At 49.0% G+C, this 71,024-nt stretch overlaps 2 protein-coding genes across 3 annotated transcripts; one reads left to right on the top strand and one right to left on the bottom strand.

Moving 5' to 3' along the window:
* Window positions 1-14,447: 14,447 nt before the first annotated feature.
* LOC103181665 (peroxisome assembly factor 2) lies at window positions 14,448-26,444 on the bottom strand. The gene is made up of 17 exons (XM_042333136.1): window positions 25,221-26,444; window positions 23,884-24,050; window positions 23,176-23,259; window positions 22,818-22,929; window positions 22,331-22,467; window positions 21,525-21,636; window positions 20,601-20,809; window positions 19,878-20,073; window positions 19,221-19,297; window positions 18,554-18,689; window positions 18,088-18,293; window positions 17,823-17,884; window positions 16,528-16,636; window positions 16,257-16,373; window positions 15,616-15,693; window positions 15,210-15,349; window positions 14,448-15,060 (listed from the first exon to the last, which is right to left on the bottom strand). Exons 1-17 carry the CDS (start codon window positions 26,442-26,444, stop codon window positions 14,924-14,926), a joined length of 3,303 nt encoding a protein of 1,100 aa, XP_042189070.1. The 3' UTR covers window positions 14,448-14,923.
* A 4,387-nt stretch (window positions 26,445-30,831) lies between these two features.
* Window positions 30,832-57,090, top strand: LOC103181666 (actin related protein 2). 2 transcript variants are annotated; one of them, XM_007898310.2, is made up of 10 exons: window positions 30,832-30,998; window positions 34,662-34,772; window positions 36,686-36,700; window positions 43,097-43,312; window positions 48,131-48,203; window positions 48,953-49,089; window positions 52,151-52,300; window positions 53,333-53,478; window positions 54,366-54,498; window positions 55,415-57,090. In XM_007898310.2, the coding sequence occupies exons 1-10, from the start codon at window positions 30,951-30,953 to the stop codon at window positions 55,583-55,585; spliced, it is 1,200 nt and encodes a 399-aa protein (XP_007896501.1). In that variant the 5' UTR covers window positions 30,832-30,950; the 3' UTR covers window positions 55,586-57,090. The 2 variants fall into 2 exon arrangements, with proteins under 2 accessions (XP_007896501.1, XP_007896502.1); XM_007898311.2 differs by lacking the exon at window positions 36,686-36,700 and having other exon boundaries at window positions 30,833-30,998.
* The last annotated feature ends 13,934 nt before the right edge of the window (window positions 57,091-71,024 follow it).

Genomic DNA, 71,024 nt, shown 5'->3' with positions numbered 1-71,024 from the left:
CCGCCCAGACACACACACAGCCCCCAGACACACACACACAGCCCCCAGACACACACACACAGCCCCCAGACACACACACACAGCCCCCAGACACACACACACAGCCCCCAGACACACACACACAGCCCCCAGACACACACACACACAGCCCCCAGACACACACACACAGCCCCAGACACACACAGCCCCAGACACACACACACAGCCCCCAGACACACACACACAGCCCCCAGACACACACACACAGGCCCAAGACACACACACAGGCCCCAGACACACACACAGCCCCAACACACACACACAGCCCCAGACACACACACACAGCCCCAAACACACACACACAGCCCCAACACACACACCCAAACACACACACAGCCCCAACACACACACACAGCCCCAAGACACACACACAGCCCCAAACACACACACACAGCCCCAAGACACACACACAGCCCCAACACACACACAGCCCCCAGACACACACACACAGCCCCCAGACACACACACAGCCCCCAGACACACACACACAGGCCCCAGACACACACACAGCCCCCAGACACACACACACACAGCCCCCACACACACACACAGCCCCCACACACACACACACAGCCCCCAGACACACACACACAGCCCCAGACACACACACACAGCCCCCACACACACACAGCCCCAGACACACACACACAGGCCCCAGACACACACACACAGCCCCAAGACACACACACAGCCCCAACACACACACACAGAGCCCAGACACACACACACAGAGCTCAGACACACATACACAGCCCCAGACACAACACACAGGCCCCAGACACACACACAGCCCCAGACACACACACAGCCCCCAGACACACACACACAGCCCCCAGACACACACACACAGCCCCCAGACACACACACACAGCCCCACACACACACACAGCCCCAGACACACACACAGGCCCCAGACACACACACACAGCCCCAGACACACACACAGCCTAGACACACACACACAGCCCAGACACACACACAGCCCCAGACACACACACACAGCCCCCAGACACACACACAGCCCCCAGACACACACACAGCCCCCAGACAGACAGACAGACAGACAGACAGACCGTGCTCAGGCTGAGTTACCTGCTGCCGGTGGTTAATAACTGGAGCCGGGGCCGAGTTTTGAGGGTTACAACCGAGGCTGTAGCCGGGGCCTGGCGCTGTGTGTGTGTGTGTGTGTCAGGGGGCGCTGTGGGTCGGGGCTGCACTGTGTGTGTCGGGGCGCTGTGGGTCGGGGCTGCACTGTGTGTGTCGGGGCGCTGTGGGCCGGGGCTGCACTGTGTGTGTGTGTGTGTGTGTGTGTCAGGGGGCGCTGTGGGCCGGGGCTGCACTGTGTGTGTGTGTGTGTGTCGGGGCGCTGTGGGTCGGGGCTGCACTGTGTGTGTGTGTGTGTGTCGGGGCGCTGTGGGCCGGGGCTGCACTGTGTGTGTGTGTCAGGGGGCGCTGTGGGTCGGGGCTGCACTGTGTGTGTGTGTGTGTGTCGGGGCGCTGTGGGTCGGGGCTGCACTGTGTGTGTGTGTGTGTCGGGGGGCGCTGTGGGTCGGGGCTGCACTGTGTGTGTGTGTGTGTGTCAGGGGGCGCTGTGGGCCGGGGCTGCACTGTGTGTGTGTGTCAGGGGGCGCTGTGGGCCGGGGCTGCACTGTGTGTGTGTGTGTGTCAGGGGGCGCTGTGGGTCGGGGCTGCACTGTGTGTGTGTGTGTGTCGGGGCGCTGTGGGCCGGGGCTGCACTGTGTGTGTGTGTGTGTCAGGGGGCGCTGTGGGCGGGGGCTGCACTGTGTGGTGTGTGTGTGTGTGTGTCGGGGCGCTGTGGGTCGGGGCTGCACTGTGTGTGTGTGTCAGGGGACACTGTGGGTCGGGGCTGCACTGTGTGTGTCGGGGCGCTGTGGGCCGCGGCTGCACTGTGTGTGTGTGTGTGTGTGTCGGGGCGCTGTGGGCCGGGGCTGCACTGTGTGTGTGTGTCAGGGGGCGCTGTGGGCCGGGGCTGCACTGTGTGTGTGTGTCAGGGGGCGCTGTGGGTCGGGGCTGCACTGTGTGTGTGTGTCAGGGGGCGCTGTGGGCGGGGCTGCACTGTGTGTGTGTGTCAGGGGGCGCTGTGGGCCGGGGCTGCACTGTGTGTGTGTGTCAGGGGGCGCTGTGGGTCGGGGCTGCACTGTGTGTGTGTGTCGGGGGGCGCTGTGGGCCGGGGCTGCACTGTGTGTGTGTGTCAGGGGGCGCTGTGGGCCGGGGCTGCACTGTGTGTGTGTGTCAGGGGGCGCTGTGGGTCGGGGCTGCACTGTGTGTGTGTGTCGGGGGGCGCTGTGGGTCGGGGCTGCACTGCACTGTGATCTGTGTCGCCGCTTCACTTGTTGTTGTTGCACGTGACTCATACGGGACGGAGTTTGAGGTTGAAAAACAGGCGGGGGAGGAGTCTGTATGAGTGACAGGCGGGAGAGGAGTCTATGAGTGACAGGCGGGGGAGGAGTCTGTATGAGTGACAGGCGGGGAGGAGTCTGTATGAGTGACAGGCGGGAGAGGAGTCTGTGTGAGTGACAGGCGGGGAGGAGTCTGTATGAGTGACAGGCAGGAGAGGAGTCTATGAGTGACAGGCAGGGGAGGAGTCTGTATGAGTGACAGGCGGGAGAGGAGTCTGTATGAGTGACAGGTGGGGGTGGAGCCTGTATGAGTGACAGGGGGGAGAGAGTCTATGACAGGCGGGAGAGGAGTCTGTATGAGTGACAGGCGGGGGAGGAGTCTGTATGAGTGACAGGCTGGGGGAGGAGTCTACGAGTGACAGGCGGTAGAGGAGTCTGTATGAGTGACAGGCGGGGAGGAGTCTGTATGAGTGGCAGGCGGGGGAGGAGTCTGTATGACTGACAGGAAGGGGAGGAGTCTGCATGAGTAACAGGCGGGAGAGGAGTCTGTATGAGTGACAGGCGGGAGAGGAGTCTGTATGAGTGACAGGCGGGGGAGGAGTCTGTATGAGTGACAGGCGGGGGGGTGGAGCCTGCATGAGTGACAGGCGGGGGGGTGGAGCATGTATGAGTGACAGGCGGGAGAGGAGTCTGTATGAGTGACAGGGGGGGGGTGGAGCATGTATGAGTGACAGGCGGGAGAGGCGTCTGTATGAGTGACAGGGGGGGGGGGGTGGAGACTGTATGAGTGACAGGTGGGAGAGGAGTCTGTATGAGTGACAGGGGGGGGGGTGGAGCATGTATGAGTGACGGCGGGGAGAAATCTATATGAATGACAGGCAGGGGCGGAGTCTGTATGAATGACAGGCGGGAGAGGAGTCTGTATGAGTGACAGTCGTGGGGAGTCTGTATGAGTGACAGGCGGGGAGGAGTCTGTATGATTGACAGGCGGGGGAGGAGTCTGTATGAGTGACAGGCAGGAGAGGAGTCTGTATGAGTGACAGGCGGGGGGTGGAGCATGTATGAGTGACAGGCGGGAGAGGAGTCTGTATGAGTGACAGGCGGGGGAGGAGTCTGTATGATTGTCAGGCGGGGGAGGAGTCTGTATGAGTGACAGGCAGGAGAGGAGTCTGTATGAGTGACAGTCGGGGGGGTGGAGCATGCATGAGTGACAGGCGGGAGAGGAGTCTGTATGAGTGACAGGCGGGAGAGGAGTCTGTATGAGTGACAGGCGGGGGAGGAGTCTGTATGAGTGACAGGCAGGAGAGGAGTCTGTATGATTGTCAGGCGGGAGAGGAGTCTGTATGAGTGACAGGCAGGAGAGGAGTCTGTATGAGTGACAGGCGGGGGAGGAGTCTATGACAGGCAGGAGAGGAGTCTGCATGAGTGACAGGCGGGGGGGGGAGCATGTATGAGTGACAGGCGGGAGAGGAGTCTGTATGAGTGACAGGCAGGAGAGGAGTCTGTATGAGTGACAGGCTGGGGAGGAGTCTGTACGAGTGACAGGCGGTAGAGGAGTCTGTATGAGTGACAGGCGGGAGAGGAGTCTGTATGAGTGACAGGCTGGGGGAGGAGTCTGTACGAGTGACAGGCGGTAGAGGAGTCTGTATGAGTGACAGGCGGGAGAGGAGTCTGTATGAGTGACAGGCGGGGAGGAGTCTGCATGAGTGACAGGCGGGAGAGGAGTCTGTATGAGTGACAGGCGGGGAGGAGTCTGTATGAGTGGCAGGCGGGGAGGTGTCTGTATGACTGACAGGAAGGGGAGGAGTCTGCATGAGTGACAGGTGGGAGAGGAGTCTGTATGAGTGACAGGCAGGGGAGGAGTCTATGACAGGCAGGGGAGGAGTCTGCATGAGTGACAGGCGGGAGGGTGGAGCATGTATGACTGACAGGCGGGAGAGGAGTCTGTATGAGTGACAGGCGGGAGAGGAGTCTGTATGAGTGACAGGCGGGGGAGGAGTCTGTATGAGTGACAGGCAGGAGATGAGCCTGTATGAGTGACAGGCGGGGGGGTGGAGCCTGTATTAGTGACAGGCAGGAGAGGAGTCTGTATGAGTGACAGGCGGGGGGTGGAGCATGTATGACTGACAGGCGGGAGAGGAGTCTGTATGAGTGACAGGCGGGAGAGGAGTCTGTATGAGTGACAGGCGGGGGAGGAGTCTGTATGAATGACAGGTGGGAGAGCAGTCTGTATGAGTGACAGGTGGGGTGGAGCCTGTATGAGTGACAGGGGGGAGAGGATTCTATGACAGGCAGGAGAGGAGTCTGTATGAGTGACAGGCGGGGTGGTGGAGCCTGTATGAGTGACAGGCGGGGAGGAGTCTGTATGAGTGACAGGCAGGAGAGGAGTCTGTGAGTGACAGGTGGGGGAGGAGTCTGTATGAGTGACAGGCGGGAGAGGAGTCTGTATGAGTGACAGGCGGGAGAGGAGTCTGTGTGAGTGACAGGCGGGGAGGAGTCTGTATGAGTGGCAGGCGGGGGTGGAGTCTGTATGAGTGACAGGCGGAGGAGGAGTCTGTATGAGTGACAGGCAGGAGAGGAGTCTATGAGTGACAGGCGGGGGAGGAGTCTATGACAGGCAGGAGAGGAGTCTGCATGAGTGACAGGCGGGGGGTGGAGTCTGTATGAGTGACAGGCAGGAGAGGAGTCTGTATGAGTGACAGGCGGGGGAGGAGTCTATGACAGGCAGGAGAGGAGTCTGTATGAGTGACAGGCGGGGGAGGAGTCTGTATGAGTGACAGGCTGGGGGAGGAGTCTGTACGAGTGACAGGCGGTAGAGGAGTCTGTATGAGTGACAGGCGGGAGAGGAGTCTGTATGAGTGACAGGCGGGGAGGAGTCTGTATGAGTGGCAGGCGGGGAGGAGTCTGTATGAGTGACAGGAAGGGGAGAAGTCTGCATGAGTGACAGGCGGGAGAGGAGTCTGTATGAGTGACAGGCGGGAGAGGAGTCTGTATGAGTGACAGGCGGGGGGGTGGAGCCTGTATTAGTGACAGGCAGGAGAGGAGTCTGTATGAGTGACAGGCTGGGGGGTGGAGACTGTATGAGTGACAGGCGGGAGAGGAGTCTATGACAGGCAGGAGAGGAGTCAGCATGAGTGACAGGCGGGGGAGGAGTCTGTATGAGTGACAGGCGGTTGAGGAGTCTGTATGAGTGACAGGCGGGAGAGGAGTCTGTATGAGTGACAGGCAGGAGAGGAGTCTGTATGAGTGACAGGCAGGGGAGGAGTCTATGACAGGCAGGAGAGGAGTCTGCATGAGTGACAGGCGGGGGGTGGAGCATGTATGACTGACAGGCGGGAGAGGAGTCTGTATGAGTGACAGGCAGGAGAGGAGTCTGTACGAGTGACAGGCGGAGGGGTCTGTATGAGTACAGGCGGAGAGGAGTCTGTATGAGTGACAGGCGGGGAGGAGTCTGTATGAGTGGCAGGCGGGGGAGGAGTCTGTATGAGTGGCACGGAGAGGAGTCTGTATGAGTGACAGGCGGGGAGGAGTCTGTATGAGTGACAGGCGGGGAGGAGTCTGTATGAGTGGCAGGCGGGGGAGGAGTCTGTATGACTGACAGGAAGGGGAGGAGTCTGCATGAGTGACAGGCGGGCGAGGAGTCTGTATGAGTGACAGGCGGGAGATGAGTCTGTATGAATGACAGGCGGGGGGGTGGAGCCTGTATTAGTGACAGGCAGGAGAGGAGTCTGTATGAGTGACAGGCGGGGGGGTGGAGCCTGTATTAGTGACAGGCAGGAGAGGAGTCTGTATGAGTGACAGGCTGGGGGGTGGAGACTGTATGAGTGACAGGCGGGAGAGGAGTCTGTATGAGTGACAGGGGGGAGAGGAGTCTATGACAGGCAGGAGAGGAGTCAGCATGAGTGACAGGCGGGGGAGGAGTCTGTATGAGTGACAGGCGGTTGAGGAGTCTGTATGAGTGACAGGCGGGAGAGGAGTCTGTATGAGTGACAGGCAGGAGAGGAGTCTGTATGAGTGACAGGCAGGGGAGGAGTCTATGACAGGCAGGAGAGGAGTCTGCATGAGTGACAGGCGGGGGGGTGGAGCATGTATGACTGACAGGCGGGAGAGGAGTCTGTATGAGTGACAGGCAGGAGAGGAGTCTGTACGAGTGACAGGCGGTAGAGGAGTCTGTATGAGTGACAGGCGGGAGAGGAGTCTGTATGAGTGACAGGCGGGGAGGAGTCTGTATGAGTGGCAGGCGGGGGAGGAGTCTGTATGAGTGGCAGGCGGGGGAGGAGTCTGTATGAGTGACAGGAAGGGGAGAAGTCTGCATGAGTGACAGGTGGGAGAGGAGTCTGTATGAGTGACAGGCGGGGGAGGAGTCTGTATGAGTGACAGGCGGGGAGGAGTCTGTATGAGTGGCAGGCGGGGGAGGAGTCTGTATGACTGACAGGAAGGGGAGGAGTCTGCATGAGTGACAGGCGGGCGAGGAGTCTGTATGAGTGACAGGCGGGGGAGGAGTCTGTATGAGTGACAGGCAGGAGATGAGTCTGTATGAATGACAGGCGGGGGGGTGGAGCCTGTATTAGTGACAGGCAGGAGAGGAGTCTGTATGAGTGACAGGCGGGGGGTGGAGCCTGTACGAGTGACAGGCGGGGGAGGTGTCTGTGGGTGAGAGGCGGGGGAGGAGTCTGTATGAGTGACAGTCGTGGGGAGTCTGTATGATTGACAGGCGGGAGAGGAGTCTGTATGAGTGACAGGCGGGAGAGGAGTCTGTATGAGTGACAGGCGGGGGAGGAGTCTTTATGAGTGACAGGCAGGGGAGGAGTCTGTATGAATGACAGTGGGAGAGCAGTCTGTATGAGTGACAGGTGGGGTGGAGCCTGTATGAGTGACAGGGGGGAGTGGATTCTATGACAGGCAGGAGAGGAGTCTGTATGAGTGACAGGCGGGGGAGGAGTCTGTATGAGTGACAGGCAGGAGAGGAGTCTGTATGAGTGACAGGCGGGGGAGGAGTCTTTATGAGTGACAGGCAGGGGAGGAGTCTGTATGAATGACAGGTGGGAGAGCAGTCTGTATGAGTGACAGGCAGGGGAGGAGTCTGTATGAGTGACAGGCAGGAGAGGAGTCTGTATGAGTGACAGGCAGGAGAGGAGTCTATGACAACAACAACAACAGCAACAAGATTCCATTTATAAAGCGCCTTTCACGTCGGGAGGACGTCCCAAGGCGCTGCACAGTTGGGTCATGACCCGAGCAGGGGGGAAATGGTCAGGGTGAGAGGAGGGAAGGGAGGGAGCGAGGAGGGGGGAAATGGTCAGGGTGAGGGGAGGGAAGGTAGGGAGTGAGGAGGGGGTAGAGAGTCGAGAGGGGAGCTGAAGGCACGGTCAAAGAGAAAGGTTTTGAGACCGGCCTTGAAGGAGGAGAGAGAGGAGGTGGCGAAGGCACTGGGGGATGGAGTTCCAGAGCCTGGGGGCTGAGAGGCTGAAGGCCCGACCACCGATGGTAGGGCGGTTGGGGCGGGGAATGTGGAGCAGACCGGAGCCAGAGGAACGGAGGGTACGGGCAGGTAGGTAGGGGGATAGTAGGTTGGAGAGGTAGGAGGGAGCAAGGCCGTGAATGGCCTTGTAGGTGAGGATAAGGATCTTGAATTCGATCCTCTGGGGGATGGGGAGCCAGTGGAGGCGAGCGAGGGTGGGAGTGATGTAGTCGCGGTGTCTGGTGCGGGACAGTACCCGAGCTGCAGAGTTCTGAATGACCTGCAGCTTGTGCAGGGAGGTGCCGGGAAGGCCGGCGAGGAGAGAGTTCCCATAGTCCAGCCTTGAGGTGACAAAGGCGTGGACCAGGGTTTCAGCAGCGTGAGGGGTGAGGTAGTGCCGTAATCTGGCGATGTTCCGGAGGTGATGGAAGGCGGTGCCAGTTGTGGTGCGGATGTGAGGGAGAAAGGACAGCTCAGGGTCGAACAAAACGCCGAGGTTCCTGACTGGCTTTGAGAGGTGGAGAGTGCAGCCTTGGATGCTGATGGTGTCAGCGCCTGAGGTGCGGAGGCGCTGACGTGAGCCAATCAGGAGGGCCTCGGTTTTTCGCACGTTGAGCTGAAGAAAGTTGTCTCTCGTCCAGGACTCGATGTCGGACAGGCAGGCTGTCAGGACATCGGTGGTCGTGGAGTTGAGAGTAGAGGAGGAAAGGTAGAGTTGGGTGTCATCCGCATACATGTGGAAGTTAACTCCGTGTCTGCGGATGATGTCACCGAGGGGGAGCAGATAGAGGGTGAGGAGGAGGGGACCGAGGACAGAGCCCTGAGGGATACCACATGAGACAGTACGGGGGGTGGAGGAGAAGCCATTCGTCGAGACAAAATGAAGACGGTGAGAAAGGTACGACCTAAACCATTCAAGGACAGTGCCTTGAAGGTTGAGGTGGGAGGACAAGCGGTGGAGTAGGATAGCGTGGTCGACCGGCAGGAGAGGAGTCTGTATGAGTGACAGGCGGGGGGGTGGAGCCTGTATGAGTGACAGGCGGGGGAGGAGTCTGTATGAGTGACAGGGGGGAGGAGTCTGTATGAGTGACAGGCAGGAGAGGAGTCTGTATGAGTGACAGGTGGGGGATCATTCTGTATGAGTGACAGGCGGGGGGGTGGAGCCTGTATGAGTGACAGGCGGGAGAGGAGTCTATATGAGTGACAGGCAGGAGAGGAGTCTGTATGAGTGACAGGCAGGGGTGGAGCATGTATGAGTGACAGGCGGGGGAGGAGTCTGTATGAGTGACAGGCGGGGGGGTGGAGCCTGTATGAGTGACAGGCGGGGAGGAGTCTGTATGAGTGACAGGCGGGAGAGGAGTCTGTATGAGTGACAGGCGGGGGAGGAGTCTGTATGAGTGACAGGCAGGAGATTAGTCTGTATGAGTGACAGGCGGGGGAGGAGTCTGTATGAGTGACAGGCGGGGGGGTGGAGCCTGTATTACCTACCTGTCCGTACCCTCCGTTCCTCTGGCTCCGGTCTGCTCCACATCCCCCGCCCCAACCGCCCTACCATCGGTGGTCGGGCCTTCAGCCTCTCAGCCCCCAGGCTCTGGAACTCCATCCCCCAGTGCCTTCGCCGCTTCCTCCCTTTCCTCCTTCAAGGCCGGTCTCAAACCTTTCTCTTTGACCGAGCCTTCAGCTCCCCTCTCGACTCTCTACCCCCTCCTCGCTCCCTACCTTCCCTCCCCTCACCCTGACCATTTCCCCCCTCCTCGCTCCCTCCCTTCCCTCCCCTCACCCTGACCATTTTCCCCCTGCTCGGGTCATGACCCAACTGTGCAGCGCCTTGGGACGTCCTCCCGACGTGAAAGGCGCTTTATAAATGGAATCTTGTTGTTGTTGTTGTTGTATTAGTGACAGGCAGGAGAGGAGTCTGTATGAGTGACAGGCGGGAGAGGAGTCTGTGGGTGACAGGCGGGGGAGGAGTGTGTATGAGTGACAGTCGTGGGGAGTCTGTATGAATGACAGGCAGGGGAGGAGTCTGTATGAGTGACAGGCAGGAGAGGAGTCTGTATGAGTGACAGGCGGGAGAGGAGTCTGTATGAGTGACAGGCAGGGGAGGAGTCTTTATGAGTGACAGGCAGGGGAGGAGTCTGTATGAATGACAGGCGGGAGAGGAGTCTGTATGAGTGACAGGTCTGGGGTGGAGCCTGTATGAGTGACAGGTCGGGGGTGGAGCCTGTATGAGTGACAGGGGGGAGAGGAGTCTATGACAGGCAGGAGAGGAGTCTGTATGAGTGACAGGCGGGAGAGGAGTCTGTATGAGTGACAGGTGGGAGAGGAGTCTGTATGAGTGACAGGTGGGGAGGAGTCTGTATGAGTGACAGGCAGGAGAGGAGTCTGTATGAGTGACAGGTGGGGGATCAGTCTGTATGAGTGACAGGCGGGGGGTGGAGCCTGTATGAGTGACAGGCGGGAGAGGAGTCTGTATGAGTGACAGGCAGGACAGGAGTCTGTATGAGTGACAGGTGGGGAGGAGTCTGTATGAGTGATAGGCGGGTGGTGGAGCCTGTATGAGTGACAGGGGGGAGAGGAGTCTATGACAGGCAGGAGAGGAGTCTGTATGAGTGACAGGCGGGGGAGGAGTCTGTATGAGTGACAGGTGGGGGAGGAGTCTGTATGAGTGACAGGCGGGGGGTGGAGCCTGTATGAGTGACAGGGGGGAGAGGAGTCTATGAGAGGCAGGAGAGGAGTCTGTATGAGTGACAGGCGGGGGGTGGAGCCTGTATGAGTGACAGGCGGGAGAGGAGTCTGTATGAGTGACAGGGGGGAGGAATCTGTATGAGTGACAGGCAGTAGAGGAGTCTGTATGAGTGACATGTGGGGGAGGAGTCTGTATGAGTGACAGGCAGGGAGGAGTCTGTATGAGTGACAGGCGGGGGGTGGAGCCTGTATGAGTGACAGGCGGGAGAGGAGTCTGTATGAGTGACAGGTGGGGGGAGGCTCAGTGTGAGTGACAGGTGGGGGAGGAGTATAAGTTTGAGTGATAGACAGTGGGGCTGTCCTCATCATCTTCAACACAGGTCACCCAATTGGACTTGATGGTGAATGCCCCCCCACCCAGTACAGTGTTACAGTTCTGCACAGTTCAGGAAAGGAGAGTGTTAATTGGAAATAAAGGAGAAACAGTCTGAATTGTTGACCATGATCAGTATCTGGGGGTTCTGGTTTTACTTTGACACTGCCCTGATAGGGGGCAAAGAGCACTCTGGTCGTTCTCTTCAAGGTCTATCTTCCTTGGTGGTGTGGGTAGGAGAGGTAAGTGGGGTCTCCTTAGAGTTGAACGGGCTCCAAAGTGACATGCCTGGCAACGGGATGTCAAAATCAAGCCAGTGATGTTCGCTAGTCCGGTTCCTGAGCCAGGCAGGGCCGCAGGACTCCAGGGCACTGTTGATGACAGCTCAGCCAGCCTGGCTCATCGGCAGGGCCTGAAAGGGTAGACCAATCACTGGGGGTCAGGGAGTCATCCCACTCAGCTCCTGTTAACCCTATAAGCCAAAGCACTAACGGGTACAAGCAACAACAACAGTACTTTTTTATAGCACCTTTCATGTCGGGAGGACGTCCCAAGCTACTGGACAGTTAAGTGTTTCGGACCCAAGCTGGGGAGGGTGGAGGGCACGGTTGAAGAGGAAGGTCTTGAGATGAGTCTTGAAGGAGGTAAGGGAGGGACCAAGGCAGAGGGATTGTGGGATGGAGCTCCACAGGGTGGGGTCAGAGTGGCTGAAGGCCCACCCGCAAATAGTGGGGCGGGCGAGGAGGGGAATGTGAAGCAAGCCGGAGCCCACTGAGTAAAAGGAGCAGGTAGGTTGGTAGGGGGTCACAGAGGTAGGAGGGAGCAAGGCCATGAAGGCATTTGAAGGTGAGGACCAGGATCTTGAACTGTATTCTCTGTGTGATGGAAAGTCAGTGGAATCGGGTGAGAATGGGGGTGATAGGGTCACGGAGCTTGGTGCGGTAGAGTGCACATTTTTTTCTAGATACAGGAAAACAACATTACATTTGTATAGCACCTGTCACGTCGGGAGGACGTCCCAAGGCGCTGGACAGTATACCGCATTTCAGAACCGAGCTGGGGTCAGTGGAGAAGAAGGGAGCGGAGGGGAAGGAGGGAGGGGTGTCGATGGCATGGTCGAAGAGGGCCTTGAGGAGAGACTTGAATCCAGGATCTTGAACTGGATCCTATGAAGGATAGGGAGGCAACGGAGTTGGGCGAGAATGGGGGAGATGGGGTCACAGAGTTTGGTGCGGGAGAGAACATGGACTGCAGAGTTCTGGATTATCTGCAGACTGTGGAGGGAGGAGTTGGGAAGGTGTTTGCATAGACGAGGCTGGAGGTGATGAAGGCATAAACAAGAGTTTCAGCGGCCTGAGGGGTGAGGTAGTGGTGGAGTCGGGCGATGTTACGGAAGTGAGGGAAGGCAGAGCGGGTCATGGCTTGGATGTGGGGAAGAAAAGACAGTTGAGGGTCGAACAAGACATCTAGGTTCCTGACTGGCTCGGTGAGTTGAAGTGTGCAACCATGGAGGTTGATGCTGCCAGAGCCTGAGGTGCTGAGGCGCTCAGGAGGGCCTCAGTCTTGTTCACATTCAACTCTAGAAAATTTGCCCTCATCCAGGACTTGATGTCCGACAGGCAGTCTGTCAGGACAGCAGTTGTCCTGAAGTTGAGGGTGGAGGCAGAAAGATAAGAGTTGGGTGTCATCCGCAAACATATGGAAGTTGACCCCATGTCTACGGATGATGTCACCAAGGGGGAGCATGTCGATATTAAAGAGAGGGCCAAGGACAGAGCCCTGGAGGACGCCAGACGTGACAGTGCGGGGCTGGAGGAGAAAATGTTAGAGGCAACAAAGTGGAGATGGTGAGAGAGAATCGAACCAGGCAAGGGCAGGTCCGCGAAGATTAAGGGCAGTATGAGGATGGAGTGGTCGACCGTGTCGAAGGAGGCAGAGGGAGACCTGATCACAGATGTTCAGAATGTCATTAGTGACTTTGACCAGGGCTGTTTCCATGCTATGGGCAGTGCGGAAGCCGGATTGGAGGGGTTCAAAGAGGGAATGGCGAGAAAAAAAAGTGGAGCTGGGACTCGACGACTCATTCCAGGACCTGGGAGAGGAATGGGAGGTTTGAGATGGGGCGGTAGCTGGATAGAAGGGATGGGTCCAGGGAAGGTTTTTTCAAGATGGGGGTGATGACGGCTGTTTTTAGGGGGATGGGAGCTGAACCGGTGGACAACGAGGGGTTGATGATGTTGGACAGAAGAGGGGCCAGAAGGTGGAGCTGGGAGATGAGGAGAGAGGTGGGGATGGGATCGAGGGAGCAGTTGGTGGGTTTGAGTTTGCGGACAGTCTTGGTGAGGGAGGAGGGAGAGATAGGGTCGAAGGAGTATAGGGGGGGGATGGGGTCATGAGGGAGATGTGATGTGGGGGTGGCTGAACGTATCCCCTCGATTTTGGATTTGAGGAAGTCCAGCTTCTCCTCACAGTTGGAGTTTGAGAGGATGGACGAGGTATGGGAAGGAGGATGGAGAAGACGGTTTGTGGTGGAAAAGAGAAGCCTGGAGTTGTCCTTTGCCTCCGAGATAACCTTGGAGTAGGATTTAGCGGAGGCAAGAGTGCAGCAGTAAGTCTTGGTGTGGTGAAGCCAAATCTGCCGATGGACCGTTAGTTTGGATATGGTCCCCCTTGAGGGGGGCAAGGGAGTCCAGAAAGGAGAGGGAGTTGTGGAGAAAAGAGAGTGACAAGGGGAGATTGGTCAGTGAGGGCCAGAGATGTAGGAGTTCAGATGACTCCAGGGCAGTGGAGAGAGAGATTTTTTTTTCCATGGACAGTATGTGATGGTGGAGGGTTGAGAAAGGGGAAGGGGTACGGATGGAGGTGTTGAGGGAGATGAAGTAGTGGTCCGAGATGACTTTATCAATGATGGTGATGTCTGAGACTGTGAGGCCCTGGGTGATCACCAGGTCAAGGGGATGGCCATAGTCATGGGTGGGGAGTGGATGAGGAGGGAGAGGTTATGGGAAGAACATGATTCTAAAAATCCTGTGAAACGCTGTGAGAAGTCTGGATGATGTGATAAGGCACTATCAAATATAAAGATTGTTATTATACCCTCATCAGAAAGGACTGAAGGAGCAAACGAGGCTAGGACACTGCGAACGAGGTGGCCATCATCTGACTCGTAGCATGGTGTTGACGTGTTTGTCATATTACCTGTGTACAAACCCCCACCCCATAGAACGCCTACATTAGCCTGGCTCAGTGGTAGCGCTCTCACCTCCAAGTCAGAAGGTTGTGGGTGCAAGCCCCACGTCGGGACCTGGAATCATATAGTCTAAGTTGACACTCCAAAGCAGTGCAAGGGGAGTGTTACATTGTCAGAGGTGCCGACCTACGGATGAGACGTTAAACTGAGGTCTCGCCTCCGTGTCCAAGTGGATGTTAAAGATCCCGCGGCGCTATTCGAAAAGAGAAGGGAGTTTCTCTCTCCCAGTTTCCTGGCCACCAAATCCCCCAAATAAAATGTCTGTTTACGGGACACTGCTTTGTGCAATTAGCTGCCGTGTTTCGCCCACAAAATATACAGTCAATCCATTTTACAGGACATTCTGTGAAGCGCATTGAGGTATCTCAACGATACGATAAGGCGCTATATATCAAATGCAAGAATTATTATTACACCTCTGTCCCGGCACACTTGATGCGTACACTCCTATTGATGTGTAGACCTCTCCCAGACAGAGCTGCTCCTGCTCTCTGCTCTGAGCATGCGGCTCTGCCAGGCTCATAGCACTTGATCGTCCTAGGTAAGAGTCTAGGTCGGTACATCAGGCAACCTGTGAGGTTCAAGGCAAACGTGACTGACGATTGCGATCAGCGAACACGCAGCTCGGTGCAGGTCCTGTTGCAGACAAGTTCAGTGCTGTTCGTGTGGCTGTATGGATGCTGTTCTTGCTGTGTGGTCTGGCAGCAGCTCGGGGTCCCGTTACTGCAGTGGTGCAGAGCACAGTGGTGGGCCCCTCACTTGCCGCTGAGCCTATACTGTAGCTGTCGGTATCTGCTCAGCTCCAACTCGGAGACAGACGGTTCCAGAGTGCTGAGGGCACTTTCAAAATCCTCCTGTGTCAGCAACAATTCTGACTCCTCTGTGTCCAGGCCTACAGCGCAGTAGAGAGGAGCAAATGAGAGAGAGAAAAAGAGAGAGAGCAGTATATGAGAGAGAACGAGTGAAAGGTTAGAGGCGGTTACAGCCTCTAATACTTGTAATTGTAATACACATAACGTAGCACAGGATGGGGTCACACACCTTGCTGAATGCGGCTGATCTGCCTCTTCGTGGCTGACATCATGGCATCGGAGCAGAGTGCATACAGGTCGGCCCCCGTCAGGTGAGGGGGACAGTGCTCCACCACAGAGCGTAGGCTGACTGAGGCATCCAGCTGGAATCTGCCCACAAATACAGGTCAGGGGACACAGGGAGGGCAGGGCGATGCAAGGAGGAGGGAGGGGCAAAGGAGGCCGGGGTGCGGGGGGGATGGGGGCCGGGGCATGGGGAGGGCGGGCAGTGGCGCGGGAGCACAAGGTGTTGTTGGGGCGCGCGGGGGGGGGTGCGGCTAGGGAGTGCGGGGGGGGGGGCTGGGGTGCGGGGAGGGCACAGAGGCAGGACATGGGGTGAGGGGTGGATGAGTGAGTGGTGAAGGTTGAGTACTCACTTCCGTGTTATAGCCTCCAGTACTCGTAATTGTGCCTCAGGATCCTCAGTGATTCCGACATACAGTAGTTTATCAAACCTGGGCCACAGGGAGCACAGCACGTTAGCCTGACACCAGATATCCCAGTGCAGTGATATGGGCAGCGTCTCACCCTCTTACTGTATTCCCTGTACCTGGGGGATATTGATGTGTCAAGCCTGGCTCTGATGGTATCAACTCTTGCCCAAGTCATAAGGTCGTAGGTTCAAACCTCATGTCGGGAATGCAAACTCGCTAAATCTAAGTTGACGCTCCAGTACACTGCGGTTGGGAGGCGTGGGGCTGCATTGTTAAGAGATGCCGTGATTCAGATGAGACGTAAAACCGAGGTTCCAGGAGTTAAAGAACCTACGGCACTATTCCAAAAGAGAAGTGAGTTTTTCTTTTGCAGTGTCCTGGCCAACAATCCCCCTAATAAAATTGGTCATTCATTTTGTGCACAAACTGGCTACTATGATCCCTCTCAAATGCAGTCACTACACTTTACAGTACATCCTGTGAAGCTCTTTTAGAGATCTTCCCTAAGTGAAAGACGCTGTAATGAGATGTAAGGATTATTGCTGTAATAGCGAGTCTGGCCGGGTCCCGAGTCTCTCACCCACCTGCCGGGCCGCAACAGTGCCTGGTCCAAGAGGTCTGGCCGGTTTGTGGCTCCAATGACAAACACATCCCCACTGGAGTGCAGCCCGTCCAGCTCTGCCAGAAGTTGTGACACCACCCTGAACGCAGAGAGACACAGTGAGAGATGTGTGAAGAGAGTGATATGTAAAGTGAGAAAGGGAGATAGACGTGTAAAAAAAGTGTACAGACAGAGGGCGAGGCGGACAGGCAAAGGGCGAGGCGGACAAGTTGTTTGGTCACAGAGAGCTGTACCTGTCCATGACACCGCCTGAATCTCCACTCCGCCCGCGGTTTGGGGCCAGTGAATCCAGCTCATCAAAGAACACGATGCAGGGAGCAGCAGCCCGGGCCCGAGCAAACACTGCAACACACAGCATCAGGGCCAGTCAGGGTCCTGGCCCCACCTAACCCCCACATACACATCCCTTCCATACACACAACAGCAACAATATTACATGTGTATAGCGGTCTTCAAGTCAGAAAGGCGTCCCAGGGCGTTGGACAATCAGGCCTTTTGGACCCGAACTGGAGTTGGGGTCAGAAGGGGAGGAAGGCACGGGAGGTGCGGGTGGGAGGGTGACTGAAGGCATGGTCGAAGAGGAAGGTCTTCAGACGGGACTTGAAGGAGGCAAGAGAGGGGGTGAGGCAGAAGGATTGTGGGATAGAGTTCCAGAGTGTGGGAGCAGAGATGCTGAATGCCCCAATCGCCAATGATGGGGCGGGAAATGAAGGGAAACTGAAGCAGGCTGGTGTCTGCCGAGCGGAGGGAATGCACAGGTTAATATGGGGTTATGAGGTCGGAGAGGTGGGGGAGCAAGACCGTGGAGGTCCATGAAGGCAAGAACGAGGGTTTTGTACTCGATTCTCTGAGGAATGGGGAGCCAGTGAAGCTGGGCAAGAATGGGGGTTCCTGGAGGCTGGTGCGGGAGCGGACACGAGCTGCAGAGTTCTGAATAATCTGCATCTTGTGGAGGGAGGAGTTGGGAAATCCAACGAGCAGGCGGTTGGCATAGTCAAGCCAGGACGTAACGAAAGCATGGATCAGGGTCTTGGTGGCCTGCGGTGAGAGGCAGTGGCGGAGGCGGACAATGTTGCAGAGGTGTGGAAAAGCAGAAGAGGTCACGGTATGAATGTGGGGTTTGAAGAATAACTGAGGGTCGAAAAGGACACCAAGGTTTCGGATTGGTGAGGTGAGGTGAAGAGTGCAGTCATGAATGGCGATAGTGTCAGCGGCTGAGGTGAGGAGGCGCTGCCAGGAGCCAAGCAGGAGGGCCTCTGCCTTGCCAACACTGAGCTAGAGAAAGTAAGCTCTCGTCCGGGACTTGATGTCAGACAATTAACCAGGACATCAATGGTCCTGGAGTCGAAGCTGGATGTGGTAATTCCCCCCCCACATAAATAACACCCTCATTCCACACGCACTCGCACACTTGCACAGTCCTCCTTTCCCTCCCATCCCCCTCTAACCTCTCTCCCCCAATACACATAATATCCCATTTCATATACATACGGCCCCACCACACACCCCCAGGTCACTTGTGTCTTACCCTCTCGCACGTTCTCCTCACTCTGTCCGACATACATGTTGATTAGTTCAGGACCCTTAACACTGGGGAACAAATATATTTATCAGCATATTGCAGTGGGGGTGAGGAAGGAAAGAGGTAGAGAGGGAGGGAGGGAGAGTGCAGGAGGAGAGAAACATACAAACACAGAGGACACGTGTGCACACAGAGGCGCCCGCACAGACATATACACAGTGACACACACAGAGACACATGCACACACAGCCCCCTGCGAGGGGTCACTGACCTGAGAAAGCTCATGCTGCACTCGGTGGCCACGGCCTTGGCGAGAAGGGTTTTGCCAGTGCCGGGGGGGCCGTACAGCAGCAGCCCCGACCTGCGCAGCCCCTGAGTCAGCAGCTCTCGGTGAGCTAGCGGCAGTTGTATGGTGTCGAGGATCTCTTGCTTCACATCCCGCAGTCCCCCCACATCTTGCCAGTGTACACATGGGATCTGCGGAGGGAGAGAGTAGTGAGAGATAGAAGAGGTATAGAAAGAGAGGGCGAGGGGGAGGAGAGGGGGGGGGCGAGAGGGGAAGGGGGGTGGGAGAGGGGAGAGAGAGAAGGAAGAGAGGGAAGGGAGAGAGCCAGACACAGGAGAGAGAGGGGGGAACGGGGAAGAGAGACGGGTTGGGGGTAAAGAGAGAGTGGGGGAGAGAGGAGAAAAAGATTACGGAAGTGAGACAGACATGGACACCTGAGTCCCGCACTAACCTTGGGTGCTCCAAGAGCCCGTGCGTTGGATGACTGCAGCCGGTCCAGAGCGTTCTGGAAATCCTGGGCCTGGACACAAACTCCAGCTGCGCTGAGGTCCAGGTCCTCCCGCTCCGAGGGGCGGCTGCCTGGGAAACTGGGAACAGCAAAGTCAGCGTGTATCCAGGCCAGCCTGTACACAGGGCGACAATGACACATACCTCACCTCCCACCTTCACTACTTCCATTCCCACGTCGCTGGTCTCCCCAGCTACACTACACACAAAATCCAGTTAATCCAGAACTCTGCCGCCCACATACGCACCCATACTAACGTCGTACCCCCATCACAGCTGTTCTAACCAGGCTGCACTGGCTCCCTGTAACCAAACGGATCAATTCACCTCGGCTCGACTGGTTCTGACCTCCTGCTTGACCCTCGTGCCCTCCGTTCCATCATCGGTGGCCGTGCTTTCAGCCACTACGTCCCCAAACTCTGGACCGCTATCACTCTGTTCCCCTGCCTTTCCCCCTCTTTAGGTCACACCTGAAGACTTCGATCGTGCTTATGGTCACTAACCTCCTCCCTCCGGCTTGACATCAGGCTCCGCAAATGTCAAGCTCTTTGGGACACTGCGCTGTATGAGGGGTGCTATATAAACACAAGTTGTTGTTGGTAATTACTCACCAGCCACTCCGTGCTCTCTCACAGGCTGCTCTGCTGGCGTGACTCAGTAATGCACACATATCTCCCAACACAGTGCCCTGCACAAAGAGAGCAACCTGTGTCACTGACCACAACAGAACGAACTTCACTCATCGTCAGGACATGCAGGCCAGGGACTGGGAGACACACACACACACACACACACACACTTAATAATAATAAAACTTGCATTTGCTATAGCTCCTTATCATGTCATTGAGGCGTTTCAAAGCACTTCACAGAATATACTGTAAAGTGGATCGATTATGTATTTAGTGGGCGAAACGCAACAGCCAATTTGCGCACAGCAGTGTCCTACAAACAGTTGTGAAGCAAGTGACCAATTTTATTTATTTTGGGGGATTGTCAGCCTGGACACCGGGAGAGAGAAACTCCCTTCTCTTTTTGAATAGTGCCATAACATCTTTAACATCCAACAAGCAGATGGAACTTTGGTCTAAGGTCTTATCCGAAGGACAGCACCTCCGATATTGCAACACACCCCAGCACTGCATTGGAGTGCAATCTTAACTACATGATTCAAAGTCCGGTCGTGGGGCTTGAACCGTCAACCTTCTGACTCAGAGGCGAGAACGCTACCACTGAGCCAGGCTGATACACATGTCCGCTTGCACTTACAGCTGTTTGCTGGGAAATCTTGCTAAGGTTGACATCGCTCCCTAGAGGCAGTCCTGCACTGAGCGCGCTTAGTAGCTCTCTCCTGTGCTGCTCGGACAGCGTTTCCAATTCCACGTGATGGAGGAATGCGGCCTGGGCCCCGTCACCCAAATCCCTCATCTTCCCTGCCGTGCCCACCACCAGCACTGGGTACTCCCTGCCACACAGAGAAAGATTACACAGCTGCCTGCCAGAGCGTGAGAGGTTACACAGCTGCCTGCCACAGAGAGTGAAAGAGGTTACACAGCTGCCTGTCACATACAGAGAGAGACAGAGATAGCAGAGAGAGAGAGAGATGCTCCCTGCCACAGAGAGAGAGAGGAGTTACACAGCTCCCTGCCACACTGAGAGAGGTCAGCCTCCCCAACGTGCCCATCGGGTAAATAATAATAATATTGCATTGATTATGTCGGAAGGACATCGCAAAGCGCTTCACAGGATTTACTGTGAAATGGAATCACCGTGCATTGTGGGCAAATGTGGCAGCACAATTGTGCACAACAATGTCCTACAAACAGACTTTGGGTACCTCCTGCCAGAGAGAGAGAGTGGTCAGCACCCACCTTTTGTTGTAGAGACACTGAGAGGAGTCAGGCTCCCCAATGGGTAATTTTTACCAGAGAGAGAGAAAAAGGTGGGGGGAGGGGAGGGTTACACAGCCCCGCTGGACCCAGCACAGAGTACCTGGGTCCCTGAACGAGCTCTGTCAGAAGCCGGTGCAGAGTGGCCACGAGCCGGGGGTCCTCTCCCACTCCGTCCCTCTCGGCCGCCAGTCGCTGCACATTGCGCAGAAGCAGCACGCACGGTCGGTGTGTGTCAGCCACAGAGAACACCGCTGTCAGCCGGGCCTCCGTGGCTCCCACCGAGTCTCCACACAGCCCACTGCATTCCACCTGCCACCGAAAGAGAGAGGTCAGGCTCCCCACAGTGGGGAGGTCAAGGAGAGTCACAGTCCCCACACTACCTGGGTCACAAACCCCACTTCCCCACCCAGGACACCCTCCCCCACCAGACACTCACTTCTCCTGGAACATAGACTGCCGCATTCCACTGCAAGAGGACAGGAAAAGTGGACAGACCCCACATTCCCTGCATCACAACCCTCACCCCTCCACCCCCAAACCAGACATCCACTTAATAATAGTACTTGCATTTGATATAGCGCCTTATCACATCATTGAAATGTTTCAAAGTGTTTCACAGAATATATTGTAAAGTGGATTGACATTTGTATGAGCGAAATGTGTAGCCAATTGCGCGAAGGAGTGTCCCACAAATAGTCGCAGATTGAGTGACCACAATGTGCCAATCGACTAACAATTAGGTTCCTATTTACTGCTAGGTAAACGGTGCCATGTGGAGTAAGGAAACTTGCTAAGAGTTCAGGAATCGAACCCAGGTGCTCTCACTTGTGTGGCACACACGCTAACCACTACGCTACAGGATTCCACTTACCTGGAACACAGACCGCTAGACTGCAGCTGTGAGAGACCGAGAGTCACAGACTGCCCAATCTCCTGGGACCTGCAACTCCCTCCCCACAGGACACGCAGATACTTNCCCCCCTCTTCCCTCGGGGACACACTGCCCACTCCCCTCAGCACTGACCTTCACTAGATGCAGGTGTAATCTGTAACATGTTGCTCCCACCACGGTTGCCTTCCCACTGCCGCTCGGTCCCCAAAGCAGCACACTACACGGCCCTGCCAGCACCGACGGCCTGTGTGACAGAGAGTTACATACAGAGTAAAGCTTCCTCTCCATTGTCCGTCCACACTACCAGTTCAGATATGTCACAGATAAAATGCAGATTGAAGTTCCCTCTCCACTGTCCGTCCATATTCCCAGGTCAATCATACCACAGGTTAAAGACAGATTACAGCAGATTATGGGTTATAAACAGCAAAAATGTAGCGAACTGGTTGCCGAAGAGAGTAGACATTCTGGAGTGCGATGGCAAAGGGGACAGGTAGCTGTGGAGTTTGCAGGAGGAGAAGGGAGGGTGATTGTAAGGGAGGAGAAGGAAAGGGAGGAGGATTGGGAGGAAGGGTGAAGATGAGCGAAGCAAAATTTACTCCCAGGGATCAGAAGCAGCGAGTCTCACAGAGGAACCGATGGATGGGGCGGTCAAGGCAGCTGGGGACTGGGGAGAGAGGGGGCAAAGCAGAGTGATTGAGGAAGAGAGGGGGGCGCAGTGGCTGAAAGCGCGACCTCCAATGGTAGAACGGTGGTGTAAGGGACAAGCAGGAGGCCGGTGCCAATCGAGTGAAGGAGCGGGACTGGGAAGTGGATCCCTGGACCATCCAGCTCTTTGGCACATCCTCCTGATGTGAAAGTTGCCTTATAAATAAATATATTATGCATGTGGGTTATAAGCAGCAATGGCATATCTTACGGGTTGGATACAGACGTACCCGGTTTGCAGGTAGGGCAGCATGATGTCAGAGAGCTGGTCTACAGTGTGAGCCAGGCCAGGGGGAGCCACACTACCCCACACTGGGTTCCCAGCACAGGCAGCATAGGAGGGAACAAAGCTGTTAGTGCAACCAGCCTGCAACAGAGAGAAACACCAGTCAGACACACACACACACACGCTTGTTCACCTGCACACACCGATTTTCACACACAAAGAGCAGGTACACATACATGAATACACACAAGTGAACATGCTTATTCACCTGCACACCTGCATTCACATGCAAACGTCAGGCATGTGCACACACACACTCCCACACATAAGCGTACTCTCCAACACATACGCTTGCCTACCAACCCACAAAAACTTTACATGTGTACATTTGCAAACATTTATACCTTTACACAATCATACTAGCATAAACACACACTCACTCCCTTGAAATCATTAGCAGGCGCGGTTGCTGAGGAGGTCTAAACACTCACCAGGTAGAGAGAGGTGTGCTCGCGGTGGGCCAGGTGTCCCAGGTGTCCCAGTCTCAGGCCGGGGGGCTTCCCTTCAGACACGGACTTTACCCTGAAATACAGCACCGGCCACCTGCAGGCATTGAGAGGAGATCTGATCACGCTGTGGGCCTGACCACACTGCCCAGCCTTAGGATTGACTGCAACCCCCCCCTTCCGGGAGCGATCACACCTACCTCCCAGGGACTGACCAAACCACCCCCCATGCTCCCCCCCCCCTCACAGAACTGACCACGTCTTCTCTCCCCCAGGGGCAGTGACCTTATAGAAATTCCAGTGAAGGGACCTGTGGGTGTTCCAAGTGTTCAGACACTGCTACCTGAGGGCTTTGTCTGAGGAATTTTGAATGAAGTCCACTTTATCCCGCGTGGGAACGCACAGCACATCTCCAACCTGGACCAGCCTGCAACAGATACATATCAGCATGATTCCAACCTACCTCCTCTGCAAACAGCAGCACCCCCCCCAATCCTAAGCCAACAACAACAAGTTACAATTGTATAGCGCATTTCACATTGGGTGATGTCCCAAGGGACTGGATAGTCAGGATTTGTACCCGAGCTGAGGGTTGGGATCAAGAGGGGTAGAGGGCAGGGAGGATAACGATAGGAGGGTGACCAAAGGCGCTGTTGAAGAGGAGGATGTTGAGGCGTGCCTTGAAGGGGGCACTCAGGACTGTGGCTGGGGGTATGAAGGCTGAAGGCCGGACTGCCATTGGTGTGGCAGGCAGGGCGGGGGTCATGGAGCAGGCCAAAGACTGCCGAGCGGAGAGGTCTGTATGGAGTTAACAGATCATAGAGGTAGGGAGGACCAAGGCCTTGTGGAGGGCTTTGAAGGCGAGGACTTTGAACTTTATACTTTGGGGGCTGGGGGATCCAGTGTAGCCAATGAGGATCATAGGTTCAAGGAGACACCCCTGGGTGGCAAGGGACCGAAACGCAGACATTTTGGGGGTGTGGTGGGGGAGAGAATAAGGACGCAGGCGGTATTGGTAGACCAACTGTTGGACCAACAGTGTGGCTCTGACCTGGCAGTGAGGAAGTGCTGGCAGAGGACACTGTCGTACTCTTCCCCCACACTATACTGGGGAGCTGTGATGGTCTCCAGGTGCAGCTCGCTGGTCAGGGGAGGGACGCTGAGCACAGACCGGCTGTCCTTCCCACACCTCCCCACATGGCCAGTCTCGTACACACGCTGCGGGCAGAGAGCACAGTCACCTCCTTACACACCCACCGCAAACTTACATACCCAAACCCACCGCACCTTACACACCCACCTCCAGCCTCACGCACACGGCTGCGAGCAGAAACACAGTCAGCTTCTTACACACCCAACCACCACCCGCACACCTTACACATTGCCTCCCCTCACACCCAAACCCCACCCCACCCGCACACCTTACACATTGCCTCCCCTCACACCCAAACCCCACCCCACCCGCACACCTTACACATTGCCTCCCCTCACACCCAAACCCCACCCGCACACCTTACACATTGCCTCCCCTCACACCCAAACCCCACCCGCACACCTTACACATTGCCACCCCTCACACCCAAACCCCACCCCACCCGCACACCTTACACATTGCCTCCCCTCACACCCAAACCCCACCCCACCCGCACACCTTACACATTGCCACCCCTCACACCCAAACCCCACCCGCACACCTTACACATTGCCTCCCCTCACACCCAAACCCCACCCCACCCGCACACCTTACACATTGCCTCCCCTCACACCCAAACCCCACCCGCACACCTTACACATTGCCTCCCCTCACACCCAAACCCCACCCGCACACCTTACACATTGCCACCCCTCACACCCAAACCCCACCCCACCCGCACACCTTACACATTGCCTCCCCTCACACCCAAACCCCACCCCACCCGCACACCTTACACATTGCCACCCCTCACACCCAAACCCCACCCGCACACCTTACACATTGCCTCCCCTCACACCCAAACCCCACCCCACCCGCACACCTTACACATTGCCTCCCCTCACACCCAAACCCCACCCGCACACCTTACACATTGCCTCCCCTCACACCCAAACCCCACCCCACCCGCACACCTTACACATTGCCACCCCTCACACCCAAACCCCACCCCACCCGCACACCTTACACATTGCCACCCCTCACACCCAAACCCCACCCACCCGCACACCTTACACATTGCCACCCCTCACACCCAAACCCCACCCCACCCGCACACCTTACACATTGCCTCCCCTCACACCCCACCCCACCCGCACACCTTACACATTGCCTCCCCTCACACCCAAACCCCACCCGCACACCTTACACACTCCCACTGACCCACATGAACCCTCTGGCGAGCCCCCGGGCCTCACCTTTGCTCCCAGGAGCCTCCCGGTGACAGGCAGCGGAGCCCCGCCCGAGACATTAAACCAGAAGGCGGGTGATACGGCCGCCCCGCTGGCCCCCAGCTCCAGCCCCGGATCATCCACCACCAGCACCGAGGCCCAGCGGGCCCCGGCCGACACCGGGCCTGGCTCCTGACCCCCTGCCTCCAGCAGCCACAAGGCCAGCCACTCGCGGTTGAAGAGGCCGAGGCGCCGCAGGGCCGGCCTGCTCAGCACCAGGCAGCTGTCCAAATCCAGGCCCAGACCGTGAGCTGAGCAGGCCTCAGGCCCGGGCCTGGCCGCCAGCCGGCCCCGCTCCACCAGCCCGGCCAGGCCCAGCACCCGCGCCTCCAGCCGGCACTCGAGCGCTTCCAGCAGCGCCGCCACGCCCGAGCCCGAGCCCGAGCCCAAGGCTCCGCGCTGCAAATCCAGGCCTCCCGTGTAGTGCGTGAAGTCGGAGGCGCAGAGCAGGCGGGTAGGCGGCGGCGGCGGCGCCGGGGCCTGTGGTTGAGGCTCGGGCAGCAGTGTCAGCACCAGACTGGTGCGGAGAGTCAGCGCGCCCTGACTGACGGGCCTGCACTCCAGCACCAGCACTGCGGCCTCCTCATCCCCGGCCTCGCCTGGCGTCCAGCCCGAGTCCCGGGGCAGGGCCAGCGCGTCCCCCTGGCGGAGCAGCAGGGGCCGGCGCTGGCAGCTCAGCAGCAGGAGGCGGCGGCTGAAGGCCTGGGAGCTGAGGCATCGCCAGGCGGCGCGGGTGCGGGCGGCCAGCACCGCCCGGCTCAGAGGAGGCACCGGCTGCACCAGGCGGGCCCACACCGGCACCGCCGCCTCGCTCCCGGGCAGCCGCTCCTCCCCACAAGCCGCGGCCGCCCCACGCAGGCCGCCGTAGTGCCGCAGGAAGAGCTCGCTGGTGCGGATCTGGAGCGGCTCCTGCTCCCCGGGCCCCGCTTCCTCCGGCTCGTCCTCTGGTGCGAACGAGGCCGAGACGAAGAAACCACGGCCCGAGGGTGAAGCCGAGGCCGGGCGGCGGTGCAGGGACAGGACGCAGCCGCCACCGGGCCCGGAAGCTGCGGCCTGTCCTGAGAAGGCCGAGGCGGGCACGAGAACGTGCAGCGGGTGCAACTCGGCCGGTAGAGACCGGGATACCCTGAGCTCAGCGCGGACCCACATCAGTACTGGAGCCCGTGGCTGAGAGGCGCCGCTGGCCGCCATCTTGGTAATGGATTCGTCGCCATCTTGATAAAGGAGCTGCCCTGCGATTGCACTTTCCCCCAGTGTGATGGCTAAGATGTGACTTGCTATACATTCGGTGGGTGGAGGTGAAGGGGATGTCTCCGCAGCTTCTGACTTCACGGTGGCACCAAACGTCCCAGGATAGAGCAGAACGGAGTCACTTGTTGAGACGGCGGCAGCTCCGTCCTGCTGCAGGGAACCTCAGGACTGACCAGGCTGCCTGGCTCATCATAGGCAGATATAATTAATGCTTACACTCAAATGCATTGTAGATCACAGCGTATTGCGGTCGAAGAGAAGGGTCTTGAGAACGGCCTCGAAGGAGGCAAGGGAGGAAGCGAGGCGAAGGGACTGTGGGATGGAGTTCCAGAGTGTGGGGGTAGAGAGGCTGAAAGCCCGGCCACCGATGGTAGGGCGGGTCAGACGAGAGATATGGAGCAGACCGGAGCCCGATGAACAGAGAGCCGGCAGGTTGGTAGAGAGTCAGCAGGTCAGAGAGGTAGAAGGGGGCAAGGCCATGGATGGCCTTAAAGGTGAGAACAAGGATTTTGAACTCAATCCTCTGGGGGATGGGAAGTCAGTGGAGTCGGGTGAGGGTGGGAGTGAGCCTGGTGAGTGAGAGTACACGAGCTGCAGAGTTTTGGATGACCTGCAGCTTGTGAAGGGAAGAGTCGGGAAGGCCGATGAGGAGTTCTCGTAATCGAGCCTTGATGTGACGAATGCGTGGGTGAGGGTTTCGGCAGTCTGAGGGGTGAGATAGTGGCGGAGTCTGACAATGTTGTGGAGGTGGTGGTAGGCAGTGCCGGTCATGGCGCGGATGTGGGGGAGAAAGGACAGTTCAGGGTCAAACAAGATACCGAGGTTCCTGACTGGCTTAGTGAGGTTGAGTGTGTAGTCGTGGAGGCTGATGCTGCCAGCGCCTCAGATGTGGAGGCACGAGCCGATCAGGATGGGCTTGCTGGAGCAAGTTGTCCCTCATCCAGGACTTGATGTTGGACAGGCAGTCGGCCAGGATGCCAGTAGTCCTGGAGTTCAGGGTGGAGGCAGAGAGGTAGAGTTGGGTGTCATCCGCATATATATGGAAATTTACCCCATGTTTACGGATAATGTCACCAAGGGGGAGCATGTAGAGGGTGAAGAGGAGGGGACCGAGAATAGAGCCCTGAGGAACACCGCACGAGACAGTGCGGGGGCTGGAAGAGAAGCCGTTTGCCGCAACAAAGTGGAGGCGGTGTGAAAGGTAGGACCTGAACCAGTCAAGGACAGAACCTTGAAGGTTGAGGTGGGAGGAGAGGCTGTGGAGGAGGATTGAGTGGTCCGTGGTCACACAGTGTCAAAGGCGATGGAGAGGTCAAGGAGGACGCGAAGGCAGAGGGAGCCTCTGGTCACACATGGTCAGGATGTCGTTTGTGATCTTGACCAGAGCAGTTTCCGTGCAGCTTCCAGAAACCCGATTGGAGGGGTTCATGGAGGGAGTGAGAGGAGAGGAAAGAGCGAAGCTGGGAGGCAATGGCTCTCTCAAGGACCTTGGATAGGAAAGCGAGATTTGAGATGGGCCGGTAGCTAGATAGCTGTGATGGGTCAAGGGAAGGTTTTTTCAAGGTGGGGGTGATAAAGGCTGTTTATGAGGGGGGAAGGAACAGTGCCAGATGACATGGAGAGGTTAATGATGTCGGTGAATAGTGTTGCAAGGAGGTGGAGCTGGGATTTAAGGCGAGGGATGGGGATGGGTCCAGGGAGCAGGTGGTGGGCTTCATGGAGGTTACGGTGGTGAAGTCAGAGGAGGGTGTGACAGGTTCAAAGGTGTGGAAGGAGGAATGGGTAATTGTCGGATGGCTAATTGTGTGGAGTGGGATAGTGAGGGGGTGGAAGTTGGGAGGGCAGTGGCAGCTGAGCGGATTCCCTCGATTTTGGACTCGAGGAAGTCCAGCATTTTCTCGCAGTGAGAGTCAGAGGAAAGAAACTGCAAGGTGTGGCGGGGAGGGCAGAGGAGCCAGTTGGTGGTGGAGAATAGGCGCCTGGGGTTGCCCTTCACCTCCAGGATTAACTTGGAATAGAAGGATGATTTGGATGAGGCGAGAGCAGAGCAGTAGTTCTTGATGAGGTCCAGCCAGATGTGGGGGTGGACCGTCAAGCCGAATTTGAGCCAAGTGTGTTTCGCAGACCGCACCTGGCCCTTAAGCAAGCGGAGGTGGCTGGTGAACCAGGGTGAAGATCGGGAATAGGAGGCAGTTCGGGAGGTGAGGGTGGCAAGGGCGTAGAGTGTGGTGGAGAAGAGTAAGCGCAGCGAGTGGGTTGGTGCGAGAGATGGGCCAGAGGGGGAGGAGTTCGGAGGACTCCAGGGGAGCAGAGAGGGTTTGCGGGGAGATCTTCTTCCATGGGCGGTAGAAGATGGTGGTAGATTTGGAGGCAGTGGGGAGAGGGATATGGGAGTTGAGGGAGATGATATGGTGGTCACAGGTGGCCTTGTCAGTGATGGTGACATCCGACATGCTGAGACTCCGGGTGATCACCAGGTCGAGCAAGTGACCGTGGGTGTGGGTAGCAGAGTGGATGTGGAAGGAGAGGTTGAGAGATTGATTCATCCAATCAATTTAAGGATTGTGGGTGGGGAAAATCATAAGATAAGATCACAACATTGGTCTGTATGATGAAAACCCATCTGATCTCATCCTTCCAGAATACCCATCACTGAATCAACTGTTTTTTAAAATAAGTCCTAGAGTGGCCTCAACCACTCTTCCTAGCAACCCTGTTCCACTGTTGAATACCCTCTGAGTGAGGACAAACTTCCTGGGGATTGGGGGTGAGGAAAAATCATAAGATAAGATCACAAGATTGGTCTATGAAGAAAGCCTTTCTGCCCATCTGATCTCAAGAATTTCCGGGTGTCTGTCCTGAAATTTCCCGTTACATTTTCAAGAATCTTAACTGATGATCCAACCACATCAACATGGGACGAGTTATGCCGAATGGCCTGGTTGTGTTCTGTATTTCTCTATCCTCCACTGCCACGACTCTCACCTCAACCTTCATGGTTCTGCCCTCATAGTATTATACAGCACAGAAAGAAGCCGTTTGCCCCATTGTGTCTGTGCCTGCTCTTTGAAAAGAGCTATGCAAATCGATCCCATTCCCTTGCTCTCTCTCCATAATCCTGCAAACTTGTGCTTCCCAAATAATTATCTATGTCCTCTTGTTCCATTGTCTATTCAATCATTTTCAAGAAGCTTAACTGATGGTCCAGCCACAGCCAAGTGTCCTTGAATGGTTCGGAGCCTACCTCTCACACTGTCTTCAATTCATCTGCACAAACAGCTTCTCCTCTGGCCCTGCACCGTCTCATGCGGCGTTCCTCAGGGATCGCTTAGTCCTTGGTCACCTCTTCAATATCTATATGCTCTCTCTTGGTGACATCATCCGCAGACATGGGGACAACTTCCACATGTGTGTGGATAACACCCAACTCTATCTCTCTGCCTCCACCCTCGACTCCAGGACCACTGCTGTCCTGACAGAATGTCTGTTAGACATCAAGTCCCGGATGAGAGCTAACTTTCTACTGTTAAAGATCAACAAGACCGAGGCTCTCCTGATTGGGTCCTGTCAGTAACTCCACAACACACGCGATGACAGCTTCACCATCCAAGGATGCACATTCCACCTCACTGAGCCAGTCCTTGCTCTCCACCCACCCCGCTCCCGACCCCCAGCTCGGATCCAAAGCACTGATTGTCCGGCAGCTGAGGACGTGCCCCTGATGTGAAAGACGCGATACAAATGCAATTTTGTCGTACGTATCCCTCTTCCGATTTCGACCCGAAAAAGCAGTCACTCCACATTACAGTATTTTCTGTGAAGCGTTTTGAGACTTCGCAACGATATGATAAGGTGCCATATCAAATGCAAGAATTATTATTATTATTGTTACACAAGGAAAGAGCCCACCACCACTCTGCAAACCCTCCCTATCAACTGGCCATGAGGTGGCAGCGGGGGGTGACCCGCCCACCACCAGGACAGTCGCCGACCGTGATTGGTCGATCTTACTGTTAATCACCGCGGTTCCCACCTATTTTTCTACCCCGGAGAGCGATTGGACAATCACCTCAACGCCCTCCGAGGCAATTGATTCGTCAATCGTGCCGCCAAAGATAATCCTCCCGCAATCCACTGGTCCGAATTGCTGTCGATCATCTGGCGCCTTTAGCGCGATTGGTCAACATGGCTGTCAATCACGTCTGTTTCCCCTACCTCGCTCGTTCCCCAGAGCGATTGGCCAATCTTGCCTCGCCCCTCCCCCCCCTCCGCCCGTCCCGTCACTGAACCAACACACACACACACACCTACCTCACGGGTCGCTCGCGTTGTCCGGAAACACGTGACGCGAGCCGCCGGATGGGTCGGTCGGTCGGCGGTTGGTAGCAGCAGCTCGAGCGGAGAGTAAAAAAAAAATCCGGCGGCGGAGGCGACGGCATCGGTGCCATGGACAGTCAGGGCAAGAAGGTGGTGGTGTGTGACAACGGCACCGGGGTAAGCCCTGGCGCTCCTTTTGATGCGAGGCGGCGGAAGCCTCTTAAACTGGAGCCGCTGTGCCCATTTACCCGGTGCCCCGGGTCAACGCGCGTCCGGCCTATGCGGTTTCCGCTGTTAGCCAGGAGCGTGTGAGGGGAGGGCGGGCAGGTAGGCCCCGGAGCAGAGCAGAGCAGAGCAGGAGGAGCCCCACCTGCTTTCCAGCTAACAACCAGGCCCTGGCTCCTGGCAGCTCGGTGTGGGGGCGGGCGGTGGGAGCTTTTATTCAGATAGAGTTTCATGCCCTGCGTGTGTGAAGGGGTGTGGGGGCGGGTGGGATTTTTAATTAATAATGTAATAATCCTTGCATATTATAGTTATATCTATTATAATCCTTGCAGGCTATAACCTATTATAATTACTAATACATGATCAAGTGCTATATCAAATGCAAGGGTTATTATTATTATTATTATTACTACTCCGCCCCTCTTGATTCTGGTCTTATTTGTTGCATGAAGTGTTAACTGATAGGAAGTTGGTTTGATTTTTCATGACATGAATGACTGCTTGGTGGTTATGAGCAAATGCCACAAACCAAAAGTGTGTGAAGTGATTGCATAACCCAGGAAGGTTATATAAGGAGGTGGAGACACTGGGTTCTTAAAGATATCGCGCAAGATGTATTTGCTGATTGGTAATAAAGTGGCCTGGACTTTACTATTTAAAATATACATATATATATATTGTGTGAATTGATGCCAAATGGGGGTATGGGAAATAATGAGAACTGCAAAAAGATGCAAGAAAACTAAACTGGCTGAATATAACTCAAACGGGGGACAGGTAGCGGATGAAGTTCATTACAGTATAGAGAAATGTGAAGTGATTCACTTTGATAGGAGGAATGAAAAAAAGTTGTTTATACCTTAGATGCTGAAAGCCTAAGAGGTACAACAACAACAAGATTACATTTGTATAGCGCTTTTCATGTCGGGAGGACGTCCCAAGGTGCTGGATAGAGTACAGCATTTCAGACCCGAACTGGGGTTGGGGGGGGTAAGGGAGGGGAAGGGGGGTGGCCGATGGCAAGGTCGAAGAGGAGGGTCTTGAGGTGGGGCTTGAAGGAGGCTAAGGAGGGGGCGAGGGGGAGTGACTGGGGGGATGGAATTCAAGAGGTTGGGCGCAGAGTGGCTGAAGGCTCTCCCGCCAATGGTGGGGCGGGTGGGTTGGGGGACATGGAGCAGGCCAGAGCCGGCAGAGTGGAGGGAACGGGTGGGTTGGTAGAGGGTTAGGAGGTCGCAGAAGTAGGGTGGGGCGAGGCCATGGAGGGCTTTGTATGTGAGGACCAGGATCTTGAACTGGATCCTCTGAAGGATAAGGAGCTAATGGAGTCAGGGGAGATGGGGTCACGGAGTTATCTGCAGCCTGTGGAGGGAGGAGTGGGAATGCCAACAAGCAGGGCGTTTGCATAGTCGAGCCTGGAGGTGATGAAGGCATGAACAAGAATTTCAGCAGCCTGAGGGGTGAGGTAGTGGTGGAGTCGGGCGATGTTACGGTAAAGAACCTAGTGGAGCAAAGAGATTTGAGAAGTTAGATTAACAACTTCCTAAAAGTTGTAAAGTAGGACGACGAGGTCATAAATACCTGCATGGAAATCACTACACAATCACTACACTCTACAGGGTGTGAAGCTATGAATCCCTTTTAAAACATCCCCCTGCTGAAAAAAATATGATTATTAATAATGATGATTATAATAATTAATGCAAATAGTTCTGGACTTTGTCCAGAAGAATAGAATACAAACACAAGGTAGAGTTAAATTGCAAAACAAAATTGGAATACTGTATAGTTCTTATCGCCATATTACAAGAAGGGCATTGTAGCAATGGAGAGGGTGCGTCATACTTGGATTTTACTAGGGGTGAAAGGATACGATTACCAGGAAAAAGTGGACCGGTTAGATTCCTTACATTTGATAGAACAGTTTTCACATTGGGAGGTTATCTCAGTGCTTCACAAGATGTACTATGAAGTGTTGTTATTGTGTATTGCCTACTTTGTGTAGGCAAAAATGATTGAGAGTGGACCCAAAAGAGATGTTGATTTGATTAAATGTGAAATTAAATAGACTGTAAGTCCGTAACAAGGAGACATACATATAAGGTTTAAGAGTTTAGGAGGAACTCCTTTACACAGAGGGTGGTAAGAATGTGTAACACACTGGCAGAGCCATTGTTGAAGCAGAAAATATCAATACGTTTAAGAGGAAACTCTGTGAATACATGAAGAAGGGAATACATTTGGGAGAAGGGGTGGGTGGAGGCTCATGTGGAGCTCAACACCAGCAAGGATGAGATAAGTTGAATGGTCTTTTTCAGTGCTTTACATTCTGTGTAATTCTATGTATATTTTCCTGTACTGCCTCTGGAATATATTGTTTCTACCATAAATAATGGTGTTTGACTTGTGTTTCAAACATTTAGCTTTCTACTCAAATGTACCAACTGTTGCCTTTCTAGGAGTTCAAAACAAATCTTTTTGCAAAGATAGAAGGTGTTGGGTGGGCTTGAATTGGTGGGGGCAAGAATCCTGTCCGTCTCCAGATATTTCTGGTTGGAAGTATCTGTGTGATGACGCTACACTGAAGCTTTTAATATGAAAGTATAAAATTAAGTATCCAGCCATGCATAATCTTACATATAGTTTACTTTGCAGTGGTATACAGCAGTTTGAGTAGTCCAAAGGAAGTGATAATGAAGCATAAAATGTTTAGTTTTATTGTCCTGTTATTGTTCATTGTTACTTGTATGAGAAAGGTTGAGGTTAAAGTACAGTAAAGACAGCAACATTGTAAGGGTGTAGGGAGGGGAGAGAATCTGCGATTAGCCTTTGGAAGATAAAAATCAGCTTGGCATCCCACTCCTGCTGCTGTCCAGTAACCCTCTCCTGGAAAGTGCATGTGTGTGGAACTTGGGTGAGGATAAGATTTTGTTCCATGGTTGACTTTGTGATGGGTTGTATTATCTGATAATTGAGATGTGTGACATTTTACATGTTCACTCACCCAATCTAGTTTCTTTGGTCATTTCCACCCACTTCACTCAGCTTTCCATAGAGTCCCTGTCATGAAGTATTTTGAGACCTTTTCCTGTGTGAAAGTTGCGATATAAATGCAAGTGGTTCATTAATTAGTTGCGTACCATTTCACATGTATGTAACAGGAATTTGATCTTTGCAGAGTAATCGTATGTCAATTGTTAAAAATCCGGGATTTTGTAAGAATACATTTTTCTTGACAACAACAATAAATTACATTTGTATAGAGCCTTTTGCGTGATGAGGACATCCCAAAGTGCTGGACAGTCAGGGATCTGCACCCAAGCTGGTGGTTGAGATCAGGAGAGGTGGAGGGAGGGTAGGGGTAGGTGGGTGACTGAAGGCACAGTCGAAGATAACTATCTATCGTCAATTAACTAAAATGCTGCATTTCGCCCACAAAATATCCAGTCAATTTACATTATGGCATATTCTGCAAAGCGCTTTGAGACGTCTCAACGACGTGCTATTAATTATGGAGAATTATTTTTTATAGTTTACTGAACTACTTGTTTCTGAACTACAGGTTACATCAACTGTGTGAAACTAAAATGGCTTTTCATTCCTCCCCACTCTGTGCAGTTTGTGAAGTGTGGCTATGCTGGTTCCAACTTCCCAGAACATATTTTTCCGGCCTTGGTTGGCCGACCCATCATCCGCTCCACTGCCAAAGTTGGGAATATTGAGATCAAGGTAATGGCTACAGAAACCTCTCTGCTACTGTTATTTAATGTGACTTAAGGTGGTAATTTTTTTGACAAGCTTTTGTGTGCTCATCTTTAGATCATGACCGTTTATTTTATGTAAAGAACCAAAGAGAAAAACTCTGTAGCTTTCACTCTTGAAAATAGCATTTAGCTCACAAGAACAGTGCCACCATTTCAGGAAGTACTTCAGAACCTGAACTAAATCTTGAAAGTTTCTTATCTGTGTTTGAATGCACTTTAAGCATCATTTATGTTGTGGACTCTGTGCAGACTTTGTAATTTTTTTCTCTAAAGATCAGGTAAGTTGCTGTTGCTTCAAACCAAATTGATGTAAGGCGACATTACCTTGTGACCTCTCGTGTCGTAGTTGCAACATCAATTGGAAATGTAGATGCTATTTTTAATTCATACGTATAGATGCCTGACTTGAGTTAAGAAAATTAGACTATTTAAACTAAGACCACGTTTTAGACAAGTGTGCAAACTATTTTTTTCAAGTGTGTTCAAAAAATGTGCTTTCCCAGTACTGCACTGAATGTCAGCCTAGACTATGAGTTCAAGTCCTGACATGGGATTGGACCACAGCTTTCTGATACAGAGGTGAGAGTACTGACAATCTGTGTGAACATATGCTAAACTTCTAAATCAAGCTGGGTGCCAATATTTCATTCTGAAGATCCACCTTTGGATAACAATTTTTAAAAAATCACCATTTGCGGAGCTTGGAAAATATGCCTTTCATAAGCCCCACACGCTTGTGTGTTTTTGTTTCTACAATGGACCGTCTGATTAAAACATTTTTTGACTAAATTGGAGCAAGAATTACAGATACGAGGTGTCAACCTTTCATGACGTTGTGAATTGCAGAAACACCAAACAGAAATATTTTGGAAAAACTATCGGAAGCAAGGAACCATCTGAAATGTTGCATCTTCAGAAAAACGGTTAAGATTTCTTTAAAACAAGATAAACAGTATAAGTGTGTATTAGAGGCCGGCTTACAAAAAATAGAATGTAAAGCAAATGCTCAGAATTTGATTGTTTTAGTTTGTATAGGATATAATGATATGTATTTTAGTGGTTTGTTTCTGTAGTAATATTTTTTTGTTTGTGCCCTGGTGTGAGATGGAATTCCTTGCTGTCACCGACTGCCTCAGGGTTAATGTTTTGTTGGGGATTTAATCCAATCTATTGGATCTCTCTCTCTGAGTGGATTTTCAATTCACCAGAAGCCTTCATGATGCTTCTTTCTATATTGACCATTCTAACAGATTAGAGAAGGCAAACGTTAAGCAGTTTAGTTGATTCAGAATAAGTTGCACAAATATTGGTGATATATATTGTCGATGAGAAAAATGTGTTTAAAAAATGCACATTAGAAACCAAATGGGGATAATCATGCAACTGCTTTTGGTCTAAAGTCAATAATTGGGGAGTGAATATAGATTTTTGAATTTGTTTCTGCTTTGGAAAAAATATTCCATTCAACAAATAAGCAAACTCTCTCTTGCTATTGCAAGTGGAATTCTATTTGAAAGAAAATTTAAGAAACCAAGATCTATCTCCAGTAGAAAGTATTGATTTTATGCCACGTGGAAAAGTGCCTTGCTTATTTTGTTTCAACAGTCTATGCTGGTTCTTGTATTTTTAACGGTGATGATTTGTTAGAGTGCGCTTTGTTATAATGCTTTTTTTTTGCACAGTTGTAAATTTGGCTGCAAAGAAAGAGGCCTCATTGAACAAAACTGTACGACTGGTTATCTCACGGTTCTGTCATTTTTTTCCTTTTAATTTTGGAGTGCATTTTAGTAGAATTCCGGGAGTGATTAGTTCACTCAAACCTTTTCTGACTTTTCTATTTTTACCTTCTCTCTCTTCTTTCTTCACCTGTTGAAGTAGAATAACAAAAAGATGGTAAGTGAGTTTTTGTAGTGTGGTGTGTTCATTTTTATTTTTTGGTCTTGCAATCAAATCATCCCAACTTTGTGTTTATCAGCTGTTTTAATTATTATTTTCTAACATTTTGCAGATTTCTATCTTAATTATCATTTCTTCCTAAATTGTGTGCATTGACAGCATTTTGTAGAGTAATTGCATAGCTCTTAGCCCTTTATAGTTCTTTGCTGTTCCTTCGGTATGGTGGAAAGGTTACCTCGTGCTCTGTTGTATTTGAGGTTTGAAGTTTAAACTTTATTTGATGATACGATAATAAAGCACTAATGTGCTATTATGGAGTGGTAATACCAGCATGTAGTTACTTACATTGCAAATTCCTAATCTTGGGCAGGACATTGAGGCAGACACTGAGACGAGACCAGTTGCTTCCTCTGTAGAAATCATTGTTAGTGATGTGCAACATCAAGGCTGCTCATGCACATCTTCATCTTGGTGGAAGTAGGTTAGAGCTAGTATTGAAAATGACCTGGAAGCAGATACCATGAGCAATTGATCTACTGAAAAAATGCATTTTTATTTTTGGGACTCTAGTTTGCTGAAGTACTCTTTGTCACGCACTATTAAATAAATAGGGGCACTGTCCATAGGAACAGGAGTAGGTCATTCAGCCCCTCAGCCCAGTTTATTAAAAGAAGTGCTGTTTAAGAAAGTCAAACATTGAAGTGAAATCAATGGAAGAATTTTAAGTGAGGTGAGATTTTGGAAGGTTTGGCATTGTTTTACCAGCAACATTTTATTCTGATTTCTTCTATTTATTCTCCCGCACTCTTGAAGGTGATGCCCATGTTCAGTTCAATAAAGAACAGTCGCCTTGCCCAGTAACCATTTTTGTGGGTGAGCCGAGACAACGAGTGTAGAGAGACTATTTGACTGAGAAGAATTATAGCTGACCTATGTTCCGTTCACATGCACATTTTCCAACAGAGGTCACTGTCCAAAGATCAAGTGTGGAATTCTTCTACTGCAAAACAAATGAATCTTACAATTTGTTTCCTCCAGCATTCTTGTACCTGATTTCCCCTGAAGTGCTTCAGGTTGGAGTATGGTTCCATGAGCCAGCAGTCCGCTAGTACCTTGCCCAAGTCATCATTCTTCATACTTTACTCTGGATTGTGAGTGTTAGCAGGCTATTCAACTTTGCCTATACATGTTTACTTCCAACAGAGAAATCTAGATATTAGGTAGCAGGAATCTGGGAATTAGAACATAAAAATTAGGAGCAGGAGTAGGCCATTTGGCCCCTCGAGTCTGCCCCGCCATTTGGTAAGATCATGGCTGATCTTCAGACCTAACTCTAATTACCGGCCTTATCCCCATATCCCTTAATCCCTCTTTTTTAAAATCTATCAGTCTCAGCCTTGAAGGTGTTCAAGGATTGAGCATCTACAGCCTTCTGGGGTAATGAATTCCATACATTCACTACCCTCTGAGTGAAGAAATGTTTCCTCAACTCTGTTCTAAAAGGCTGACCCTTAATTTTAAGACTGTGACCCCTGGTTATAGATTCTCCTACCAGGGGAAACAGACCCTCAGTGTCTACTTTATTCAGCCCTTTAAGAATCTTATATGTTTCAATAAGATCTCCACTAATTCTTCTGTACTCTAGAGAATATAGCCCTACTTTTTCAGCCTATCCTCATAGGTCAGTTCCCTTTTCTTTCCTGGAATATCCCTGGAAGATCTGTGGAACATGGGTCAGCCCCACATTGTGTGCTTGTCCACTGGACTGTGAGAGGAAGCTGAGATTCAATGCTTTTCCAACACCTTCAACCTTGGTTGAGAAAAATCTTAGCTTTTTGAATAATCTCATCTCAGATTCTGAATTGGAAGAAGCCATAAAGAGCTGCAGAGTATGATGTTTCCTTGAAAGGGTGAATTCCCACTGCAAGCTGTAGTATTGGTGAATGTGCACTTTTTGAAATCTAATTTAATTTTGATCTTGTGCTTCTCCTTGGGGTATGACATACTTTCTATTTTGGACTGTTAGTGGTTCTCTGTTGATCCACCTATTGCAAGAATCCTGATCCTTGCATGGGTAAATTAGAAAGTTTGGAGCTGAGATGCACACGCTAGGTGGTGGGTATGTAGTTTTCAGAAAAGTTCTGCTTTCAGTGATACAGATGAATAGTTATTTGTAACCACAGTAAAGTGCAGCCACTTATTGAATCAAGACTAAATTGGTTATTGCTGTTCATTCGGAGTCCTGTAGCGTATTGGTTAGAACACTCGCCTCGCAAGCGAGAGAACCCAGGTTCGATTCCTGGACAGGGTGAAACCTTATGCAAGTTTTCTTACTCAACACACCTCTGATACCTAGTAAGTAGGAATCCGGTTGTTAGTTGATTGGTGGATCGCTTTTGTGGGGTAATAATCCCTTCAAAAAAAGAGGGAAGATCAGTCTTCACTTTCAAGGCCGTCCATGGCCTTGCCCCCTCCTACCTCTCTGACCTGCTGAATCCCTACCAACCTGTCCGCTCCCTCCGTTCAGTGGGCTCCGGTCTGCTCCATGTCTCCCGCCCGCCCCGCCCTACCATCGGTGGCCGGGCTTTCAGCCTCTCTGCCCCCACGCTCTGGAACGCCATCCCACGGTCCCTTCGCCTCACTTCCTCCCTTGCCTGGTCTCAAGATTCTTCTCTTTGATCGTGCCTTCGGTCGCCCTCCCACCTCTCTGCCTTCCCTCACCCCTACACCACCCCTCCCCCATGACTGTTCAGCGCTTTGGGACGTCCTCCCGACATGAAAGGCGCTCTATAAATGTAATTTTGTTGTTGTTGCTTCTGACTGGAGGTACTGGTGGCAGATTCACACACCTCTTTTGTTAGTCTTAGTTACTGGATCACGAATGGCACTGACGGGCTCGGGATAAAGTTGCCTTTGTACCTGCTCAGCCACAAAATGGCACAGAGCCTGAAGAGAAACGGGTGGGGGGGAAGATATCATGTTCAGTGCTATTAACATTTCTGCTTTGAAGATTTCCTCAAACGTTTTTGTGAATGGCAGATGAGCAACGTAGCAATGGAGTTCGCTTCTTGGCATTTACTGGGCTCCACATTTCAGTATCAAGGAGGTGGACCAACTTTACATGTCTTCTCACTCCTACATACCCCAGCCTGTGCACAAACCCTGGTGCTTTTGTTGCTCCTGACCTGACTCGACCTCCTTATTCTTGACAACTTTAGTTTGCATCTTAATTCATCCGTTCCCTCTAATTTCTCTGTCACAGTTTCTGCTCTCAAACCCACTCTCTACACAAACTTTACTATTTGAGCTGTTCTTCTCAACTTTCGGGTACCTAAAAACCTTTATTTCTTTAATCATGCTTTCCACCATCTCTTAAGTTTCCCCCTCACTACTTGCTGAAAAAACAACTTGCACTTATATAGCGCTCTCCATCCTGTGTAGCGTCTCAGAGCGCGTAACAGTGACGGAGTCTGACTCCGAGCTGGAAGGAGGGTGTCACCGTAAGCATGGTCGAAAAGGAAGGTTTTCAGGCGGGATTTGAAAAGTAGAGCGGGGGAAGGAAAGAGAGAGGGCAAAGCAGTGCAAAATAAATAGTGTTCCTGGTAAATGCTTCGAGGTGTTCTTATGTAAATGGCTCAATATAATTGCAATTTGTGTTTGTGCAAAAAGGTTCCTTTTGTGAGGAACTGTTTGCTGGAACCTACTTATTGTCTGGAGTCAGTGCCTTCAAGAAAAAAGAGTTAAGAGTGGAGGAATTCTGAAGGAAGATTTGAAGAATAAAAGAGTAAACGAAACTTCCTTTCTGTTTTAAAATATTTTACAATCCATCTATTCCTGAGTCTGCGCCAACCATAGGATCCAACCATTTTGTGTGTGAGTGCTGCTGTAGGAGGACACTGCCATCAGTCAGGTTTGATTATTCAATACTCCCAACAATGTGCAGTACAGCGATTACTTCATGTTAATTTGTAAGTTCTATTAATACAGTTGTAACAATTTAGTAATACAGCATTTAGTTCACACTGTCCCTTCACATCGAAGTATTGTTATCGTATTTGTTAACACCCAATTTCTTACACACCCAACCGTACTGCTATTTTCTCTTTTTGTCGCATCCCTGTATGAATTATAGTGACATATCAAGAAGTATCATTTCTGGATTAGAAGCAGTGAAGTTTGCAGCTCGCCCCATTGTCTCTAGCCTGGGGAAAATCTGTAAGAAAAAACTCTGAAAACATGGGTGGGAGTAATCTGAAGAAAAACCATTCCAAAGACCATACAAAGATGCTAATGAACATTAGAGACTGGGTTAAGGGCTAGAGTGAGTGTGCATGATGATTTGCATTAGGAGGCTGTAGTAGAGTTGTATGCAGCCGAGATTAGAGCAAATACTAACATTAGGTTGAAACTAACCAGGGTGTATTGATTCAGTTCATTCCATTTAGAACTTAGTGTTTGCATTAACCAATTGTTAAGCACACTTTAGTGTTGCTTTTAATTGAAAGTGAAAAACAAAAGGCCTAGTTGGTTCAAATAACTGGTAGTTTTGTTAAAACCACTGAAATGAATTGTATTGTAGTGGCGACATTCAAACTACAATTATAAATCATTTGCTACAAATGTTATTGCATAGTGCTTTTTTCATTTTCATGAAGTATTTGACTTAAAATTGTTAAAACAAGTTGCAAATTCTTCACATGCCAATTGTTTTAAGGCTGTGTTTATGCTTTTGGTGTTCTATTAGTGTGAAAATGTTGTGGCCTCATTGGAATAACACTGCAGAGTATAAATACTATATACCTGTAGTTAGTACATTACCTTGAAAAGTGATCTCCTGCACCTCCGATGGCTCAGCAAGTTTATTTGGTTAGAAACTTAGGCATGCAGATAGGGCAGGCCCCAGATTTGAACACTGGATTGTGTTCAGTTTGGTCAACTCAACTGGGCAGCATTGGGGCAGCTGCAGCTAGCCTCGGTGCAACTAATAATGGAAGGAAAGCTCGCTGCTGAGATTCCAACTCCTGATCGCAATCCAGTCACCCTTGCAAGAAGGTGTGTGTTGAGTGAAAATGGGATTGAGGTTCGCTAGGATGCCCGGGGATGAAAAGCTTTCCAAGGTGCACATGTGAATTATGACCATTTGGATATGGTTTGAGGAGGGAGGTGAGGGATTTGGTGTTCCCCGAGGAACTCTGTCCTGGGTGGGGGATACAGAAAAGCTATCATAATCCTTGTATTTGGTACAGCGCCTTATCACGTCTTCAAATCAAAGTGAATTGACTGTATATTTTGTGGGTGAAACATGGCAGCCAATTGTGCACAGTAGTATCCCACAAACAGCCATGGATTGAGTGACCAAATTATTATTTTTCTGTCATCATAGACTTAACTTGAGGGCAGTTTCAGATCACTTTTGTGCAAATGCAAGAATTTTTGAAAATGGTGGGCATCTCTCAGGGCCTTGAGAAATGTTGCATGCTGCTTGGAGATGAACTGCGAATAAATGTTTCACCGGGTTTAACTTTGAATTCCTTTTAGAAGAATACCTTTGGAAAGGAAATACGTAAATGCAAAATTAAAAGCTGTGTGCCCTTGATACTGGCATACGTCCTTTTCCATTGGTCATTTGAACACTGGACCATAATCTGCATGTGCTAGTGCTTTGTTTAAAAACAAAACCCATCCTGCTGAGAAAATGCAACTTAATTGGAGACATTATTGTATTAAAATTAATAGAATGTGCATTAATTAATGTGAATCTATTATGGATGGGTAATGTAAACAAGTACATTACTAATTGATAATGTTCACTGTCAGTTGTGTGAATGAGTTTGTGCATTTGATGAATGGCATGTCTAATCAACAAAATAACATTGATACTTGCATTTTGCAAGTCTTGGTACTTGTTCCCTAACGCATTCTTCAGGATGCAGAACCTAAAAATGAATTGCTAAAGTTATATTTTCACTCTTGTTACAATTCAGATGATATCTCAACAATAAAAAAAACTTAATCTTGTATCCACCTACTTCCAGCTAGTGGAGTTGGAGTTGAATTTGGTTTTACAACTTGAATAAAATCACATTTCACTTTTGTTTTGCAAACCATGCTGTTGAAATTGTATTAAATATTGCTCAGGATGCAAAATAATACAACTTGATTTAAAATAATTTCTATGCACCTTAATTCATCTGACAACTCTTGCATTCAACCAGTTTCTTTTACTGTTTTTCTTTCAAGTTGATCTTTTCAGGATGTGCTGACTTTTTGTGTTTTGGCTATTTAGTTATTGATTGATCGTTTTTAATAAGCTGACCCATTCCCATGGGATGGGATTTATTTAGTACTCATTTTCTCTTTCCTCTCCCCACCCCCAACCAACCCTCCGAACAGGATCTCATGGTGGGCGATGAAGCTAGTGAACTACGCTCTATGCTGGAGGTTAATTATCCAATGGAAAATGGAATAGTACGAAACTGGGAAGACATGAAACATTTGTGGGATTATACGTTTGGCCCTGAGAAGCTAAATGTAGACTCCAGGAACTGCAAGATCCTTCTGACAGAACCCCCAATGAACCCAACAAAAAACAGAGAAAAGATAATAGAGGTAAGAAAATGTTTGGAAAGAAGTGATTGTCTTTTTGGAGCACTTTATCACGCAGAAGCGCTTAAGAATAGTTACTGCCAAATATCATGACTGTTTGCTGAGGCGAGTGGAATCTCTGCTGCGAAAGACTATTGGTCCAGAAAACTCTGTCAACTATCAACTCAAAAATCCTCAGCCTCTAATTTACATAACTAACAAAGTAGAGGAAGAAAGATGATACTAACTTATAAAGAGTTGTACTTGTCACCTTGCAAAAGTGTTATACTGAATTAAGTCAAACTTTAAAATGTCAGTGTCGGAGTGGGACAAACGGGGATCAGAAATCTGTTAGCAAAAGATTTATTGGTGAGTTCTTGATTTGGAACCAGGCAGTTCACAAGCACTTAAGTCTGTTTCGGTGTCAAAAATAGGTTATATTTTCCCTGAAACCAGTCATTTGCCACTATAACTTGCCTTGACCATTGGGCGCTTGTTTTCTTTGGTAAACTGAATGTACAATGATCAGAGGGTGTGAAAGTTGATTGTTTTTTATTTAAACCTGTTATTTGCAATGATTCTAGAGATATCATATGGTTATAACATTTGTGGTGCACAACTAAATAAAATATTTGCTTATCCTCAAAAAAGGTAACTAGCCAGGATATGTTTGTGCTGTTTATTCAGATTCCCTCTTTGTATCTTTTAACCTACTGTGTCTAATTTTAGTGTCCCAAATGTGTAAAAGCCTCTGTTCCCGAGGCTGGAGTTCTACATAGAAATTAACCTTTAAGAGAGCTTCTNAAAAAAAACATTGATTAGAAAATTGAAAAATTAGATCAAGTGAATCTAGATTAGCTCCTTTTTTGAGTTTACCATTTTTAACCGTTTAGCTTGTATTCCTCCAAGTCATTCATTTCAGATATTGTGGGACACGTGGAATTAAATATGAAAATCCCAATCCCCCGGAAACACAGTTCAAAAAGTAACTCTGGCCATCATTTCAACATTGAATAGTTTTCTATCCAAGTAACTATGTTAGTTTTTATGCAACTTATTGTGTCCAGCAGGTCTAGAAGAGGTTTAAAGTTTTCTTTTAAAAATAAATTACAAATTTAATTTCTGAACACCTGGTGCAAACGTTCGCGTAATCTCAACCTTTGTTCAAATTAAACCCAAAGTGAAAATATGGCCCTTCTGAATTTGGAATAATTTCTGTAAACATTGGCAAGTGTTGCATTCTCCATTCTTGCTGAGCACAAAATGCATGTAACATTGTACTTTTCTTGGTTTAAGATGCTTTGTAACCGATATAAAAGGAAGTGCACACATACAGACACACTCCAATAGTTCTAGCTAACTTTAATAAGATGTTTTATCAATTTTAAAAAAAACTTGGTTTTCATGTGCAATTTTTTTTTCTCCAAACGCATCTGTTTTTCTTAAAAAGCCATTGGATGAAGCAGATTTAAAAGAAGGGATAAAGATACACTTGAGATAATGTTGAGGAAACAATTGCCTTTTCTGATGCCAAAATAAAATTAAAGCTGTGTCACATCATTTCCTAACATAGAACACAAAGGCGTGTAGCATTTGTAATATGGCAGCAAATGGTCATGCTTTCAGCCACTACACCCTAAAACTCTGGAACATTCTCCCTTAATCCCTCCGCCTTGCCCCCTCTCCCCTTTTTCGAGTCCCGCCTGAAAACCTTCCTCTTCGACCTTGCTTTCGGCCTCCCCCTCCCTCCCGGCTCGGAGTCAGACTCCGCTGCTGTTAAGTGCTCTGAGATGCTACCCTGCATGAAGGGCGCTATATAAGTGCAAGTCGTTATTTTCTTCTGGTGATCTATTCAATATATTTATCCTGTGTCAGGAAAAGAGAGCAAATTGAGCTACGGCATCATTTGTGGAGTCCTGTAGCTCAGTGGTTAGAGCACTTGCCTCCCAAGCGAGAAACCTGGGTTTCATTCCTGGCAAGGCAAAATCTTGGGCAAGTTTCCTGATGCCTGATGATAATCCCTCAAGAAAAAAAAACAGTAATAAAATTGGTCACTTCAATCCTCGACTCTTTGTAGGACACTGCTGTGCACAATTGGCTGCTGCGTTTTGCACAAAAATATACAGTCAGTTCACTATACAGTATATTCTGTGAAGCGCTATGAAATGGCTAGAAGACGTGAAAAGGACTATCAAATGCAAGGATTATTATTATAAATTCTAAGTTATCAGGATGGGTGAGGTATATCGCTGTGCACACTTGATTTTGGTTATTCCGTTCCTGTTTTGCCTAATGCCATTCACAATAATGAAGTTATATTTTGGTCTATTAAGTGATCAAAGATACCAAAAAATATATTCTGAATAGCTCAGATCAGCATGTTACCATAAATTAGTGGTAGAAATCTCCTACCCGATAGCTTTACTCCTTCAGATGCAAAGGTAGACTTTGAAGCAATCTTTCTTTCCTCTGCTCAAATGTGCCTTAGTGTGGGTGACTGGGTGTGGGAGTAATTTGTTCCCCATCTCCACTTTGGAGTGGAGCCCAATTTTTCCTTACAGCGTGGAAGGCAGTCACACTCCTGCGTACAATGTGGCCAATTTAAAGCAGAATTACTGGGATCTGTCACACAGCCCTCAGCTAAAACAGCTTTGTGGAAAAGTAAGGGAGGAAGAATAAAATCACCAGGTCTAGTGTTTATGTCGCTAAGAGATTTGTGAGTACAGAAACACCTCCCACAATTTTCCAGCATTATGCCCAGACCTCTGAGGTCAGAATCCCTGACATAGCTGCTGCTGTTTAGTTTTTTGTGTTTGAGAAATGGTTACCCATTCTGGACTGTAGTGTTTTTTCTGCCCAGCTATTAATACAACCTTCTGGACTTACAGTTGGCGTATAGCAAACAATAGCAGCTTTTGTCTGCCTAGTTTGCTGTGTGGCAAATGCAAGTGCAAAAACATCTGACTAATAGATAACGTGTTTAAGGTGTGGCCATTGCGAAAGTACAATATATTGTTCAATGATTTAACTTGTTGGTGACTTCTTAACCTGTCCCCTTATAAAATTAATTTTAGGTATCATAAAAATGTGATTTAAGTAAGAAACGTCAGGTCCTGTCATTTATTGTAACTCTTGGTTTGCAGCATTATAAAACAAATTACATTTGTATAATGCTTTTCACATCGGGAGGATGTCCCAAGGTGCTAGACACTCAAGGGTTTTCACCCGAGCTGGTGGGAACAGGAGGGGTGGAGGGCAGGGAGAATTGAGACTGAAGGTGCAGTGGAAGAGGAAGGTCTTAAGACCGGCTTATACTCTATTTACATTTGGTTTAGGTATCAGCAAGTTAAGGCCCAAGCAAAGTCCAAATAATAAGTCTATCACTCAGGCTGAGTCATCCCATGTTATTCTTGCATGCACCCTTGCCCTGCTTCACTGGTTCCCCAACCCACAGAGGATTGAGTTTTAAAATCCTTGTACTTGCCTTTTAAGCCCTCCACTGTCTTGTTCTGCCCTACCTCTGTGACCTCCTAAAATCCTACCAACATTTATTTAGCACCTTTTACGTACGGATTCATCTCAGAGAGTTTTACAGAGAGGGTGCCAGACACCGAGCAAGGAGGAGAGTAGTGACTGTTGGCATAGGATAGGATTTCTGGAGCCTTTTGAACATGGATAAGGCTAACTTAGTAATAACTACAACAGGAAATTGCATTTCATGTCACAAGAGCCAGAATCACTTTGTGTAATATACTGAATAACCTTCACCTTTGATATTAGTAAAGATCAGAGTATGACTAATATTGGGTTGAAATTTATAGTCTATGTGACACTTTTCACATTGAATGGGTTGGAGACAGATCTGATGCTATTTTGAATGGTGAAGTTGGGTGAGTAGCAATTAACCTAACTGCTGCTCAGCAGGATATTGGCATTTTGAGTATCAAAAGCAAATATCCCACTAGCCAGTAGCTGAAGACTGTGACCTGGAAGTCCAATGACAAAGTACCTGACTTCATATATTTCACCAATAAAAACAGCATTGCGTAGGTGTGTCTGCATCTGATCCATTTAATGTGATAAATTTCACATGGATTACATGGATTGATGTGAATCATTCTTCTGGGTTTGTCTTGGACTGAAGATTGCTACACTTCATAGAAACATGAAGCCACTTGCTTCTGGAGGTCTGTAGATGAGCTGACACTCTTTGGAATAGGTCCTCTTGGGGGTAGAAATTGGGAGGTGCAGGAGACACAATTAGAAAAAAAAACGAATGCGTGTTTGCTGCCCAAAATTACATTAAAAATCAATTTAAAATATTTATCACTTGTTAATGCCAGAATCTAACCTATCCACTCAGTCCAAAGTGAGTAAAATGAATGTCGTACGAGTGTTGTACACACATGACTGTGCCTTCCTGCTTCTACTCACTCAAAAGTACTGAAGCGATTAGCCATATCAAGCCACCCCAAGCATGGTAAAAGTCCGTTCATTCATAAGGAAAATTCACTTGTTTTGAGGTCAGCAAATGTTAATGTAAGAATTCCAGTTGAACCTTGGACAACGCAATGAGTTGTTTAGACAATAGAATCAGTCAAATTCTGCATTAATTCCATCTGTTTAGAAAATTAGTAGGAAATGATGGGGGGTATTGGTCAACTTGCTCATGTTGGCAGAATTCCTCAATTTCCATTGTAGTTTATTATATTTTGTTGCAGGATTTTTAAGTATAATATTTTAAGTGTGTAATAAAGTTGTTGAATCACTTGTGGAAGCGGGTGGCAGAATGTATGACGAGCTAATCTGAGTTTGGGAATTTGTGTCTTTTGTTCATTTCAGGTCATGTTTGAAACCTATCAGTTTAGTGGAGTGTACATTGCAATTCAAGCTGTGTTGACACTATATGCTCAAGGTAGGTGTCTGAATAAATAAGTTTGTAAATGTAATTTGATATAAAACAGTATGCAGATATTGGTTAGTACACTCGCTTTGCAAGCGAGAGGACCTGGTTTCGATTGTTGGGTAGTGAGAAACCTTAAGCAAGCTACCTTACTCCACGCACCTCCATTTACCGAGTGATAATTAGGAACCCGGTTATTAGTCGATTGCCGGATCACTTTCCAAGGTAATGATCCCTCNAAAAAATTCACTCAATCCACGACTGTTTGTGGGACACTGCTGTGCGCAATTGATTGCCACGTTTCGCCCGCAAAATACACAGTCAATTCACTTTACAATACATTCAGTTAAACGCTTTGAGACGTCTCAACTTCATGCTAAGGCACTATATCCAAAGCAAGGATTATTATTATTTAATTAGGAAGTTTGGGGTAAACATTTCCCCCCCCCCCGTTTCCCAGGTCACATATTACTAAGGTAGTGTGGGAGATCTGCTCTCAGGTCTGCCGGTACTGCTGTGAATCAGTCACTGGAAGGTGTGTGAATACAACCCCTTCTTCCTCAAGGGAATTGCCTAGCTTCTGCCTGTGGTGGAAACTAGCACGTTAGTGGCTGGGCATCAAACCTATATGTTATTCTCAGTGATGCTCATTTAAGGGAACTATGCACATGTGCACAAACGTATGTAGACACGTTGTATGAAGTGTACTTTTAAAAAATTTTAATGTTAAGAAAACTTAACTCTCCTGTTTTGCTCTTCAGGTTTACTAACTGGTGTTGTTGTGGACTCTGGTGATGGCGTAACCCACATCTGCCCTGTATATGAGGGATTTTCTCTGCCTCACCTGACACGAAGACTGGATATTGCAGGCAGGGACATTACCCGGTATCTCATTAAGGTGAGAAGGGAAATACTACAGTTATGTGGTTAATTCACAGGTAATTCATCATTGAATTGAACCATTAAAAAATGTCCAAATGGAGTCCCATAGCATAGTAGTTAGCATGCTTGCCTCGCAAGCGAAAGGACCCAAATTCAATTTCTGGGCAGGGAGAAACCTTAGACACGTTTCCTTACTCCACACGCCTCTGTCATTGTGAGTAACACAATACTGTCACTAAGTACCTAGCAGTAAGGAGAAACCCGGTTGTTAGTTGATTCATGGATCACTTTCTGGTGATAATACAAAAAAAGTGTTCTGGCCAACAAATCCCCCAAATAAAATGTGGTCATTCAATCCACGACTATATGTGGAACACTGCTGTATGCAATTGACTGCCATGTTTCGCCCACAATATGCATAGTCAATCCACTTTACAATAATACTGTGAAGCGCTTTGAGACTTCATAATATCAAATGCAAGGATTATTTTAATCTCAATCCCTCAATTTGTCATTGCATGATTTTGTCATATTGCATGGGATATTAAGTATTCACCTTTTACTGGAAAATTGCAGCAACGTTTCATTATCATTTCATTTTAAACTGATGGAAATACAAATGTACATAAATTCACTTACATGGTGATATTGTGGCAGAACCCTCACTTAACTGTTGTTGAAGAGGACAGTATTGTGTTACTCATCTTGAATTTTTCCAGCTATTTGGAGAAGAAAATAATGTGCAGGAAAGCTGCCATGGTGCTTGCTTCTCAGTGTTGAAGAATCTAGATCGGTCATGCTGACTTTTCACATTGTAGTTAAATCAGGAAACTGTTTCAGTCTGCAGAGAACTCCCAGCTCACTGAGCCTAGTTAACCTAGTTTATGGATATTGTTAGGCTGAATTTTATTTGCTTGTGTGAATATGGAGCAAAGAACTAGCACAGTTGTCGAGATGTCTCAAAGCTCTTCGCAGGATATACTGTAAAGTATAGACTGTATTTTGTGAGTGATATGTGGCAGCCAGTTGCGCATAAGAGTGTCCCACAAACAACCAAGAAACAAGCGGCCAATTTTATTTGGAGGGTTGTTGGCCAGGAAACCAGGGGAGAGAGAACCTCCCTTCTCCCTTTTCGAATTGCCAAGGAATCTTTTAACACCCACCTGAACAGACAGATTGGTTTAACGTCTCACCCAAAGGACGGCACCTCCGATGCAAACCCCCCGCATTGCATTCGGCTATGTGATTTCAAGTCCCGACGTGAGATTTCAACCCACAACCTTTTGACTTGGAGGAGAGAATGCTACAACTACTCCCTAGGGAAATAGTGGAAGCAGTTTGTTTCAAGAACAAATCCAATAGATTTTTGCTAGAATATAATATAATATCTCGGGATACAGTATATAGTTTGAGACAACATGTCAAGTGACTGGTGGAAGGTGAACTAGATGAACCTTGCTCTTCTTTCGCCTAGCAAACTCTTGTTTTCTTTTGAGCCAAGCTGACAAACAAGTTTTAAGATGTTTTCAAGGAATATTTGAGCCATTACATTGACCCACCTGTTTGCCAAAACATATTGCCATTCCTTTACCTCCATAAATTTAACTTTTAAATGACAAACTTGCTGCTTAGAGGTAATGGAACACTGGGTAGACAATCCTGTTTGAGTAATAGCCTTTGAAATGCCTGGGAGATGGTGCTTCAGGTTAGACTAATTTGGCAGGCTTTTCACAAGAACTTGTGGGTGAGGCATATGTAACATACTTCTCCTGCAGATTGCAGACCTTGTTTTCCTATCTCTTATTTCTCTTATTTTTCTAGCAGTAAGTAGGAACCCGGTTGTTAGTCGATTGGTGGATAGCTTTCTGGGGGTAATAATCCCGCCACAAAATGAAAAAAAAATATATATATAATGATTTGGTCACTCAATCCACAACTGTTTGTGGGACACTGCTGTAATTGGCTGCCACATTTCACCCAAATAATATACAGTCAATTCATTTTACGGTATTTCCTGTGAAGTGCTTTGGTGAGTCATTACATGATAAAGCGCGATATTAAATGCAAGGTTATTATTATTAATTTCTTTGTTTCTTTTAATTTGGCTATTCACCATTTTAACCTTTTTATGAAAAAAGGTTTTTATTATTGTTACACTTTCATTACTTTTTTTTATTATTTGGAGTTCTGTAGCGTATTGGTTAGCGTACTCGGGTTCAATTTCCTGGCGGGGTGAAACGTTAGGCAAATTTCCTTACTTCTACACACCTCTGTTTACTTAGCAGTAAGTAGGAACCCGGTTGTTAGCCAGGATCGCTTGGCAGATCGCTTTCCAGGGTTAATAACCCCCCCCCCCCAATAATTTGGTCACTCAATCCATGGGTGTGTGCAATTGGCTGCCGGGTTTCACCCACAAAATACAGTCACTCCATTTTGCAGTACATTCTGTGAAGCTCTTTGAGACTTCCCAACGATATAAGGTACTATATTAAATGAAAGGCTTATTATATCTTAGATTTTGGATCAGAAATTCATAATTCCCCATTTCTTTGGAGCTTTGACCAAATAACTTTTCAGTTTTTGTGTGAGACCCATAAATCTGTTTACAAACTTCACATAGTTGAAACTCCTACATGTAAAAGTCTGCTTCTGTTGAACCTCCATGACCCTATCATCCCATCCTCACTTCGAAAGCCCTCCACAGCCTTGCTCCTCCCTACCTCTGTGACCTGCTAACTCAATACTGACCTGTCCACTCAGTCGGCTCTGGCTTACTCCAAGTCCCCTGACCTGCCCACCCCAGCATTGGCGGTCAGGCCTTTGCAACTTGCCTCGCCCCCTCCCTTGCCTCCTTCAAGCCTGTCTCAAGACCTTCCTCTTCAACTACACCTTTGCCACTATCCTACCCCCACCCTCCTTGCTCTTCACCCGGCCTGATCCCAACCCTATCTCAGGTCAAAATCCTTGACTGCCAGCAACTTGGGAAGTTGTCCCGACATTAAAGTCCCTCTGTAAATGTAATTTGTAGTTGAAGTGACACAAATTTCTGTTCAAATTTGTCTTTGTTTTAACCTTAGTTGCTTTTGCTGCGAGGGTACGCTTTCAACCACTCGGCAGATTTTGAAACCGTGCGGATGATGAAAGAAAAACTGTGCTACGTGGGTTACAACATTGAACAGGAGCAGAAACTGGCCTTAGAGACGACTGTTCTTGTGGAGTCCTACACGGTGTGTATTCATGGCCCCAAAGCTTGTGAGCTGCCTTTGTTTTTAAGAACAGGCATCTAAAATAATTTACACCATTAGTGTTTATCTCGGAATTTGGTTACAATATTGTATAATATCAAATGCGAGGATTATTACAATGAAAATAGAAAATGTTGGAAATGTACCATAGGTAAATCTGCACGGAAAGATAGAGGCTAACATTTCAACATTTATTAGCTTTTATTTCATATTTCCACACTTCTGATCTTTAATGGTCTGAATAACATTTCAACTATTAGGTTAATTTTGTCTTATTCTGTTCCCCATCCACAACAAAATCCCAATTTCTGCACTTTCTAACTGATTTCTGATCTCCTGATACTCAGCACATCTGACAGGATCTATCCTAATTTGTTGAAATTTATATTTTCTAAAGGGTATTCTGTACAGATCTTTTTACTGAACTTCAGTCTTCCTTTTTTTAAAAAAAAAAGGTTTTCAATACCTTATTTAAATACCATGCACTGTTAGGTGTTGTTGAGGTCAGTGCATTAATCTAATAAAGATATCATCCTACATGTACATGTTCACAAAGTCCTGTTACCCTCGTGTTATTTTCTACAGTGTACTGACCAACAACTGAAGCATGTGGCAGATGATGATAATTGTATTTAGAAGTATTTAATTATATTCAGTACAAGTGTTTAACTGCATTTAGATGTCTAGAAGATCGGTGTGAGTGAAAGCCATCATTTTCATAGCAGATAATAATTCATCGCCATGTTCAGTGTCACATTTTCTAAAACATGGATGGAGTGATGAGGCCAAATGCATCTCTGACAGCTTGTTTCAGCTCCTCCGTAGATCCTGGGATCAGACAATGTTATCCTCGACTCATCTGCAACAGAAAATAAAAATTAATTGTAAGGGGGAACAGGGTTAACAGGACTTTGTGACCACCCTGTATATAGAGCCATTTCTAAGTTTTTTCAAAAGAGTTTTGCGTCTCAACATTGGATTTGCAGCCTTAACTTCAACAGCTATCTATTTTAGCTTCCAGATGGTCGGGTCATCAAAGTTGGAGGGGAGCGTTTTGAAGCCCCGGAAGCTCTGTTCCAACCTCATCTTATCAACGTTGAAGGTGTCGGAGTGGCTGAACTGCTTTTTAATACAATCCAGGCGGCTGACATTGACACCAGGTATGGGGTGGGGCCATCAGCGCTGAATAGAGATCACTTTTAACAAAACACAGGCATAAGATACTTTGCTGTGAAAAAATCATTTATTCTACTTCATGTATATTTCTATCATCTCATTGTTCTTTTGTGTTTTTACATGAGAAGCTTTGCTAGAACTGTTTTTCCTTTTTTTAAAAAAACTCGATGGTTTTTAAAGAAAAGATTATTGTTACCACTGTGTGCGTGTGCACGCCTAAAAATCTTAACATAGTGCACTATTAGACCACTAGGTTTGCTGGTTTTCCCGGTCCAGTATTGATCTCCAGAGACTGAGTCAAATCTCCTGTTTCCTCAGACTCGAATGGGAAAAGTGATGGAGCTGTGGCAAGTGGACTCCGTGCTGTGCACGTGTCTTGCTGCTATCATTTCCATGTGCATCTCCTGATCTCTGCTACTGTTAGATTGAATACCTGCAAAACATTTAAATTGTGGTCTTGCACAGGCACTGGTCATCTGCGTGATGCTCACATGATGTCTGTGGATGAATTGGAAGGTCATTTGGTATAAAGATCCTGGAGTCCATGCAGAATGGTGCCTTCTCTTTGTCATGGAGTTTGGGAGTCTTGAGCAGCAACTTGCATTTACAAAGCGCCCTTCACGTTGGGTAGTGCCTCGGAGCGCTTAACCTTGGCGGAGCCTGACACCGAGGGGAGGGAGGAGGGGACAAGGCGGAAGGATTCAGGGAAAGAGGTCCAAAGCGTTGGGGTGTAGTGCTGAAAGCACAGCCACTGATGGTGGAGCGGAGGACACGAGGGCCGAGCTGGAGGCCAGAGCCTTTCTTTGCAATATAAAAGAAGTGTTTGTTAGATGTTCTGTTATCGAATAATAATTAACTTGCTTTCTCCAAGAACTGAATTCTACAAGCACATTGTCCTTTCTGGTGGCTCCACTATGTACCCTGGCTTGCCTTCCCGTTTGGAGCGTGAACTGAAACAACTTTACCTGGAACGTGTGCTGAAGGGAGACATCGAAAAACTGTCTGTAAGTGGGAACTACAGCTCTCGATGATTTTCAATTTGAAGAACTTGTCACATTGTAAAGGTTGTCTACAAATTCCTGGCACTCCCATGTTTTTTCTACATTGCACTGACCACTGAAACTTGTGGAAGAACAATATTTGTATTTAGAATTACTTAATTGTATTCAGTACAAGCGTGTAACTGTATTTAGATGGCCAGAGAATCGGTGTGAGGGAGAGCCATCATTTTCATTGTAAATAATGATCCATTGCCATGTTCGGTGCAACATCTTCCGTTACATAGATGGAGTGACGAGGCCAAATGCATCTCTGACAACTTGTGGGGGAATCCAGAACAAGGGGGCTAAAATTAGAATTAGGCCATTTAGGAGTGAAATTGGGAAGCACTTTTTCACACAAAGGACAGTGGAAATCTGGATCACTAACCCCCAAAAGACTGGATTCTGGATCCATTCAAATTTTCAAGACAGAGGTAGATCGCTATTTGTTAGGTCAGGATATCCAGGGATACAGTGCAAAGTCGGGTAATTGGAGTTGAGCTACAGATCAGCCATGATCTAGTAGAATAACAGACTTGAGGGGCTGAATGACCCACTCCTGTTAAATGGGGAGTGAGAGGCATAAGAGGATGTTAATACTTTCTGGAATTAGATAAGCAGGATGTGTCCCTTCAGGGAAAGTTTCCATTCCAACAATCTATCTCTGGGATTTCCATGTGTACGTGGGATGCATGGAATTCTCATTTTGGTTTGGATACTCTTAAGCAAGGTGATGGGTTTCCTCGTGTGTCAGGCAGCCAGCCGCTAACCAAAAAATAAATCTGACTTGGGTGGAAGCACTGATATTGTTCTCGCTGCCCTTGGCTAGAAAGGTGAACATCAGCTATTTTATTATTAATAAACATTCATTTTCACACAGAAATTCAAGATTCGGATTGAAGATCCCCCTCGTCGCAAGCACATGGTGTTTCTCGGTGGAGCAGTGCTGGCGGATATCATGAAGGACAAGGATAACTTCTGGATGACTCGACAGGAGTACGAGGAGAAGGGTGTTCGCGTGCTGGAGAAACTCGGAGTGACTGTTCGATAAACCAAGACACTAGTTCAAACGATTCCTACTGCTTCCTTTTCTTAATGCTCATCTTCTAAATCATTCAGCTCTCTGACACGGATAGGCTTCTTCTGTCTGACTTCCTGGCTCCTTCCTGGTTTAGTTCACTGACTACTATGCTGGTTTCTTGGCAAAGCTTTGTTAAATATTCGTGATTTCTAAATTCAAAACCTCCTCAATCAATTTGACTGCAATACAAAACCAAGGCAAAGGGCCCTGCCAGCCTCTCTGCTGCCTTGTTCATAACTGTAAGCATTTGGATAGCTCCTGTAGGCTCTTTCATTTGCATCTTTAGTCATAGGGCTGCCAGCTTTGTCTGCTCACTCGCTCGCTTCCTTCCTTCCTCTAGCACACCGGGTGGTTTGGCAATTCAGGCTCCAACTTCTATATTTTTTAAAAAAAAACACATTACAATTGAGTCTCACTCTAACGAACCCCACTTATACCAAACCCCTGGTGGAGTCCTATGGCGTAGTGGTTAGCACACTCACCTTGCAAGTGAAAGGACCTATGTTTGTTTACCAGGCAGGGCAAAACCTTTGGCAAGTTTCCTTACTCCAAACACCTCTACCTAGCAGCAAGTAGGAACCCGGTTGCGAGTCGAATGGCGGATTGCTTTCTGTAGGTAATAATCCCTACAAAATGTAATAATAATTTTGTCACTCAATCCACAACTGTTTGTGGGGCACGGCTGTGTGCTATTGGCTGCTGTGTTTCACCCACAAAATATAGTCAATTCACTTTACACTATATTCTGTGAAGCGCTTTGAGATGTCTCAACGATGTGATGAGATGCTATATCAAATCCAAGGATTATTATATTAACAAGACCCAATTTCTGCACCTTTGTCGACCAAAGCGAACACCTTGATATAACAATCTTTTCTGCCCATGCCGAGGAGGTTCGTTATCATGAGGTTCGACTGTACCACATGATTGCAGTGGTAGCATCATTGACTGGACGGTTTATATAATGTGGATTCACCTCCATGAAGTGGAGACGAGAGTAAAAGTTGTTGCCACACAGTCTCATCCTTTTTCAAACTTTAATTATCGCACTCAGGATAGACTATGGCAGTGATTCAATAAATTCAGTTTATAGATTTTTTTTTGTTGTGGGATGTTTAAATGGTAAACTTTGGCTAACCCGATTTAATTTTAATGTATATTTTCTCTTAAATTGTGATATGCAGTGATAAATATTCAGATACTGTAAAGAGCAACGAATGTGGCTATGTGTGTAGATGCTCTTCACTTGGCTCAAAGCTACAAACACACGCATCTTGTAAAACCAAAAGGGACCAGGCTCCCTGGTAGATGTAGCTATGTTGACTAAAAAAAGAAACCTATATATATAATATGGAAAACACTAGAACTTGCTTATAAATTGATAGAGCTGATATTTAAGTTGACGGCGCTCAGTTGTGTCTGAAGCGCTTCTTATTGAAATTCATCAAACATTAAAAAAAAGCATAATCCAGTTACCCAGTGCCAAGAAGAGTTATTGTAACTGGATCTTTTTCATATCGTAACAGTAAAACTGAATTGAATAAAGCAAAGTGATTTATAGATAATCGCTAATAAGTTATTGAATGTGCTGATGGTGGAGGATGTCCGATGACCAGTCCAATGTCTTCCTGGGGTGGTGGGGTTGAGAGGTAAAAGGGGGGGTCTCCTTGGAGCTGAACTGGCTCAAAGTGATCCATTTGGCAATGGAATATCAGAATCAAGCCAGCCCACTGTGATGGTCTCCAGTCCAGTCTCTAAACCAGGCTGGTTCGCAGTATTCCAGGTCACAGGCGATGACAGCACAGCAGCCTGGCTCATTGGCCTGACTTGGAAAGGCAGATGAGTCAGTGGGGGCAGGGACTCTTTCCACTCAGTCCTTTAACCCTTTAAGACAAAGCCTTAACGAGTAGTGTGGAGAAGCAGTGGGAAAGCTTGCCATACAGCAACATCAGGTTTTAGCTGGTTACACTTCAGCAGTTACCCCAACACACACTCTGGCTTCCCCAAGCTTTGGCTCTTGCCAACCTGCACCTAATATTTTTCAGAATTAGGTAAGCAGGATGTGTCCCTCCAGGGGGAAGAGTGCATTACTTTACCTTTCTCAGGAATTTCCATGTGTAGGTTGGATGCATGGAACTCTGGTTTGGATATTGTTTAGCATGATGATGGGTTTCCACATGTATCAGACATGAGGCAAAACCTTAGGCAAGGTTCCTCTGTTTACCTCTGTTTGTCTAGCAGTAATTAGGAACCTGGTTGTTAGTTGATTGGAGGATTGCTTTCCACGGGTAATAATTCCTCTCCTTCCCCCCCTCCCCCCCATCAATCCACAGGGTTTGTGGGACATTGCTGTGGACTATTGGCTGCCGCGTTTTACTCACAAAATACAGTTAATCCACTTTACTGTATATTCTGTGAAGCGCTTTGAGACGTCTCAACGATGTGATAAGACGCTATATCAAATGCAAGGGTTATTATTACTATTACAGAACTGGATGTTACAAAATCTTTCCACTGCAGCACCTAAGTTCAATAATAACCTGCATTTATATAGCGCCCCTCACACGGGGTAGAGTCCCAGGAGCACTTGTTCGCCAGCAGGCGGCGATAGTGCCCAGGAGCTCGGAGACCTGGAAACTTGGAGGACTGTCTCATCTGAAATTTGACAAGAATTCAAGTCTGGATTGTGTAACTTAAGTGTGGATTTATTTAAACTGTGAGCAATTTATTCCAGATTTCAAAATGATTGACCATTTTAAGATAACTTGAGTCTTATCTTGCAGTTTGGGGTAATAACCCACAGGGAGCATATCTTAGCCAGTTAACAAACCAATTTGTACAATAAACGATCAATGGAAAGGACTTCATGACAGTTTGTGGGGCATGTCTGTGTGCAAATTGACTGGTATGTTCACTTGAAAGTACACAGTGACTTCATTTTACTGCAACTGTCAGAAATGCTTTAAGATGTTTTGACGCTGTATCAAATGAAGGATTATGACTATTAGAACTTTTATGCCATCCTCATCAAAAACCTAACCTGTGCCGAATACTATCTGGAATTAGGTAAGCAGCACGTGTCCCTCCACGGAGAGAGTGCAAATTCTATTCCAACAATCTATCTCTAGGTGGGATGCATGGAATTCTCAGCTTGGTTTGGATATCCGTAAGAATGGTGATGGGTTTCCACATGAGTCAGACACCCGCCTGACCAAAAATAACAGCCTCACAGTCAACAGATGTTCACCCTCGATGGGAGAGAGGGGGAAACGTGATGAACAGTAACACACTGGTTAAACACTACTGTAATTTATTGAGACTGTTCCAACAGTTTTTTAAAAACAAAGTTGAAGTTTCGCTGCGGAATTCCTTTGTGATAAGTTAATAAGTGGAGTCCTGTAGCTCAGTGGTTAGAGCACTCGCTTTGCAAGCGAGACACCTGGCTTCAATTCCAGGCAGAGGGCGAAACCTTGGGCAAGTTTCCTTACTCCACACAGAGCCTAATAATAATCCCTCCAAAACAAAAAACAATAATAAATTGGTCATTTTCAATCTACGACTGTATGTGGGACATTGCTGTGTGCAATTGGCTGCTGCGTTTCGCCCACAAATACACAGTCAATTCACTTTACAGTCTATTCTGTGAAGCGCTTTGAGACATCGATAAGATGTGAAAAGCGCTATATCAAATGCAAGGATTATAAGTGCTGTTAGACAATGACACTATGTTACACAAAGCGTTAAAGATCCCATAGTGCAATTTGAAAAGAGAAAGGAGTGCCTCTCTCGGTGTCCTGGTCAAGAATCTATCAAAATAAAAAAATTGGTCTCTCAATCCATCACTGTTTGTGAGACATTGTTGCCCACAACCACTACACTTTCCAGTATATCCTGTGGGGAACTGTGAGACGTCTTGATGACGTGATATGGCGCTAAATCAAATGAAAGGATTATTTGGTCGCTCTAGTTTAGGGGCTGAGACCAGGCTGAATTTCAGGCTTCCACTTGGTTTTTGGTAAAGACGAACGATGGGAATGGGAAACAAGGGTGCTGTTCACCATGAGGAAATGGGATCCTGCCATGGACTATGCTGGACATTTCCCTGGTGTCACAGCACAAGCTCTGATCCCTGCTCTGTGGGGCTGTTGTATGGGGCTGACCAGTGGAGTTTTTCTGCCCCTGATGTACTGTTTACCATGGCTTCCGCCTCCACCAGTTGTACTTTCTACTTATCCAGGTCCTTCAGGCTGGTGTAATGGAGAATTCCTGCTCCGATCGCATCTCCCTCCACGTTCACCATTGTGTTGCTCCGGTCCCTGTCAATGCGATTGGAATTATTTTGGGTTATTAACAGGGCAGCACTGTGCCACCCTGATCAGTCATAGGTCACCCAGCAAAGAAGATTATAATAATAATAATAATACTTGTATTTGATAAAATACCTTATCACGTTGTTTGAAAACATTTCACAGGATATACTGTAAAATGAATTGACTGTATTTTGTGGGTATCTAAAATGAAGCGACATATTCGAAAATGACATTGTCGAAGATGGCCATTCGGATGAGACATTAAACTGAGGTCCCTGCTGCCTGTTCAGGTGGACTTTAAAGCACAGTGCTATTCGAAAAGAGAAGGAAGTTTCACTCTTTCGGTATCCTGGCCAACAATGGCCCCAAAATTTAAAAAATTGTCACTCTATCCATGAATGTTTGTGGGACAATTGGTGTTTCGCCCACAAAATACAGTCAAGCCACTGTGAAGTTCTTTGAGATGTTTTGACAGCGTGATGAAGTGTTATACTAAATGCAAGGATTGTTATTATTATTACAGACTATAATTCAGATTGCTCTAGGGTCTGAAGTACTTACACAATCCAGTCAACAGCTAATATGAAAAAAATGTCGTTGGTGGGAAGGCCAATGGTCTCCAGGATGATCACTATTGTCCGAACTCCTCCAGCTAGGATTCCTGTAGCTCACACAGTGGACACAACACATTGTCAGCACTGGCCTTTTTGTCATTAATATTACTAAAAAATTCCTGTCAATATTGTATGTACTCTCATGTCCTTACAACAACAACAAAATTACATTTATAGAGCGCCTTTCATGTCAGGAGGACGTCCCAAAGCGCTGAACAGTCAGATGTTGGGGCCTGAGCATGGGGGAAGGGTGGTGTAGGGGGTGAGGGAAGGCAGAGAGGTGGGAGGGAGACCAAAGGCATGTTCGAAGAGAAGGGTCTTGAGACTGGCCTTGAAGGATGCGAGGGAGGAAGCGAGGTGAAAGGACTGTTGGATGGAGTGCCAGAGTGTGGTGGCAGAGAGGCTGAAAGCCCGGCCACTGATGGTAGGGCGGGTCGGGCGGGAGACATGGAGCAGGCCGGAGCCTGATGAGCGGAGGGAGTGGGCAGGTTGGTAGAGAGTCGGCAGGTCAGAGAGGTAGGATGGGGCAAGGCCATGGATGGCCTTAAAGGTGAGGACGAGGATCTTGAACTCGATCCTCTGGGGGATGGGGAGACAGTGGAGTTGGGCGAAGCTGGGAGTGATGGGGTCACGGAGCCTGGTGGGCAAGAGTATACGAGCTGCAAAGTTTTGGATGATCTGCAGCTTGTGAAGGGAAGAGTTGGGAAGGCCGATGAGGAGGGAGTTCCCGTAATTGAGCCTTGATGTGACAAATGCGTGGGTTAGGGTTTCGGCAGCTTGAGGGGTGAGGCAGTGGCGGAGTCTGGCAATGTTGCGGAGGTGGTGGTAGGCAGTGCCAGTCATGGCGCGGATGTCGGGGAGAAAGGACAGTTTAGGGTCAAACAAGGCACCCAGGTTCCTGACTGGCTTAGTGAGGTTGAGTGTGCAGCCGTGGAGGCTGATGCTGCCAGTGCCCAAGGTGCGGAGTTGCTGGCGCGAGCCATTCAGGAGGGCCTTGGTCTTGCTGACGTTGAGTTAGAGAAAGTTGGCCCTCGTCCAGGACTTGATGTCGGACAGGCAGTCGGTCAGGACACCAGTAGTCCTGGAGTTGAGGGTGGAGGCAGATAGGTAGAGTTGGGTGTCATCTGCATACATGTGGAAATTTACCCCATGTCTGTGGATGATGTCACCAAGGGGAGCATGTAGAAGGTGAAGAGGAGGGGACCGAGGACAGAGCCCTGAGGAACACCGCACAAGATAGTGCAGGGGCTGGAGGAGAAACAGTTTGCTGCGATGAAGTGGAGGCAGTGTGAAAGGTAGGACCTGAACCAGTCAAGGACAGAACCTTGAAGGTTGAGGTGGGAAGAGAGGCCGTGGAGGAGGACTGAGTGGTCCACGGTGTCAAAGGCGGCGGAGAGGTCGAGGAGGATGAGGAGGCAGAGGGAGCCTCTGGTCACACATGGTCAGGATGTCGTTTGTGATCTTGACCAGAGCAGTTTCTGTGCTATGGGCAGCACAGAAACCCGATTGGAGGGGTTCATGGAGGGAATGATAGGAGAGGAAAGAGCGAAGCTGTGAGGCAACGGCTCTCTCAAGGATCTTGGATAGGAAGGGGAGATTTGAGATGGGCCGGTAGCTGGATAGTTGTGATGAGTCGAGGGAAGGTTTTTTCAAGGTGGGGGTGATAGTGACTGTTTTGAGGGGGGAAGGAACAGTGCCAGATGACAGAGAGAGGTTAATGATGTCAGCGAGTAGTGGGGCAAGGAGGTGGAGCTGGGATTTAAGGAGAGGAGTGGGGATGGGGTCCAGGGAGCAGGTGGTGGGCTTCATGGAGGTTACGGTATTGAAGACAGAGGAAGGGGCGACAGGTTCAAAGGTGTGGAAGGAGGGATGGTTAGTTGTCGGATGGGTACTTGGGTGGGGTTAGGGAGGGGTTGGAAGTTGGGAGGGCAGTGGCAGCTGAGCAGATTCCCTTGATTTTGGACTTGAGGAAGTCCAGCATTTTCTCGCAGTGAGAATCGGAGGAAAGTATCTGCGAGGCATGTCGGGGAGGATGGAGGAGCTGGTTAGTGGTGCAGAACAGGAGCCTGGGGTGGCCTTTCGCCTCCAGGATTAACCTGGAATAGAAGGATGATTTGGCTGAGGAGAGAGCAGAGCAGTAGTTCTTGATGAGGTCCAGCCAGATGTGGCGGTGGACCGTTAGGCTGGATTAGAGCCAAGTGTGTTCCGCAGACCGCACCTGGCCGTTAAGAGAGCGGAAGTGGCTGGTGAACCAGGGTGAGGATCGGGAATAGGAGGCAGTTCGGGAGGTGAGGGGGGCAAGGACGTCAAGTGTGGTGGAGAGGGTGCTGTGGAGAAGAGTGAATGCAGTGAGTGGATTGTTGCGAGAGGTGGGCCAGAGGGGAAGGAGATCAGAGGAATCCAGGGCAGCGGAGAGGGATTGCAGGGAGATCTTCTTCCTTGGGCGGTAGAAGATGGTGGTAGATTTGGAGGCAGTGGGGAGAGGGATATGGGAGTTGAGGGAGATGAAATGGTGGTCAGAGATGACTTTGTCAGTGATGGTGACGTACCAGATGCGTACCAGGTGATCACCAGGTCGAGCAGGTGACCGTGGGTGTGGGTAGTAGAGTGGATGTGGAGGGAAAAGTTGAGAGAGGAGAAGTCTGAGGAGATAGAGCAGGAGGGGGTGAAGTGGAGGTTGAAATTGCCTAGGATGATGAGGTGGTCGGGGCAGAGGGAAGCAAAGAGAGTGGAGATGTCAGAGATGAACCTGGGAGAGGATTTTGGGGGCGGTAGAGTAAGAGAATTTTCAGAGAGAGGTGGGAGGGATGGCAGAGGGTAAGGGAAAGAGTAAGGAGGGGAACGAGCTGGTGGAGTAGGGGGATAAGGCAAGTGATGCCCTGGATATGAGGGCCACAACACCGCCACGACGGTTGGGGCGTGGGGCATGGTGGTAAGTGTAGCCGGGTGGTGTGGTCTCAGTGAGGGGGAAGGTGACACCTGGGGTGATCCAGGTTTCTGTGATTGCCGTGATGTCAGTGTTCTCATCGAGGATGAGATCATTGACAGCCAGGGTCTTGTTGCTGTGCCATCCTGTACTATACTTACTGTAAAACAAAGCCCTAGGTTAGAAGGTGGTACAGTACTTACATGATGGTAAAGATCTGCCCAGCGTCTGAGGTGAAGTCATTCAACTGGGCAATGAAGACCGTGGAATAGAGCAGCTCCGGCCATGTTCATTGTTGCTTCGATGGGAAGCACAAACCTCTTGTCTATGCCATTGCTCTCCTCAACGGATTTGATCACTGAAGGAAGAATCGCGGAGCTGCAACACAGATGTGGAGTTAAAAGAGATAATAATAATAATACTAACCTTTGCATTTGATATATTGCCTTATCACATAATTGGGACGCCTCAAAGTGCTTCACGGGATGTATTGTAAAGTGAGTTTGCTATATATTCTGTGGGTGAAACACGGCAGCCAATTGCACACAGTGTCCCACAAACAGTCACGTATTGAGTGACCAATTTTGTTTTTAAGGGGTAATTATTACCCCTGGAAAGGGATCCACCAATCGACTAACAACTGGGTTCCTACTTACTGCTATGTAAACGGAGGTGTGTGGAGTAAGGAAATCTACCTAAGGTTTCTCCCTAGCCAGGAAATGAACCCGGGTCTTCGCGCTTGAGAGGCGAGTGTGCTAACTGCTATGCTAATGAGAATCCAATGATAAGTTAAATGACATACTGTTTAAAATTTCAGCTTTAACCCCTGCCCCCACCCTTATGTCAAGCTTTTATTCAAACAACCCCACTGGGTAAACACTTCAGAACCTACAGCTGTTGGGTGAATGGTGCCTGAGCAAACATTCCATTAACGGTGTACATTAAGCCCTCTGTGGTCTGTCAGCTCTTTAATGGGAATCAGACTACGATAATCAGACTACCCTCTCTCTCTCTCTCTCTTCCCCCCCCCCCCACCCCCTCAGGAACAACTGAAACAAAGAGACATGCCGGGCGTCCACAGTGAGCGAGTCATTATCCAAGAGGGAAGAGAAAGAGGTTAATGGAGTGATAGCTCACATGAGCAGCTTGTTACGAAGCACCACTAATTTTATGCTGTTTGATAAATGATCCTACTTGTCCACCAATCCACCCTCCTCCCACAAATCCCTCCCACCCCTCCACCCGATCCCTCTCCCCCTCCCCCCATGCTAGCTCCATCCTTTGGATGAGGCGTTAAACCGAGGTCCCATCTGCCTGGTCAGGTGGATGTTAAAGATCCCATGGCGCTATTTGTAAAGAGTAGGGAGTTCCTCTCCCAGTGTCCTGGCCAACAATCTCCCAAATAAATTGGGTCACTCACACTATGGCTGTTTGTGGGACGTTGCTGTGCTCAACTGTCTGCTATGTAACTTACATTAAAGATCCTGTGGCCAAATTTGAAAAGTGAATGGTGTACAGGCCAACATTCACTGCATGACTTTGCTATGTGCAAATTGGCTATGTGCAAATCCCACAGAATGCACGGTCACGGCACTTTACAGTAATTATTACAGTCACACCTGTCTTCAAAACCTACCAACCTGTCTTCTCCCTTCGCTGGTTTGGCCTGCTCCATGTCACCCCGCCCTGCCTGCCCCGCCATCGACAGTCTGGCCTTCAGCCTTTCTGCTCTCATCCTCTGGAATTCCATCCCACTTGCAGTGGGCTACAGGAGCCCAGGGGCAGGATGATCATCCTGAGCAAACTCAGCTGTACCTTCCCGGGGAAGGCAAAGTAGACCATTTGCGCCCGAGACAGGCTGAGCTTCCTGACCCCCAGGGCCAGCACCACCCCCACCAGCACCCCCGGGACAGCGAGGATCACCAGCAGGTTTCTTCTCAGGAACCCCTTGGCCGAACTCTTCTTCCTTCACTGCGACCCCGCTCCAGCTGTGTCACTGCCCCTCATGTCAACCAACTCGTTCATCTCAACGTTGCTCTCCATCCTGTCTCTCTCTCTCTCTCTCTCTGTCCCACACTCACACACTTGCATTTAACACTCACACGCTTGGAGTCCTGTAGAGTAATGGTTAGCGCTCTGAGATGCTGCCCCGTGTGAAGGCTGTTATATAAATACAAGTTGTTGTTGAGTGTGGAGTTGGAGGTGGAATGTGTTCTGAGTTAGAAAGAAAACAAAGCAATTCCACACAAAAATCCACAGTTTTCTAAGCTGGCGATGGGAGAGGAGTTTTTTTTCCACAGAGATGCACTGTCCAAGGCTGGAGGTAGCAAAAATCTAAGTTCGAGGTAGGTCACAGCTGCTGGTGACTGGAGCAAAGTTAGGCAGAGGGGAAGGTCAGACCCCGACTGGCACAAATGGTAACGCCCCAGCTGATATTTCTTCTTCCTCTTCTCGTTTTATCTGAGCCTCCATGCCATTCCTTCCCTCCCTCCCACCCACCATCTGTCCCTCCAGAAACTCATCTCAATCCACGACTGTTTGTGGGATGCTGATGTGTGCAATTGACTGCTGAATATATCCTGTGAAGCGCTTTGAGACATCTCAAAGACGTGATAAGGCGCTGTATCAAATGCACGGATTATTATTGTTATTGCCCTATTTTCCTGCCTTATATTCCATGCGTATCCCAATAATTGGGAGTCCTGTAGCTCAGTGGTTAGAGCACTCGCCTCGCAAGCGAGAGTCCTGGGTTCTATTGCCGACAGGGCGAAACATGGGGAAGTTTCCTTACTTCTTACGGCACTGTTTATCTAGCTATAAGAGGAACCTGTTTTTTAGTAGATTGGCGGATCGCTTTTCCAGGGGTAATAATTCCTTCAAAAAGAACAAAATTTGTCATTCAATCTACGACTGTTTATGGGACACTGCTGTGTGCAATTGGCTGCCGCATTTTTCCCCAAAAATATACAGTCAATTCACTTTACAGTACATTCTGTAAAGCGGTTTAACATGTCTCAAAGACGTGATAAGGCGCTATATCAAATGCAAGGATTATTAGGTTTATTAATAATTTCAAATGAACTGGCAGCTCATCTCACTACTTTTGGAGAACTTTCTTCACTTAAAAAAATGCTGCTTATGTCGAAACATTCACTTCTCCCTCCATAATAATAATAATTCCTGCATTTGATATAGTGCCTTATCACATCATTAAGACGTCTCAAAGTGCTTCACAGAATATACTGTAAAGTGAACTGACTGTATATTTTCTGGGCGAAACATGGCAGCCAAATGTGCACAGCAATGTTCCAAAAAGTCGTGGATTGAGTGACCGTTAATTTTTTTTAAGGAAAATGATCCGCAATTGACTAACAACTGGGTTCTTACTAATTGCTAGGTAAATAGAGGAGTGTGGAGTAAGGAAACTTGCTTAATATTTCGCCCCGCCCAGGAATTGAACCCAGGTCTCTCACTTGCAAAGCGATCGCGTTAATGTTCTCAGTCAATGAATGACCTGATTCTATAAAAAATGTTCCTCAAATCATACTCCTTAATAATAATATAAGAAAACTAATGAACTTGAAAGGTAGACATTCCATTCCAACATTCCTGTGGTCGTGCAGCTCAGTGGTTAGAGCACTCACCTTGCAAGCGAGAGGATCTGGGTTCAATTCCCGGTAGGGTGAAACAGTGGGCAAGTTTCCTTTCTCCACACATCTCTGCTTATCTAGCTGTAAGTAGGACCCGGTTGTTAGTCGATTTGCGGATCACTTTTCCAAGAGTAATAATTCCTTCAAAAAAGAAACTGGTCACTCAATCCACGACAGATCTGGCTGGACCTTATCAAATCCTACCGCTCCTCCCTCGCCTCTGCTAAATCATCGTTCTACTCCAAGACAATCTTGGAGGCCAAGGACAACCTTAGGCTCCCCTTCTCCATCACCAACCAGCTCCTATGCCCACCCTCCCATGCCTCTCCCATCCTCACCTTCAACGCCAACTGCGAGGTGATGCTGGACTTCCTTGAATCCAACGTTGAGGGGATCTGCTCAGCTGCCTCTGCCCTTCCATCTCCTATCCCTCCCCATCTCCCCTTCTCACCCCGGGCCCTACCCATCCCTCCCTTCACACCTTCGAACCTGTCTCCCACTCCTCTCTCACAATCGCTATATCCCACAGGAAAACGACCACCTGCTCCCTCAACCCCATCCCTCCCCCTCTTCTTACCTCCCAGCTCCACCTCCTTGCCCCTTTACTCACAGTCATCATAAACCTCTTCCTGTCAACTGATACTGTTTCCACCCCATTAAAAATGGCCGTCATCACTCCGATCCTTAAAAAACCCTTACTGGACCCATCTCTACTCTCAAACTACCTCCCCATCTCCAACCTCTGTTTCCTCTCCAAGGTTTTGGAACGAGTTGTTGTTTCCCAGCTTCTCTCTTTCCTCTCCTGCCACTCCCTTCACAAACCCCTCCAATTGGGTTTCCGTGCCGCTCACAACACAGAAACAGCCCTGTCAAAATGACAAATGACATTCTGTCCATCTGCAACCAGTGCTCCCTCTGCCTCCTCGTCCTCCTTGACCTCTCTGCTGCCTTCGACACCATTGACCACTGTATCCTCATCCACTGCCTCTCCTCTCACCTCAACCTTCACGCTCTGTCCTTGACTGGTTCAGATTGTACCTCTCACACTGCATTCACTTCATCTCCACAAACTGTTTCTCCTCTAGCCCCCGCACCATCTCATGCAGAGTTCCTCAGGGCTCTGTCCTTGGTCTCCTCCTCTTCAATATCTGTATGCTCCCTCTTGGTGACCCATCATTAAGTTGGGTCAACTTCCACATGTATGCGGATGACACCCAACGGTACACCTCTGCCTCCACCCTTGACTCCAGGACCACTGCTGTCCTGACAGAATGTCTGTCAGACATCATGTCCTGGATGAGAGCTAACTTTCTACAGTTGAACGTCAACAAGACTGAGGCTCTCCTGATTGGGTCCTGTTAGTGCCTCCACATCTCAGATGCTGACAGCATCACCATCCAAGGATACACACTCCACCTTACTAAGCCAGTCCAGAATGTTGGTGTCTTGTTTGACCATCAACTATTGTTTCTACCCCTCTACTTTCCCCCACCTCTGCAACATCGCCCTGCTCACCTTCAAAACCCTCCATGGTCTTGCTCCCCCCTACCTCTGCGAGCCCCTACCATCCTGCCTGCTCCCTCCACTCAGTGGGCTCTGGCCAGCTTCACATCCCTTCTGCCACTCTGCCCCCAGCCTCTGGAAATCCATTCCGCAGTCCATCCGCCTCACCCCCTCCCTTGCCTCCTTCAAAACCCGTCTCAAGACCCTCCTCTTCGACCGTGCTTTCCATCACCCTACTTATGGTTATGACACACATGCATACCATTTCCCTATCTTACATCTGCATGCAAAAACTCTCCAGTCAAGCATGTGATTTTCACACACGCCATCTGTTACACATCCTCTTTCCGATTAATTACAATGGACATGGTCAAGCGTTTCAAAGTATTTTAAAGGGCTCATTGATACATTACTCATTAAGGATCCTGATGCTTATCTAATGCTGGTACAAGTGATCACTGGTTTGCAAAGGTACATTCCCCGATGCATTATTCTTGATGTCAAAAACAACTCACCCATGATGCTTCAATCGCCATCTGGAGGTTACAGGTACTGTAGTATATTGCTTAGCGTGAGAGCGGACTGGGTTTGAATCCCAGGTGGGACGAAACCTTATGCAAGTTTCCTTACTCCACATGCCTCTGTTTACCTATCAATAACAACAACTGGTTGTTGGACCACTGTTGTTCACAATATACGGGATTCAGCAGCACAATTTCAAAATTTGCGGATGACACCAAATTGGGGGAAGTAGTTAATACAGAGGAGGACTGCAACAAATTACAGCAAGACATTAATAAACTTGCTGAGTGGGCATTTAAATGACAAATGCATTTCAATGTAGAAAAATGTGAGGTGGTACATTTTGGTAGAAGAAATAAGGAAGTCACATACATCCTGGAAAGTGAAAACCTAAATGGGGCAGAGGAACAAAGGGACCTAGGGATACACATACACAATTCACTAAAAGTAGCAACGCTGGTTAATAAGGCTATAAAAGAAGCAAATCAGGCATTGGGGTTCATTTCTAGAAGGATAGAAATGAAAAGCAGGGAAGTTATGGTAAATCTCTATAGAACCTCGGTTAGACCACATTTAGAATACTGTGTGCAGTTCTGGTCCCCACATTATAGAAGGGATGGAGAGGCGCTGGAGAAGGTGTAAAGGAGATTCACAAGGATGATCCCAGAACTGAGAGGTTATACCTATCAGGAAAGGCTGAACATGCTTGGACTCTTTCCTCTTGAAAAAAGGAGGGTAAGGGGTGACCTGGTAGAGGTCTTTAAAATTATGAAAGGTTTTGATAGGGTAGACATAGGGAAGATGTTTCTACTTGTGAGGAAACCAAAACCAGGGGCCATCAATATAAAATAGTCACAAATAGATCAAATAGGGAAGTTAGAAGAAATTTCTTCTCACAGAGAGGATGTGGGACATGCTACCACAAGGAGTTATTGAGGCAAATACCATAGATATATTTAAGGGAAGGCTAGATATGTACTTGAGGAAGAAAGGAATAAAAGCCTCCATTGGCTCCCTATCCTTCAGAGGATCCAGTTCAAGATCCTGGTCCTCACCTACAAAGCCCTCCATGGCCTCGGCCTACCTCTGCGACCGCTTAACCCCCTACCAACCCGCCTGCTCCCTCTGGCCTGCTCCACGTCCTCTGACCCACCCACTGTTGGCGGGAGAGCCTTCAGCCACTCTGCTCCCAATCTCTGGAATTCCATTCCCCAATTACTCCGCCTCGCCCCCTCCTTAGCTTCCTTCAAGTCCCATCTCAAAACCCTCCTCTTCGACCATGCCATCGGTCACCCGCCTTCCCCTCCCATCTCTTCTCCCTCCCTGGCCCCAACTCGGGTCTGAAATGCTGTACACTGTCCAGCGACTTGGGAAGTCCTCCTGACGTGAAAGGCACTGTTCAAATGTAATCTTGTTGTTGTTGTTATGCTAGAAGGCTTAGTTCAGGAAGGGTAGGAGGAAGCTCACGTGGAGCATAAACACAGACCAGTTGGGCCGAATGGTCTGTTTTTTTGCTGTATATTCTAATGTATTCTAATGCAACAACAGATTACGTTTGTAAAGCGCCTTTCATGTTGGGAGGACTTTCAAGGTACTGGGCAGTCAGGGATTTGACTTGAGCTGGGGGTTAAGATCAGGAGGGTAGGGGTAGAAGGGTGACTGAAGGCATGATCGAAGAGGCGGTTCTTAAGACGGGTCTTGAAGGAGGCAAGGGAGGGAGCGAGGAAGAGGAACTGTGGGATGGAGTTCCAAAGGGTGGGGGCAGAAAGCCTGATGGTGGGGCGGGTCTGGCGGGAGACATGAAGGCAGACCAGAGCCCGCTGAACCGAGGGAGCGGACAGATCAATATGGAATTAGCAGTTCACGGAGGTAGGGAGAACAAGG

The sequence above is a fragment of the Callorhinchus milii genome, unplaced genomic scaffold, assembly GCF_018977255.1.
Source record: "Callorhinchus milii isolate IMCB2004 unplaced genomic scaffold, IMCB_Cmil_1.0 Scaffold3, whole genome shotgun sequence".
Classification (NCBI taxonomy): Eukaryota; Metazoa; Chordata; class Chondrichthyes; order Chimaeriformes; family Callorhinchidae; genus Callorhinchus; species Callorhinchus milii.
Note: the sequence above shows the minus strand (reverse complement) of the source record. Positions and strands in the feature narration are given on the sequence as shown.

What these genes read in the sequence shown, in the direction of transcription:
- LOC103181665 (XM_042333136.1), bottom strand. Translation starts at nt 26,444, where the DNA reads ATGGCGGCCAGCGGCGCCTCTCAGCCACGGGCTCCAGTACTGATGTGG. An exon ending in CTGGAGGCTATAACACGGAA is followed by an intron (nt 15,350 to 15,615) that starts GTGAGTACTCAA and finishes ATTTGTGGGCAG; the next exon opens with ATTCCAGCTGGATGCCTCAG. An exon ending in GATCAGCCGCATTCAGCAAG is followed by an intron (nt 15,061 to 15,209) that starts GTGTGTGACCCC and finishes ACTGCGCTGTAG; the next exon opens with GCCTGGACACAGAGGAGTCA.
- LOC103181666 (XM_007898310.2), top strand. Translation starts at nt 30,951, where the DNA reads ATGGACAGTCAGGGCAAGAAGGTGGTGGTGTGTGACAACGGCACCGGG. An exon ending in TTACCCGGTATCTCATTAAG is followed by an intron (nt 49,090 to 52,150) that starts GTGAGAAGGGAA and finishes TTTTAACCTTAG; the next exon opens with TTGCTTTTGCTGCGAGGGTA. An exon ending in TTCTTGTGGAGTCCTACACG is followed by an intron (nt 52,301 to 53,332) that starts GTGTGTATTCAT and finishes TATCTATTTTAG; the next exon opens with CTTCCAGATGGTCGGGTCAT.